Genomic DNA, 69,488 nt, shown 5'->3' with positions numbered 1-69,488 from the left:
TAGGTCTTCTGCCATTTTTTCATTGGGTTGTTTGGTTTTTTGTTTTTGAGTTGTATGAGCTGTTTGTGTATTTTGGAAATGAATCCCTTGTTGATCACATCATTTGGAAATATTTTCTCCCAGTCTATAGATTGTCTTTTTGTTTTGTTTCTGGTTTCTTTTGCTGTGCAAAAGCTCGTAAGTTTGATTAGGTCCCATTTGTTTATTTTTACTTTTATTTCTATTGCCTTGGGAGACTGACTTAAGAAAACATTGCAACGATTTATGTCAGAGAATGTTTTGCCTATGTTCTCTTCTAGGAGTTTTATGGTGTCATGTGTTGTATTAAAGTCTAAACCACTTTGAATTTATTTTTGTGTATGGTGTGAGGGCGTGTTCTGACTTCACTGATTCACATTTGGCTGTCCAGCTTTCCCAGCACCTCTTGCTGAAGAGACTGTCTTCTCCGTTGTATATTCTTGCCTTGTTAGTTGCAGATTGACTGTAGGTGTGTGGGTTTATTTCTGGGCTCTCTATAAAGTACATCTGTTTTAAATGTCTAATTCAATGATTTTTAGTAAATTTACAGGACTGTACAAACATCCCCCAATCCAGTTTAAAGAACATTTCCGTCACTTGCGGGAAAGTCCCCTGTGTCTGCTTAAAGTCAGTTCCCACTCCCACCTTCAGCCAACTAATGTGCTTTTGTCTTCTCTATAAACTTGATTTTCCTGAGTATTTCGTATAAATGGGATCATACGATATATTGGTTTTTGCATCTGGCTTCTTTGCCTTTGAGGTTCACCCAGGTTATAGTGTGTCTTAGGGTTTCATTCCTTTTTATTGTTGAAGATTGTTCCACTGTGTGGCTAGACCACATTTTCTTTACCCATTTACCATTTGAGAGACTTTTTGGTTGTTTCCCTGTGAACATTTGCATATAAACCTTTGTGAGGACGTTGGTCTTCACTTCTCCTGGTTATATACCTAGGAGTGGAATTCCGAGTCACATGATACATTTCTGTTTAACGTTTTAAGAAATTGCCAAACTGTTTTCTGAAGTGGCTGTGTGATTTTACATTTTCATCAGCAGAGTGGTGGTCAGTTTTCAGCTATTAATGGATTTTCCAAGTTTCTTTCTGTTGATTTCTCATTTAATTTCACTGTGATCAGAGAACATACTCTGTATGATTTTAATCCTTTTAAATGTACTGGAAGACTTGTTTGTGGCCTAGTATGTGGTCTCTGTTGGAGGATATTTTGTGTTCACTTGAGAAGATTGTACATTATACTGTAGGGTAATGTTGTCATTTAGGCCAAATTGGTTGATGGTGTTGTTCAATTTTTCTATATCCTTGCTGATTTTGTCTTGTTTTCCTATCCATTATTAAGAGTATTGAAGTCTCCTGTTATTTCTATTGAATTGTTTGTTTGTCTTCAGTCTGTCAGAGTTTGTGTCATTTTGGCACTCTGCTGTTAGGCCTGTATGTTTATCATTGCATATCTTTCTCATGAATTGACTCTATCATTGTAAAATACTGCTCTTTGTCTCTAGTAACTCTTTTTTTGTCTTAAAGTCCACTTATCTGATGGTGGTACAGCCACTCCTTTTATGATTACTGTTTGCATAGTGTATCTTTTTCTGCCCTTTTATTTTCAACATATTTGTCTTTAAATCTAACGTATCTCTCTTATAAACAACATATATTTGAATCTTTTTAAAGATCCAATCTGACAATCTTTACCTTTTTATTGAAATGTTTAATCCATTTACATTTAATGTAATTATTAATGTGGTTGGATTGCCATTTTGTTATGTGATCCGTATGTCTCATTTCTGCCTCTCTTTTACTGCCTTCTTTTGTATTAAATAGATATTTTCTAGTGTAACATTCTAATTTCTTTGTTGCTTTTTTTTACTTTAAAATTTTTTCTTAGTGGTTTTATAATATGAATTACAATTTTAACTTAATGTAATCTACTTCACAGCAATACTAACTGAATTCTGATAAAATATAGAAACTTTGCTCCAGTAAAACTCCCATTTCCTTCCTCTTCCTTTGGGCCATGATTGTTATACAGGCTACATCTCAACAATACAGTTTTATAATTGTTGTTTTTTGTAATTATCTTTTAAATTAGTTAAGAAAAGAGAAAAAGTTTTATATTATCTTTTGTATTTGCCTATATAATTACTTTTACGGGTGCTGATACTTCTTCATGTGGATTCAAGTTACCATCTGGTGTTATTTTGCTTGAACCTGAAGTATTTCTTCTATGGCAGGTCTGCCAGCAGTGAATTCTTTCAGCCCTTGTTTATCTGGGAATGTATTTTGTATTCACTTCTGGAGGACAGTTTTGCTGTGTATAGAATTCCCAGATGAGAATTTTTTCCTTTCATCATTTTGAATATATCCTCTCACTGTCTGGCCTCCATTGTTTCCGATAAGAAGTCATTTGTTAATCTTATTGTGGCTTCCCTGTACTTCCTTTCATACTTTCCAGCCCTTTGTGTCTTTGTCTTTCAACAGTTTGACTTAGATGTCCTAGCTGTGGATCCCTTTTTGTTTATCCTATTTTGAATTTGTTTAGTTCCGTGGATATGTAGATTAATGTTTTTAAAATCAATTCAGGATATTTTTGGCTATTATTTCTTCAAATATTTTTTCTGCCCTTTTCTCTCTTCTCCTGGGACTCCCATTACTCATGTTGGTTTGTTTGATGGTGTGCCACAGGTCTCTGAGGCTCTGTTGATTTTTATTCACTCATTTTTCCTTCTGTTCTTTAGGTTAGATAATCTTTGCTGACCAACTGCAAAGTTGCTGCTTTTTCCTTCTGCTGGCTCAGATGTGCTCTTGAGCCCTTCTAGTGATTTTTTCACATCAGTTATTGTACTTTTCAACTATAGAATTTTCATTTCTTTTTTATAATTTTAATCTCTTTATTGACATTATTTGACAACTCGCTGTCATCATACTTTCCTTTAAGCCTTTAAACATGGTTTCTATTAGTTGTGTGGCTTTTTTTTTTTTTTTTTTTTTTTGGTGAGGGAAGGGAGGTAATTGGGTCTATTTATTTATTAATTTTTAGAGGAGGTAGTGGGGATTGAACCCAGGACCTTGTGCTTGATAAGTATTTGCTCTACCACTTGAGCTGTACCCTCCCCTCAGGTATGTTTTTTTAATTGAAGTGTAGTTGATATACGATATGTGTTAGTTTCAGGTGTACAGCATCGTGATTCAGTATTTTTGTAGATTATATTCCACTATAGGTTATTGCAAGATAATGGGTATAATTTCCTATACTATATAGTATATCCTTATTGCTTATATTTTATATATGGTATTTTGTATCTGTTAATCCCATACCCCTAATTTGTCCCTCTCCCCTATTAGGATTTTTTTTTTTCACATATCTATAATGACTGCTTATAAGTCTTTGTCTGCTATGTCTAATATCTGGGCCTCCTTGGGGGCAGTGTCCACTGACTGCTCTTTTCCTCCTGTGTGTTGACTACACTTTCCTGTTTGTTTTCATGTCTCATAATTTTGGTTAAGTTATTATTGCTGTTTGTTTGTTTTATGACTTGCCTGAGCTAATTGTTTAGAGTTGATGTTATCTGCGGTATGCAGCTACTGATGTGTCTGCTTATTTTTCTTTTTAAATTATTCTTTTTATTTTTAAGCCTAGCTTTCTTGGGGTTGCTTCCAGATCAGCCTATGTTAGTGGTTGTGCTTAAACATCTTGCACCATTAGGGCTTTACTGATGAATTTGTGAGTGGACTGGGAAACACACTCAAAGTTCAGGCAGTTTACTTGTCTGCCCAGCTTTTACTTTGTGCGTGTGCAAAGCCTCCCACTAGCTAGGGGTGAGTTAACAGCTGGGATTCTCTCCAGTCTCTCCCGAGGGTGCTACACACTCACAGAGCCTTCCAGAGCACCGCAGATGTCTGGAGTTTATCAAGGCCCACCATGACGGTCTCATTTCCCAGATCTCCTGTTATATTTTTAGCAGGTCGGTTACTTGTTCTCACCAGTATTCCAGCTTCATCTTTGCTATGATGTTGGCCTTTCCTGACTATCTGCTGTTGAGATCATTATTGTTTGTCACGTGTCCTGTGGATTTTTCTGGGTTTAGCCCAAATCAAGTCAGCCCCCTCCAGCGGCCTCAGGGCTTGCCCCACTCAGGTGGGGGGCACAGCACTGTGGGGCTTGAGGAGATGGGAGCACCCCAGACTAAAAAGCCACAGACTCTATTGTTCTTACCCAGGTCCAGTAGTCCTTGAACAAATGCTTCTCAGTTTTTTATTTGCCTTTGGTCAATTTTCAGAGTCTGGAAATGGTTGTTTTTGACAACTGTGTCCAGTTTTATTACTGCCTTTTTTGTTTTTAATGGCTTTTAGGGAGAGGATTTGTGGCGCTCCTTCCTTTATCATTCTGAAAGTCCCACCCCTCATCTTTCTAATGGCTATGTAGTGTTCCATTTTTTGGATGTCCCTCTGTCAGTCCCCAGTCGATGGCTCTGTAGAGTTTCCACGTTTTTCCAGGCTGGCTATTCTGCTCTTGCCTCTCAGAGCATCTCTTTCTGGGCTCCCTCCTACTTCCTGCGGGTCAGAGAGGCCTGAGCCTGACCCTTTTCCTCACCCTTCCACTGTATTTTCTCAGGGAAGACACTGATTAAGGTGGCAGAAGCAGAAAAGCGCCTGGGAGCCGCAGAGAGAGATTTTATCCACATGGCTTCCATCAACTTCCTCACGCCCCTGCGCAACTTCCTGGAAGGGGACTGGAAGACGATTTCGGTGAGGGGACCGGGGACCAGGGCTACTCGCTTCCTTGTAACCATGGCAGCCCTCTCCTCAGAGATGCTGAGCCCAGGCTGTCCTCCCGTGTTGGAACCCATTGCTCCTGGGGCCTCCCCAGACATGGCTCTTGTGGACTCGGTGGCCTGGAGTGGGTGACCTCCCCTGTCTGGGCCTCAGTTTCTCTGTCTTGACCAGATGGCCCTATGGGCCGGTCCTGCCATGGCCAGGGGTCTCCCAGGGCTGCCCAGGTCTAACTGTTCCCTGTTCCTGCCCCACAGAAGGAGAGGCGACTCCTTCAAAACCGGCGTCTGGACTTGGATGCCTGCAAAGCCCGGCTGAAGAAGGCCAAGGCTGCAGAAGCCAAAGCCACGGTAGGTGTCCTGGTGACTTCCCACCCCCCTGGCCCCAGTTGGAGCCGAGGAAGGGGTGAAGGGACTTGGTGTTTGGCATGACCTCTCTCCCCATCCCTGCCTGGAGAGGCCTGGCTGGGGGGCACTGCTCTGGGCTGACCACTTCCAGTCAGCCTCTCTGCCCCCACCCCTGATGGAACCCTGGCGGCCCAGAGCAATGGGTCCCAGGTCAGACGTTGATGGGGTGGGTGGACCTGCAGTGCCCCGACCTGGGCTCAGGGCAGCCCACAGCCTCCCCAGACAGACAGCCAGTTGGCTTCTTGCATGCCCCTGCCCTGCCCTCCCTGGGTGCTCGGCTCTGTTCCCGGCTCTGCCCGGGCATGGCTCCCCTACTAACTCCCCACCTGCTGCTCCAGCACTGGTCCTAGGGCGCGCTATGCTCAGGCTCCCCTGTGGTGATGTGGAGAGTCCCAGAGCCAGACCACGTGCCTGCCCAGGGGCATGTCTGGGGAACCCCACCCAGGGAACCCAACATTGGATAGGGCCTGGGCTGTCTTGGGTCCTCCTTCACTCTCAGCTCACCAAGACCTGTTCAGCCTGGCCAGGCCGATGGGACATAGCATGGAACAGTTTGACCAGGACTAGGCCAGGGTTGGGAGAGCTGGGCCTCAGGGTGACCAGGCTGCTTGGGGTACAGGGGCCTAAAAGCCACCTCATAACTTGGGGAGGGAACCCCCAGGTCAGGCCCAGGGCACACCAGGGAAACTGCCACCTGTGCCTGCCTGGGACCCAACCAAGGAAGGCCAGGCCCAGCCCAGCTGCCCCTGAGACTTCCAGCCCCAAACCCTCCTTGAGTTCCCCTCTCATAGTGTGGCCACCTGGGGTTGTGGAGCCTGGGTCTGCCCTGCCTCTGGTGAGAGCCGTGGACAAGATCTCAGCTTGTCCATTTGTGTGGGGTCCAGGTTGGAGGCAGGGGCTCGGCCACTGGAGTCTTGTTGGGGTTGAGTAGGATAACCTATGGCTATCTGAGTCACCTGGACAGGACAGTCTCCCTGCCACTCAGGGCTGGACAACCTCTCTGGAGTAACTTGGCCAGGACAAGCTCTTCCTCCATCAGCCAGGCCAGGGGGGCCTTTCCTTAGTCACCAGAGTGGCACAACCTCTTCTCCAGTTGTTTGGCCCAGACAACCTCCAGCCTTTGGCTTAGGCAGGACGCCCTCTCCTGAGCTGGGCCCTGGCAGCCCAGGTACAGCATCCCCGAGGACTCAGGCCCAGCGGCTCACTCCCTCCTTCCTACCTCTCTAAACAACATGCGCGCGCGCGCGCGCACACGCACACACACACACACACACACACACACACACACACACACGTCAGGACTCCTTCCAGAGGGCGGGGTGTGCGCGTCCCCTCCCGCTGTGGCTGGGGGGCCTGCTCCCGCCTGCGCTGTGGACTCACTAACTCTTTGTTTTTGTTCCTTTCTGTTCTGCTTTGGGTAACTTGGCTCAGTGTGAGGGAGATGTGAGTATACCTGTGCCATGTGCTGTGCTGCTTCTGGTTTGCCCATCGTGGCCTTGGGCCCATGGTGCCGGGCCGGCCCTGGGACGTCCTTGGGCGTTTTGCAAGCAGCTGGTCGCCCCACCGGAGCCTCTACCATGTGTAGCCTCTGGTTGGAGGGGACACCAGGCATTGGAGCCTGTGAGTCAGCTTTTTGCAAATGTTGAAAGCCTGTCACTCTGTCCATCCATGCATCCATCTGTCCATCCTCATTGTGGGGGAGGGGCCCAGTCCCTGCTGCAGGAAAGAGATGTGCGGAGATTCTGGATGGAGAAAGCCAGGGGGGTGGCTTTGTTTGGAGGATTGTGGGTCTAACTGGGGCATCTGAGTGAGACAGGGGTCCAGGGAGGAGGGGCCATGACTGCTGGGCCAGGGGCCAGACCTGGTCTGTGGCTTGCCAGAGGTCAGGGGTATGACAGCAGCCGTAGGCTGTCTCCTCGTCGCATCTGCTCTCCTGGGCTCCCCAGCGTGTCCACCCACTTGGTCTTTGTCTCGACTCTCTGAGTCCCTAAGCCCGCCTCCTCTCCAGGTGGTTGGCCTGGGAAGAAGGGGGTCCGTATTGTGTTTGTCTGTAGCCTCCTGTCCCTGGGCCGGAGGCTCCTGGCATCTCCCTGTGGGAGACTCTAGGGCGGCCTCCTGTCCCTGGCCCGGCCCAGTGTGACTCCCCTCCTCCCATGAACTCTTCCCTGCCAGACGGTGCCTGACTTTCAGGAGACTAGACCGCGTAATTACATTCTCTCGGCCAGCGCCTCCGCGGTAAGCGCCCCCACCCCACCCGGCCTCCCCCCACCCTCCCACACCCAGGGCCTGGTGCACAGCAAACCGGAGCCAGAGGGTAAGGCAGGGGCGCTGCGCTCCGGGTCACACCAGGTCCTGCAAGTCCTGAGAGGCCAGGGGAGGGAGCAGCTCCCCCCACTCCGCCCCCTGACCCGGGGCTGTCCGCCCACCCGTGCCACATGCCCCCTCTCCACGCCGCTGGCCTTGGCCTTGCTCCTCCCTGCACAGCACTGAAGGTGAGACTGGCCCACTGCCCTCAACAGCATGGGGGACTTAGGATGGCAGCTGCCCCATCTCCAGGGGACCTGAGAGTCTGCCCGCCCCGACCCCCGCTAAAGCAGGCACTGCCCCACCCCCACTCACCATCCACTGGTGCGGGAGGAGGGCTGAGCCTGGCCTTCCACGAGTTCACAGACCCCTCGACGGGGTTGGACAGTGCTGGCCATCCAGCTGCCTCCATAGCACATCTGCTAGGTGTCCAGGGAGCGCTAGGAGGCCTCGAGAATGAGCAGGGAGGGTGGGCGGGGGCTGCGGGTGGAAGGAGCAGCTTGGGCCAAGGCCCAGAGGTTTAAGAACAGGATATGTCCTGAGCTGGACACAGGCTGAGCCCTTGAGGGCAGGGCGGGGGGCCGTGGGATGGGCGGGGCTGGATCAGGAAGACTTTGAATGTCTTGGTATCTTTTTTTCCCTACAGCTCTGTTGAGATGTGTGGTATTTACTGTTTAGTTTGGGAAATAGGCAAATCACACCTCTCCCATCATGCCTTTCACAACCACTGCTGTGCCTTTTTCTGCCTCTCTGTCCCTCCCTTCCCCCTATGGGTGACATCCTCCCGCACAGACCCTCTGGCTCTCCATCTGTCATCAGCATGTCACCGCGTGTACTCATGGAGTCCTTCGTCCCTTGGGGGCGTGAACCGCAGTCTAGTCTGCAGGGCCCTGTGGCTGGGGCTCTGACGTGTGTACACGTGGAGGTTGCTTCCCGTGTTGTGATTTTCTAAACGGCGCTGAGGTGGGACATCTCTGTCCACAGGGCTGGCCTTGTTTTGCTTCCCGCATTTCAGGTCACATCTCAGGGTAGCTTTCCCACTGCGGGCAGGAGAAACGGGTCTCCTAAGCCGTGGGGCGGGGAGGGGGGTCTTTCTTCTTTAGACTCTGGATGACACTTCCTGCCCCCCTTCCTGGGCCGAGTGGAAGGAGACATATCCTGGAGGGTGGAGACCGCCCTGTTTTTTTCTTTTGCCATTGAACCCCAGTGTGACTCGGGCACGAGGCTGCCTTTCTCTACCGAAGGACAGAAAGGTTCAGTGACTGGCCCAGGGTCACAGGGTCCTGCCTCCCAGCCCACCAGCCTTAGCCAAGTGTCAGGGTGGGGCGGGGGACGCTCGCTCGGTCTCCCTTGAGAACCAGTCAGAGCCTGGGGGCTTACACTGTAGGAGAAGCCCAAGCAGGACTTCCCAGCCGGCTGTCCCCCCTCCCTGCATGCGGCATGTTGGACTGGATGGACTCTGACGCCAGTGCCCCCTCACACCAGGCCTCGCCTCAGCCTCAGCTCCTGGTTGGGTTGTGGGGAGGGAGTTGGGAAGGGTGTGGGCAGGAAGCGGTTGGGTCTCAGGGAGCTGGGGCAGGGCACGGGCTCTGGGGTTCAGCTGCCCCCCCTCCCCTGCTGACCGGTGCGCCCTCCCTCCCCCGCTGACCCGTCCTGTTGTGGTCTCCGCAGCTCTGGAATGATGAGGTGGACAAGGTGAGTCAGGGCTTGGGGAAAAGGCTTGGAAGGGGTGGGGGACACGAGTCCAGCACACCACTGGCTGCTGTCAGAGCAGGTCTGCCCTGCCCTGTAGGTGTTGTCACTTCCCCTCTGCCCTGTGGCACACAGTGGGCCCTCCGGAGGTGACTGTTGGTTGGATTTTCCCCTGATGGGTGGTCACGTCAGATGGGCAAGTGAATGAGTATGAAAGGCCAAGCAGAGCACCAGGGTCTGCACCCCCAGGGGGAAGTGACATCTGCCAGCCAAGGGGAGGGGAGGCCACTCCCGGGCGGGCCTGGGGGCGCAGGAGAAGGCCGATGGGAGGGAAGCTGGGGCGAGTCTCACTCTCACTCATACTCTGCCCCTCCCAGGCCGAGCAGGAGCTCCGAGTGGCCCAGACAGAGTTTGACCGGCAGGCAGAGGTGACCCGTCTCCTGCTGGAGGGGATCAGTAGCACTCACGTGAGTCCCACCCCCACTTCCTCCTTCTGTCCTCCCCTGTCCCTTTGCTACCCAGCACATCCCCACTAAACTAGTCTATACTGAGGCGGCGAGGGGCCTGGATCTCAGAGGCACGTGGGAAAGGACAGCGCTTGAGCCCGTGGTCCGTAAGAGCAAGTCCCAAAGGGTGGGTACCTCCCTCCAACGCCAGGGAGCAAGCGGCTTGGGCAGAAGATGCTGGAATGCTGGGCCAGGGGCTGGCAGAGGACAGGGTGGGGAACAGGTTTTATCCCCTTGCCTCCCATCAGCTGTGGGCCTCTATCTGCAGGTGAATCACCTTCGCTGCCTCCATGAGTTCGTTGAGTCTCAGACAACTTACTATGCCCAGTGCTACCGCCACATGCTGGACCTGCAGAAGCAGCTGGGCAGGTGCCCACTGGGGTCCCCTGGCCCCTGACCCCAACTTCCCCTGAGCTCAGAAAGCCCTGTGACACACAGGGCGGGGTGGAGGGCTGCCATCGGTGGTGGGGCATCACACCCCTCTCTAGGCCTGGCACCTGGTCAGGATGACAGTGAGGTGGCTGGCGTTGGGGACCTCTAGGCAGTTTGTTGAGAATATGTGGGGTCGGGAGGGAGGCAGGGATGGCGGGAGAGTCTCACTTTTCCGCTTGCTTCCCTCTTTCTTTCATGCTGCCAGCTCCCAGGGAGCCATGTAAGTAGCGGGGTCTCGTTGCTTCCGCAGCTGTGGGCCCAGTTGACCACCACGGGAGCCTCCCCTGGGGATGTGGCTCCCGGCTACTGAGATGCGCCCCCCCCCCCATTCTCTGCAGATTTCCAGGCACCTTCGTGGGCACCACAGAACCCGCCTCCCCGCCCCTCAGCAGCACCTCGCCCACCACCACTGCAGCCACTATGCCTGTGGGGCCCTCCGTGGCCGGCCTGGCCCCTCCAGGGGAGGCCGCCCTCCGCCTGGAGGAGGTGGCCCCTCCTGCCAGTGGGACCCGGAAGGCCCGCGTGCTCTACGACTATGAAGCAGCTGACAGCAGCGAGCTGGCCCTGCTGGCTGATGAGGTGGGCCTGGGTGCCACCAGGATGGCGGGAAAGGGCTGGCTGAGGAGCACCAGGGAACCGGAACTGGGAACGCTGGGCCTGCAGACCCTACAGCGCCGGCTTCAAGTCTCTGAGGGGCCCTGTGGGTAGAGCTGGGACCAGCGGGGTGGGCGGCAGCGGCTCCAGCTGTGAGGAAGCGGCCTCTGTAATGTTAGTGTGGAGCAGCTGTGGAGGTGAGCGCCCGCCTCTGGAGGGGCAGGTGCCCCAGCAGATAGAGAGGATGAAACGTCTGTCCCCTTAGCCCACGGGCCAGTTCTGCCCGCCCAGGGCGTGACCCTCCTGCTCTCCTCTTCAGCTCATCACCGTCTACAGCCTGCCTGGCATGGACCCTGACTGGCTCATTGGCGAGAGAGGCAACAAGAAGGGCAAGGTCCCTGTCACCTACTTGGAACTGCTCAGCTAAGCAGGCCCTCTCCCAGGCCCTGCCCGTTCCGGCCTGGGCAGGAGAGGACGGGTGCTGCCCTGCCACTAGTCTTGTCTGTTGGTGACCCAGCTGCTCAGGGTGGGGAGACGAATCCCATCCCGTCCTGCTGTGAGGGGCCCCAGAGGCTGAATGATCCCGGCCCCTCCCCAAGCCCTGCTTTTGACCTGGTTCTGGAGCCCCCAACCCTGCCTGCATCCCTGAGCGCCCCCGCCCTCCCGGCTCCTCCTAAGGAGGGAGGGGGGCTGGCTGCAGCAGCTGCACTCAGCGCCTTCGCCTGTGGGGGTCAGTGCAGATGGCCTGAGGAAGCCCTGGGGTGCACCCTTGGCAAGAGAGCACCTGCCTTTTAGTTGCCAAAAGCAGCGAAGGGGAAAAGGCAGGCAGGTCTGTGGCAGGCCCGGGGACTGGGTGCTGGCCCCTCTGGAGGAGCTGGAGCAGAGGGCAGCCTGGCCAGAGAGGCAGGGCCAGGCTACGGAGCAGCATCTCCCCGGTGCTACCCTTCCCTTCCCGCCCCTACAGCTCAAGCCAAGTACGGTGGCTGCAGCCTGCGCCTCTTCACACACTCACTTTTTAACTCATCTTTTTACTCTGCCTGTCTGCTTGCTCTCTGGCCGGTGACAAATAATAAACCATCCTTCGTGTGCATGCTGCCTGGGCTCTGGTTGGGTCGCAGGCCTCACAGGTGGGAAAGGGAAGAGGAGACGTCACATCTGCACCATCCCTCCTTTGCGGGGAGGGGGTGATGTACAGGGAGAGCAATGGGTCCTGCTGTGGGCGCCTCGCAGAAACGCGAGGGCAGAGGAGCCCTTTAGAGCAAGCAAGTGCGTCCTTCCCAGCCCTCCCTGCCTCCCACGGCGCCTGTGCAGCTCAGGAGTACCGGTCCTGTACTGAAGCGGCATGATAGATGTTCTACTCCTAAGAAAGACTTTCGTAAATTCAGGCAGAGTGGAGTGGACTGGAAAACTTGCATGATGGTTTAAGCTTGCGTAACGGACAGCTGACAGTGCTTCCTGTGGGTCAGCACTGACCAAGCACATTCACACGTGTCCTCGTGTGGTCCTCACAGATGAGGGAAGAGATCAGAAAGACAGTCACCTCCTCAAGGTTCCGTTACTGGCAAGTGGCCACACAGGGACTCTAGCCCAGGTCAGTCTCATTCTAGAAATTTTAAGGGGTAGCTTTGGACTACAAGCCAGGTTTAAATTAAGGCTCGTAGCCAGACTCGGAACTCTGTGATTAGGTCGCAAGGAGGTTAAAGGCTGGTGGGCCCACAGCTGGGGCTTCTGAAGGGTAGGGGAGGGGGAGGCACAGCGCCCTAAACAGAAGGAGCGGAGATTCGGGAAAGGGCACAGTCAGCGATAAGCTCAGCCAGCTGGTAGATGGAAGTGTGTGGCGGGGGTGGGGGGACAGGGCCTGGGCGGGCCAAGGAAGGGAAAACGTGAGTGTCCACCCAGCAGCCCCCGAGCCTGGGACGTTAACAGAGAGATGTTAGTGAGTCAACCATCAATAAACACCCTGCCTTCCCCAAACCTCTGCTCCACTCCAGGCCCCGGGCCGAGGGAGACAGTTCGATGCTGAGAGCTGACTAGTCCCTCTCAGGCTTTGAAAGCACATCCCACACAGCTATCTATAAACAGTATTTTAATATTTGTATAAATAGACCACAGTATTACCAAAAACTGCAAGAACAGAGCATGGAAAACAGATTCTCAAACCCGTGCACACAGCCTCTCCTGGCTGCACGAGACTGGCTCCCTGTCTCTCCCTGGGCCAGAGTCAAGTGCTTTGGGGACCGCCTGAAGGGAAGGAGTACACCTCTTCGGGGCATTCTCAATGCAAGGGCAGCAGACTCATGGCTCCCCGCCCTACTGTTGACCTTTTGATCTATTACAAAAATAATGCCGGGGCGGTGGGAATTGTGGCTACTCTGGGAGAGTGACAGGAGCTACTCTCTGCCCCAGATGGGGCCCAGCAGGCCTGTAGCACCCCGCTGCCCGGGGCTGCTGTGCGGGCTGGTGGACAGTGGAAGGTGAGCGGCAGACCGCTATCCTATCTTTGCACGTGTCGGACGAAGGCCTGCACCAGCTGGATCAGAGGCTCCTGACTCTCAGGGCTGGCCTTGGAGAGAGACGAGGACTTGCCCTGAGGTGAGGGGAGGACGCCAGCAGCAGGAGAGCTGGGGGCTCCTCGGCGGAAGTAGCGCGAGAGGCTGGAGAGCAGTGTGCTCTGCGAGAGAAGCAGCACCTGATGAGCCTGGTGCCCCCACCCCCCAGGGCTGTCCTCAGGGCCCCCGGCTCTGCCCCTCCTACCAACTCCGAGCTGAGCTCCTGCTTCATCCGCTGCTTGTCCCGAGGGTGCACAGCCGGGTCCCTAAGGTAACGCATTGCCTGGGAGATGAGCAGGTAAAAGCAGTTCTCCATGGTGAACATCAGGAGGGACCTGCAGAGGGCGGGTTTGGATACGGCTGCAGAGGGTCAAGCTGGCAGTTGGGGGGGCGTTGCCAGCCCAAGACCACCCCAACCCGAATTCCAGAAGGAGGGCTTTCTTACTTCAGTGTTCTGGTCCCTTCCACCTGTGTGCTGAGTCCCACTGCCTGGGTGAACGGCTCCTTTTTTTTGTCCAGCTGGAGGAAGAAAAATAAGTGGTTAAAAAAATAAGGTAACAGCACCAGTTCCAACATACTGAGAGCTTCCTACTTTGCAGATCCTACGCTAAGCAGTTTTATCAGTTCCCTCATTTAACCCTCACAATAATCCCTACAGGTAAGCACCATTATACTGCATGAAGAGAAACAGGCTCAGAGAGGCTACATAAATGTGCCCAAGGTCGTGGTCAGGAAGTGGTAAACTGGGAGGGAAACATGGGTTGAGGGGCCAGACAACAACAACTTACCTCTCCAAGCATGTTTAGGGCCACATTCACTGTGGCCAAAAGGGTTCCGAAGGAGGGGGCCACTTCAGAGTCAAAGGTGGGAGTGGTGAAGTTCAGGGCAAACAGGAAGTTGTATTCAGCGAGGTCCAGGGACTGCAAGGCAAAGCAAAAGCGACGTAGGGCCCAGCAGGACCCCAGGCAGCTCTTCGTGCACAGCAGAGCCTTGGCGGCTCTGCTGGGAGGCTGGTGGCACAGCGGCTGGTACCTGATCCAGCAGGATCTGACAGACGTCCGGGGTGAAGTGGCGCAGGGCCGCCAGGGTCCTGCTGAGGATCTTGAGGAGGCCGTACTGGACCGTGTGCAGGGCTCGCTGCTCTGAAGCCTGTGTGTCTGGACTGGGCTGCTTGGAGGAGGAGCAGGAGGGGGCAGCCAGGGTGGCTGTGGGTGGCCGCTGAGCTCGGGGGGCAACAGCTGAAGGGATGCCCTCCCCGTTTTTGTTCTGGGGAGAGACAAGAGATGGATGGAGCCCAGAGAAACCAGGGTGAGGCGGGCGGGCAGCCGCAGCGGGCAGGGGCTGTTACCTGCAAGTAGTGCTGCAGCATCTTGCGGCTGTGCAGGAGGGAGGTGCAGGCCTGGCACAGGTAGCCCAGGTTTACCTGGAGCAAACCCAGGGGAGGGTGAGGGAGAGCCTCGTGGCAGCAGCACAGCCAACTGACGATCTTCCAACCAAGCGGGGCTCTACATGCTGACAACGCGTGTGTCCTGCCCCCTGAGCACCCAGCAGTGCTCGCTCCCACATTCTCTGAACTCAGAATTGTCAGCAAGCACGCTCACTGGCAAACTCGGGGTCAGCAGATGCCGGGACTGTTTCCTGGGGACCCAGCCACATCTGGGCATGGTATAAGGTCCCACGTAAATAAGTGAGGATTATGTTCCCATTTTACAAAAGAAGAAAAAGGCTTAGAGGTAAAATGACTTAGCCAACGTCACTCAACAGGCAAATGACCGGCCTGACTCCAGAGCCCATGTTCTTTCCTTGCCCCCACCTCAGGCTGGTTCCCAGCTTCAAGCCTGTCTGTTTCTAAGGGATGTCGGACAGAGCCCAGGGGCTTACCCTACAAGGCTGCCCTATGCTGTGGAGGGAAAACTTGGCTCCAAAGAAAGCAATGTGAAACCGAACCCCGTGCTACCTAAGCAAAAAGCCCATGTCCCAGGAACAGGCCTGCCATCCACTCACCACTCTGTCCCCTAGCATTTCCCCAGACCCTCCAGGAAACCGTGTCTGAGGCCCCACCTGGACGTCTCTCATGAGCTGAGGCAGGTGGAAGTGCCACTCCTTCCGGAAGCTGGACAGCTGCAGGATGAAGCCCACGGTGTGATCCGCCTCCTCCAGGCATGCCAGACTCTGCACCGTCCTCACTGCATTGAGGCACTGGGAGGGGGAACACAGGGACCTGCCATACCTGTTCCTGCCCTCCTGGGGAAGGACAGGTTCTGGGCTGACAAACGCTTAGGTGGCGGCACAACAGGTGGCTTGGCGTTACAACTGAGAGGTTTCTGTCTGAGTTGATCCCAGACCCTTCCCCTCACTCAGCAGGGCAGCCCGCCGCTTAGCCTGTCAGCCAGCAGTGCTTACAGCACCTCAGAAATGTGAGCACCAACACCCCCCACCGCCAAGCCTCAGCCCTAAATGGCCCAGACACCCTTGAACCCTGAGCCCCGAACTCTAAGATGCTGGCAGTCCCTCACCTGTAAGGTCCGCTCCTGATGAACACCCACGAAGTCCAGGGCCTCCATCAGGAAGTTGTAGCGCAGAGTTTTGAGGAGCCGTTCCATTAAAGACATGGACAGGCGGTAGACCCCCGGCCAAGAGGGGGCGTCCAGGGACTTCCGAGAGGTGCTGGGTGTCTGAGACACAAACAGCAGACAGGATCACGACACGTGCAAAAGAACCCAGCTAACACGTATAGCAGGGCCTCCTTGCAGCCCAGCAGCTAAGGCAGCCTAGCTGCTCAGAGGAAAAAACCTCCTGGAATGGGCATGGCCACTGGCTGGCCACCAGCAGGGCCAGAGCGAGGCCGAAGCCAGCAGTTACAGCAGAAAGAGCACTACAGAGACAGAAGCATCCTAGGTTCTAGACTTGGGTCTGTCACTGACTAGCCGTGAGCTTCTCTTGCAGGAAGTCAGTGTTGGGTCAGGGAGGATTCTGTACCGTCAGCGCATGAGCGAGGCCACTAAAGAGAGCAACTTCCAGGGCAAGTGGAAGTACCAAGGGGGGTTGGGGAGGACACTGGCAGGACACTGGCACTCACCTGCACTGTCCCATTGGTGCTGAGCTGGTACACACTCAGGAGCGGCAAACAAATGCTCTGGGTGATGCCGGCGCCAGCCACTGCTGTGGCTCCCTGGGAGGGAGAAACAAAGAATGAGATCAAAGCTGTCCCCGCAGCCGTCCTGCCCCGGGGCAGGTGGAGCTCTCGGGCTGAGAGAACCACAGGCAGTGTTAGAACCCACCCAGCACAAGCAAAGATGCCCCCTCCTGCCCTCGGGCTCGCCTCCTACCTGCTGGGTGCGAGCCAGCGTGAGGAGCAGGTGCAGCGCGGCCTCGGTGAAATGCAGGTTCTGCTTCACGCGAAGGCTCACCTCCAGGGTGGTGAAGAGGGTTGGCAGGATGGGGAGCCTGCGGGTCACCTGCAGCCATGAGTCACCATCCTCATCCACCTCACACAGCTCCTTGGCCAGGTGCAGGCCCAGGACACACACCTGCTGGGGCCCAGGGGCAAAGATGGGTAAAAGGGAAGGACGCAGTGTAGGGGGAGGAGGAGAGGAAGAGGACAGACCTCACCCAGCCTCCAAGTGAGCGGGCTGAGACAGTCCTGCTCTGCTCTGCCTCTGGCGACCCTGACCACCGCCCCCCAACACCACCCAAACTGCCATCAAGCCCTGTCAGTGCCACTTCCAACCCTGCCACCGCATGGAGCCCTAGTGACCTCCCCTCCTGCTGCACTACTGCAATCACCTCCTCAACAGTCCTTCCACCCTCTCTGGATGCTCCCTACTCAATTCTTCATGCCAGGGGCATTTCAAACTTATCTTTGACCATGACTGCCCAGAGTAATACATACTTATGCTGCACTCCAGTATACACGTATTTATATATTTTCATGAAACAGGAACTACCCTTACTTCCTACAAAACATGCTGATACTTTCTTTTACACTTTATTCTACTTCATTTAAAAAAAAAAAAAGCTGGTTGTAACCAATTGAGATCATTTCAAGACACATCAGTAGGTCCTGACCCAGAGTTTGAAAAACACTTCTCTACACTATATCCAGTATACTCTTTCTAGAGTACGAATCTGATTTCTCTTCCTTGCTTAAAATCCTTAAAAATTGTTTCCTGATTCACTGAGGATCCCAACCAAAGACCCTGACAAGTCTGCTGGCTGTCTAGCCCCCAGCTCTCAGGCCTCACCCCGGCCTGGCTGACACCAGGTGACTCTCACCCACAGCTCAGCACTCACTGTTCTCCCCGCCCGACTCTACCAATACCAAGCCGAAAGGGCGCTTTCACTCTGAATCCCCAGATTAGATAAGAACCTCACACTGCACGTTCTCCCTGTGTTTCTCCCCTGCAAGACTTGCCACAGTGGGACTGCTATGGGTAGTGCGGCCACTTTGATAGTGTTGATACTTCCAATCCAAGAGCACAAGAAATCTCTCCATTTCTTTGTGTCATTTCGGATTTCGGAGTATAGGTAACCTCCTTGGTTAGGTTTATTTCTGGGTATTTTGTTGTTTTTGATGTAATGGAAATATTTATGCCAGTTATAAAATTCTGGCTTTTGAAGTGAAAAAAAAAAAGTGAATGAAGGGCCACAAATGGCAAAATAGCCTTCTTTCTTATGGATGAGTTGTATTCCAGTACATATATACATGCTGCATCTTCATTATCTATTCAACCATTGATGTGCACTTAGGATGCTTCTGAATCTTGGCAATTATAAATAATGTTGCTGTTAACAGCAGGGTATATGTATCTTTTTTAATTAATTCTTATTTTGTGGTTGGCTTTATTCCTTTGATAACTATGTAAATTTAAAAAGCTAAAGCTCTAAATGTTCTTAGAAACAATAAACAGTACATACATGTAAATTTAAAAACACATGTGCAGTAAAAAAAAAATGAGCTATCAAGCCATGAAGACATGGAAGAAACTTGAAACATATATTATTACTAAATGAAAGAAGCCAGTCTGAAAAGATTACAAACTGAACAATTCCAACCAAATGACATCCTGGAAAAGGCACAGCTACAGGAACAATAAAAAGATCGTGGTTTCCAGGGGTTTGGGGAAAGGGAGGGAGGGAGGAATGAATAGATGGAGCACAGGGATTTTAAGGGCAATGAAATTATTCTGTATGATACTACAGTGGTGGCTACATGTCATTATGCATTTATCAAAACCCACAGAATGTACAACATCAAGAGTGAACCCTAATGTAAACTATGGACTTCGGTTGATAATAAATAATGTGTCCATATTAGTTGTACCAAATATGCCACACTGATGAGGGATGTTGAGGGTAGGGGAGTATATATGTGTGGGTGAGGAGGGCTATGTGCAAACTCTCTGCATTGTCTGCTCAATTCTGCTATGATCCTGAAACTGATCTAAAAAAATTAAGTCTATTAATTTAAAAGAAAAAAAAAAAGACTTGCCACAGTGGAATTTCATCGCTTCTCTGCATAGTCTGATTTGTTAACTTTCTCCATCAGGCTGTGACCTCCATAAGCGCTGTGATTACGTCCTGTTCATTAACCACCCTAAGGCCTGGCACAGAGCAGGCAGTGGTTCTCATCTGTGGATGCATGTGGGAAAGATAGACCATTTCCCAGGGAGCTCCCTCACCCCGTCACGCTGGTCCTTGTGCCGGGGCCGGGAGCAGTCGTCAGTCTCCATGCTGTCCTTATCCTCTGTGGCACTGCCTGACGCCAGACTGTGGCGGGTCTGGTCGAAGAGTGCAATCACCTCTTCTTGGAGGGTCTCACAGACGTTCAGCACCAGCTGGGAGTACTGGGGGATGTCACTCACTGCAAAGCAGACAGGGAGGGGACACTGTCATGCTCACTGCCGGCTCCGTCCCAGGCAGGCGGCAGGGAGTGTAGAGTGCTAGGAAGGAGTGTGCCTGTCCCATAGGTAGGGAGAAGAAAAAGAGTCTTCCTGAAGATGACAGTTTCAAGACTGAAAACTCAATCCTCACAGGAGAAACATCTGGCTCTAGAGGAAGCCCTGCCCAGGCCGGCTAGCAGCAGGGGCTGGGCGATCACTGTGCCCCCAGCTCCTCTCTGCCCCTCACCTCTCATCTCCTTCATCTGCAGCACCGTGATGAATGCTGAGAACACCTTGGCCTTGGTCTTCTCCATGAGTTGCTGGTCTGCCTGCAGCACTCCCTCCAGGATCTCTGTCAAGGGTCCAAGGATATCATCCACAGAACCTAACTCTCTAGAAACAATATGAAGAGGAGGGGGAGGGGAGGACACACCTCAGAAAAAGGCCACAAACTCCCCATGCTCCCTCTCAGGACGCCCATGGGGCAGTGCGCCGCACATCAGGTGTCTGCCTTCAGTCCCGTTCCCTAGGATGGAAAGCCAGCCCATTTCACACCCACTTCCTCCCCTTCAGGAAGGCGAGGGTCAGCAGAAGATGGCCAGGCCACCCCTCCTGGCACGGGGCTCACCTCTTCCACTGCCGGAGGAGGATAAGCAGCAGAGTGCACATCATGGAGCCGAGGCGGAGGCAGTTCACAGAGGTGGGGACTAGGAGCTGAGGGGAGACAGCACAGTTAGAAGTCAGGGTTCCTGTGAGCCGATGTGGCTGGAAGATTTGAGCTCCATTCACAGGCACCTTCGGCCTCAGGCCTTTCCTTCCCAGCAGCGAGCTCACAGGGCTGGGTCACGGGGGAGAGGCCAGGAGAACTCTGCCTCCCCACTGTAGCCTCAGGCCTCCCAAGCCAACTGAGCCCTTTGACCTGATCGTTTGTGTGGCTGCAGACTCGCGAGCTGCTCTGACCTCGGAGACCTTCTCCCTGGGAGGAATGTGAAATCTCCCAGACACACTTACTAACGCTTTGGTTCCATCGAGCACATCAAGAAAGAGCTGGCGACGTACGGTAGAGTCGGTCAGGTGCATTATCTCTGCCTGTAAGGGAAGAAGAAAAAAATACCAGTTAGGAAAATTTCCCAGACTTAAGGTGAGGTCCTCTGTCAGGCAATCAGTCACTGTCTTCCCAAGTCAAATGGGGCTTGATGGCCCTGCTGTTTCTTTGTCCACCTTAGATACGGACAGAATTCAGCCCAGGTTCACATCCTCCTCCTGACATCCTTCCTCTGCGCAGACCCTTCAAGGCTTCCCAGTGCGCTAGAAACACAAACTCCGCTCCAAGGCCTGGGAGCCCCTGAGGATCTAGTCCACCTGACTATGGTGTCATCCCCGCTGTGCTCATTCTACTCCAGCCCTATTGGCCTCCTTCCTCCTCCGTGAACAGGTGGGCTCTTTCCACTTCTGGACCCCCGTAGCTGTGACCCCAACTGCCTAGACCACCCTCCTCCACAGGCTCTCTGCCTGGGAGGTTCCTCGCACATTCAGGTCGTGCGGACGTCACCTCATCAGGGAGGGCCTCCCAACCACTCCTACCCTACTTAAGCGTTCCCTACCCTGGCACCCTGACTGTCTCCTTCCTAGTGAGCTATCACAATCCCAGACTATTTCTTTGTGAACTTGTTTACAATTTGACTCTCATGGACCACTCTCCATGAGATCAAAGACCTTATCTGCCTCATTCACTGCTGCATCCCCGGCACCTGGCGCATAATGAGCATTCCACTAATATCCATTAAATGAATGAGTAATCAATATCTTGGATTAACCAGATAGGTTTCCTAGGGGAAAAGAGGATGGTGGGATTTTCAGAGCTATAATTCAAGAACTGCTGCCCAAGTAGGGCCTAAAAGACAGGTGACACAAATTATTCCCAGGAGAATCAATCATTCCCTGATTACCCAAAGATAGATGAGCATTCTGATGCGTCTATAGTCTCAGGGGTCCCAAACGACTGTGTCACAGCCAAGCTCGAAGGCTGTGGGCAGTCTGGCACTAAGGAACAAGTCACAGAACTTTTAAGAGAGTGCTCGGAACAAAAAGCATCTATCAAGCTGATGTTACTAATGAAGTCAAGAGATTAATCTGGATTCTCTAGGGCATAACAAGTCAACATCAAGTCCTTACTACACAGCATGATGCTGTCAAAGGACAAAAACAAACAAACAAAAAGGAAAAATGCAAATTCTTCCCAAATGTTAATTCTCACTCTAAAAGACACACGTTGCCAAGACAATGGTCTCTGTTCCTTTTCTAAGAAGACCAGGAAATGCAGTTTCCAGAACCATTGAAAACAAAGCGGAAGGAGCCGGCCTGCTCACGCAGTTCCCTGCTGGCTGGTCAACAAGCACTCACCTAGCGCCCACAGGGCACGCAGTGTGAGAAGGCAGTCATCCAGGTGTGTGAGAGGTAGATGAAGGGACAGAGCCCCCAAGACCTATCCAGGGCCACAAAGGTGGCTATAGGAGGCTTTTATGAATGTCTGAAGGGATTTAAAATTACTTTTCTGCACTTTTCTTAATGGTCTCTCATTGAACCCAACATCCTCAAACATCCCCATATTAGCCCTGTTGTTTGGCACACAACCTGTTACATTTTAGCTCTCAGGGAAAAATTCAGATTCATTCTTTGTCCCAAGAGGCTGTATCTGCTAGGCATCCCAGCACATCGTTGCTAGGATACCAAAATGAAAACTCGCCCCAGGAGGTTCTTACGTGACTGGTGGCAATGATGAGAAACATCCTCCAGGCGGAGACCAACATCTGATATTCTACCAGGGAGGTGCAGCTGCTGCCCTCTGTGTCAGCCGTGTGAACTGCTAAGGACTTGACATACTCTGACCAGTAGGCAAAGCGTTTCTCACTGGAAAACTTCTTGAGCGTATCTTTTAATGACTGGTCTAATGAGCCCCTAGGGTGTCAAGAAAAAACAAAACCTACAGTTAGGTTTTAAAAGCAGATAGGAATGAGGGTGGGTGTAGCTCAGGGGTAGAGTGCATGCTTAGCATGCACGAGGTCCTGGGTTCAATCCCCGGTACCTCTATTTAAAAAAAAAAAAAAGAAAGCAGATGGGGATGTGATGGGCACAGACCCTTGTTGAGGCAGAGAAAGCAACCCCACGTGGGCTTAAAGGCACACAGCTCTGGATCAGCTCCAATGTGTGGGGCTCACACTTCTTGCTCAACATAATGGGTGAGGCTAAGGCCTTTTCCAGGATTCCTCCTCCATAAAATCCCAAGCACATGGAGTTTGCTTCACAATAACTTTCTAACAATCATAAATGCCATCAATGGACTGGCCAGGGACACAAATGGCACCCAACCAGCTCTGTCCTCTGCCCCGACTTGCGCACTAGGGATTGAACCCAGGACCTCATGCATGCTAAGCATGCACTCTACCATTGAGCTATACCCCACCACACAATCCTTTAATTAAAATCTCAAAAGAGGAAAGGACTCACTTAACTACATAGTATATCTCCAAGCAAATTATCTTCATGATTAGGGCACAGGTTTCCAGGATGCTGGGCTGTGGAGAGGAGAGCAGAGCAGACACCAATCATGATAACCTCTTCCCTGGTACCTCTCACCACCACAGGGGAACAGAGCAGGGACTCAAAACTTGGCAAACAAGAAAGCATATTCCCCGTCGAATGCGAATGGGCATCTAACTTGCAGGAGCCGAAGTGTCAGGTCCACAGTGTCTCCAAGCGAGTGGAGAAGACCACGGAGCCATCAACACAGAACAGGGCATGCCACTCTTTCCCAAAACAGGATATCAAAGGGAGAGGAAGCACGCGCTTCTCTGAGAAAGAAGACCCTAGTGAAGAGAACATTCTGGCTGCTTCATTAGGGGAGGTGTCACTTTCTCCAGCTCAGTCTCACAGCCCAGCCTTTACTCCCAGGGACTTTCGTCACTGTCCCTCCCTCTACCCTGGCTTACCTCAGATGTTTCTGAGGGAGGAGAAAGGGTTCCAAAGAGTGGACTGGTTAAATTCTCCCAAAACTTGGGTCTAAAAAGAAAATACAAGTTGGAAATCACTCTTTCTCTCCATAGTCCTCTCCTCCTCTCTCCACCTCCCCTTGAGGTTACTGCTCCACATTTTTCAGTCCCAATCCTGACAGCTGTTGCATGTGTCACGTGCTCCTACATAAATGCAAAGGACTCCACATATAAAATTGTTTTCCTCTTAGGAAATACAACCATAGGTCACAGAGTTGACCAATAAGAACTCTCATGACTCAGCCCATCTCTAACAGCCCCAGAGAGGAGTGTGAGGAGGTAAATAAGAGCAGCAGGTGCCCACGTTTAGCCTTTTTAAGGTTCCTTCCCTCTGTGCAAACAAGGTCCAAGAGAACAGCATATCCCATTCCATTCAATGGCTTGAGCAAGCCACTCTTATCGGAATCTACTATTTCTCATGAACAGTGGGTTTTGAGGGTTGGCAGAAGGCGGGAACTCAAAAGGTAGAAACTCCAAGGTAAACACATCTTTACCTTAAAGGCTACACCTGCTGGTGGCAGCATTCAAAAGAGAGTAAGAGTAAAACTCCCACACACTGACCCAGGTACTAAGCACTTCAGTGCATGTGCTCAGTTACCTGTCATAACAAACCTCTCAGATACCAGTGATTGTTACTCCATCTTACAAACAAGGACAAAAGCTTTGGAGGTTAAGTATGGCGTCGGACTCACTTGGTTCTGAGGACCAGCATGGCACTGTCCCGACGGTCCTGCCACAGAGCATGCAGAAAGGCAATGGCCGCACGATGCAGCAGCGGGGGGCACCAGTAGCGATCGTGTTGCTGGGAATCGATCAGCTCCAGCACGGCGTGGAGACAGCTCCACACCCCAAGGCTGAATTCCTGCAGGAGGGGCAGATGAGAGTTCAGTCCCACAGCTTCTGCCAACAACCAAACCCACAGAGCCCAGCACCCACATCCCAGGCAGCCATCTTCCAGCCTTTATCCCAGGTGCAGGCTCACCTTGGAGCCATCATTGCCATCTTTCACCTCCAGATTCAGAAACAGTTCAATGAGGCCTGGTTGAGTCTCTACAGCAACTGTGAGGAATTCCAGAATCATGACTTTGATGCGCATGTCCTCAATCTTGCTCTTCAGTCGGGTCAGGAAAGCATCACGAATGGCAGCTGCATCGTTGCCCAGGCAGGCATACACTGACATTGGGGCTACCTGGTAGAGACAAGGACACATGGGCTTTACGGAGCTCTACCTCCAGAAGGACCACAGCAGGCTCCTGCAGAAAAGTGCTGAAGAAATCTCAGAAAATGCCAGAAAAGGAAACATCCAGACAGACAGCTCTGAGTCAAAAGGACATCACCCCAAACTACAGCAAAAGATGTCCAACAATTTCCAGGAGAAACAGTAACCAACATAAAAAAATGCATAACCTCTCTCATGTTAGTAAGTGCAAAGTTAAGAAAAAAGATAATATTGATTTCCTTATTAGATTAGCAAAGATATAAAAAATTGATGAAGCCACTCTGGCAAGGATACAACACTACTTGGGTTTTAGGAGTATAAACTGTTACAACATGTTTGGAGGGCAACTTCGAAATGTCTAATAAAAATTAAAATGTTCCCTGATACCTATCTAATTTTTAGGAACTGTAAACAAAAGTTTATAGAGTTCTATGGACAAAAATGTTCACTATAGCACTGTTTGTAACAGTAAGATAGAAAATAGCCCAAATAAATTACTCCACTCCAAGGCATGCCATGCAAGCATTAGAGAACGAAGTAGCTTTAAATGTGCCCACATGGCAAGACGGCAGGATACAGTGTTAAGTGGAGAAAGATGGTCACAAAATATGTGTAGTGGAATTCTGATTTTGGAAAGAGCAAAAGCTCACACCCAATCATCCTTTAATACACAAGCCAGACAAAAAGAAATCTGGAACAACGCATACCAACCTACTGACAGGAACTCTTGGAATGAGGAAAGATCACAGGTATCTTAACTTTCTATGTTACATTTATCTGTAATGTTTAAATAAATATTTTAAAATGAGAATGATGTCTTTTATAATAAGGAAAAAAAAACTCTCATAAAACACAACTTGTACGTGTGTGTCTATGGCTATGTAACTTTAAAAGTCCAAGTTAGCTGCTTTTCTTGGGAGAAAGCAAGAGTGGTCTCAAGCACAAAGTCAGTTTCCTGGGGCTTTGACTGGCGAAGTGGGATCCTACCGTGGCCAGACGTTTCAGTAGCTGGATGGCAAGACGTGGCAAGGCAGGGTCATGTCTGTGGTAGATGTATTTGGCAAGAACAGCAATCAGGTTATTCCCATGGGCACCTGAAGAAGTACAGGAAACAGTTTAGACACCAAAGTGTGCCTGATTTAAGTTCTTAAAAGAGGCTGCTATTCAAAAAGGCTCATGTATGTAAGGGAATTTATTCTAGGTACTTGGAGGGCCAGAGCAAATCCAGACGGTTATATCATTCTCTTTTTCTCAGTAGCCAAGAAGAGAGGCAGGATTTGGGGGTAAATAGCTCAATCCAACTCATTAAGCGCAGAAAAAGATATATTTTTAAGAAAATAGTCTTTTGACAAATAGGTTAGAAAAACACATCAAAGCATTTCACTGAAATGCAAAAATCATAAAAATCCCAAAATGATACACTTATAAAAGGTCATTATCCGAACACCTATTTGAAAATGAAGAAACTGAGTCCCAAAGAGATTAAATGAGTAGTTCAAGGTCAAAGAGTAATAACAATCAATACTAAGCAGGCAACAGGTACCAGGTTTTACAGGTACTAATTTAACCTCCACTATAATCTTATAATGTAGATACTGCTCTTACCCTCATATTATAGATGTGAAATCTGAGAGTTGTTTAATAATGTGCCCAAGGTCAAAGCTGGTTGGAATCAGAATTTGAACCTACACAGTCTGACTCTGAACACGTGTTCTTAACCATTATTCTGTCACCAATAGGAGGTGGAAATAAATATGATACACTCTTCTTATTTCTAAGTCCAGGAAGAAATCTGGTGATCATTTCCAAATTTCCTCAAGGAGCAAATCAGAAAATACTACTGACCTCTAAAAATACAGCCTGAAGTACACACTTAAGGGCAGAAATGTTGACTGGAAGAAAATACATACCATGTTGTGTGAGAGCCTGTTCCAAGGGGGACACCACATTAGAAGGAGGTTTCAGCCGAATAACATTGTTGGTGACGGAGAATGCCAGTTTCACTGTCTTGATCAGCAGCTGGCCCTGGCCCTGGCCCTCTGCCCCATCACTAGGGTGCCAAATGGAAACCAAAGTTGATTCAGATAACATGACTTCATTTGCAACATTTGTGCTCTCATGATTTAGATTCCAACAATAATCCCAGAGTTCAACAGCTTCTGTTAGAGGCCCCAGTCCAAACTAGGAGAGAGGAGGAGCAATCAACTCCCTTTGCTACATGCCAGTCTACACAGCAGCCACTAGGTTACATAAAGGCTGCGTCCTAGGAAGAACAAGGTTGTCTTTCTTACACTGAAGTTCTCACAACATGCAGGCACAATAAAGACAAACGAGGGGAGGTGGAGAGGGAGGCCTACCTGCGGGGCTGAGCAGCCATCACCATGTCAATGGTGTCCACGCCAATGCCCATGATATTGATCACTGTCTGTCCTGCTTCTGTGTAGGCCAGGCTGCAGATGCAGAGAGACTGCAGACTGGGTGTGTGACTGGAAAACAGATGTGCTCTGAGTTACTAGAGAGTTGCCAAATTTATTACTGGAAGGGTAGGGTATTGTCCAAAATTGTGGACAATAACCAATTGTGGAGGAGAGGATATAGCTCAATGGTAGAGTGTGTGCTTAGCATGCACAAGGTCCTGGGTTTGATCCCCAGTACTACCATTAATTAATTAATTAATTAATTAATTAATTAATTAGATAGAATTTAAAAACCTAATTACCCCCCACTAAAAAAAACCTAAACCTAATGAACTGGACATCAGTGATACAGATCAGCTCTCTTTGCCAGAGGAAGCCACTCCGATTTCTTTCCTTAAATAGACTCTGGGACCTCTCCTTAAATAGACCCTGAGAAACAATTTAAATGCCCATCCATTAATGGATATGCTTACTGAAATGAACCATAATTAATCCACACAGTGGAACGCACAGAACCATTAAAACAAGACAGATCTCTATGCAGTGGCATGGAAATAAAGTTACAGAAAAGTTAGTACAAACAGAGGAGAAAATCTAGAAGATACACACTAACTTGTTAATAGTCATCTCTGGGAAATAGGCAATATTGCCCTATTTTCCTATGAACCTGCATAACTTTTGTCAAGGTCATTAAAAACATGTGTGTTTAATTTCACTGGGAACAATCCTGTTCCCAATTCATTTGCTCTTCTTTGTTCACAGGGAGAAAGGAGAAACGAACAGCCTGGTGGACAGCAAATCAGAACACCAAGAGCACTGAGCTCTGGGCTCAGCCAAGCTGAGTTCCCTGGAAGAATGAGCAGGCTCTGCAAAGCAGAAGCCCATGTCTTTCCTTGTTCAGTGACAGCAACTGAGAGTACCAAGCCCTAGCAATCCCCCATCATACCTGCTGTGCAGGTCTGTCTCATGGCACAGGTTCAGTATTGCATGAATCAGCTCCAGGATCAGGCAACCTGGACTCCAGAAAAGACACAGGAATGACGTGGCTTTATATGATGACCCGTATCCCAGAAAGACATCCAGGGAGCCAGAGATTCCTCCCACCTTCCCTATCCATGCTTTCCTTACCAATCTGTTCTCTCACACCGTGGGAGTTATAGCGCCACTTGTGGTAGCTCGGAAGCATCTCCTTCAGCACAAACATGACACAGGGCACCAGTCCTTGGCTCTGCGTACTACCAAGCTGCCCCTACAAGAAACCATGCTGTGAGGGCTTATGCCACTTAAGGATAAATCATTTCATTTCTAGAGATGATTTAACTCCAAAACCATAAGTCCTAGACTCTAGTTCAACTAAGTCCAAGTTGTAGGTTTCTTTAGCACAGAGAAGCGGACTAAAAAGACAATGTGACAATGTCACAAAAGGCACCTACATGACAGAGAGGGATGAAGGACAAATCTGGGCAGAAGGGAGGTATCTTAAACATGAAGGATATAGAATTGTTGTTGATGGAGAATGCCAGTTTCACTGTTGTGATCACCAGCCATCCCCCTAACCTCTGTCCTATCACTTGAATACCACAAAGGAGATCTGATACTCAAAATTCTTTGTGCTAGTATTGTTAACATCAGCTTCCTTATTTTGAAAATGAGGATTCTTTATTTGTATCTAAACATCAATATCCACATCTCTATTTCTACACAGAATTGCTTCTATCTTTTTCAGCATTCATTGACTGATTCTTGCAGGCAGGAAGTGTGCTGAGTGCTTTTCATGTGTGGCCCTCTCAACAAGTCCATGAAGTAGAGACCATTTACCATCTCAGTTTAGAAAGGGTCTGAGAAATTCAATACTTGCCTAAGGTCACACAGCTAGTAAGTGGTCAATCTGAAATGTAAACCTAACTCTGACTCCAAATCCATGCTACACAAGTATGTGTCAAACAGAGCTATGAGCCATTAGCACACTGTGTGATCACCTTATTAGAAAACAACAGAGTGCTTCTTGTATAAAATAAGAGCAGTGTTGTATTATGAAACTTTGCTTCAGAAGTATACAAACACACATGTATACTGGGACACAACAAAATATGTACCTATTACCCTGGGATACAGCCAAAATAGCTTGACAGTCACTGCATTACACCATACAGCCTCTGAGCATTAAATGAGTTAATGCAGACAAAGTACCTACTACAGAATCTGGCACAGAGTTAATACTCAATACACAGAAACTGTTATCACCATAACTTCAGGACAACTGTTCTGCCCGCAAACTAAATGACTATAGTAGCTTGGGGCGGGGAAACTATTGCAGATGCTTCCATCTGACCAGATTTTACCTTGACAAGAGTGGTGATCAAGCGCAGAAAGGCAACAGTGACCCCATACTCGCCCTGAGGCTGTTCACTACCCATCAAGAGGTTTCCATATCCTCCAGCATTCATCCCCTCCGCACTGGGAAAAGACAGAGAGGCAGAGGGGGGAATAAAGGAGGGGGCAATTTCAAGGTTTCAAGAAACTGTAATCACAGAGCATTCTTGGTATTACCTACATGGCTTCCCCATAAAAGAGGACAGCTCTCAAAGGAACTCATCAAATCTAGGCTATTTTACACCCAGGGTAAGCATTAAGAACGTTACTTATTGATAAACAACCTTAAAAGTGAAAAATCAAATAAACACGAGGAAAACATCCTTGTCTTATAGGCAAGACAAAGCAAGGAGAGAATGCTCAGGCAGTAAAATGGAATCTGTGTATTAACAACTGATCTACCAGACAAGTTGACTGGCCATGAAACAAGGAAAAGTACAGAGTGACTGTGGGCTTAAAAAAGGGAAGCCAAGTCTCTGGATCCAGACATCTCTGGATTCCCTAGACTGGAAAGTTAATGCCCACATACCTAAGGTGACTGCTGGATGAGAAATACCTCTCTTTCTCTCAGGCTTTAAAGACTGTGACCCACCAGTGCTGGTCTAAGAGGACAGAAGCCTCTGTGCCCATCATCTCCTCTGCCTTGTCCTCACTCACTTCCAAGGAGAGGGTGATGGGCAAGAAGCAGAGTAAACAGGCACAGAGAAGCATCTTCAAAACTAATGAAGCTAGCTTAGACATGAAACATAAATGGCACTCCCAGGCAATATCCTCTACCCACCCGCTCTGGCTCACCTAATCATCTGACTCATGTTGGAGACCTGGTGGGCCACGAAAGGTAAAAAGCCTGTGTGACGAAGATCAGTCCAGACCTGAGCGGAGAAAAGAAGAGTCAAATGTCCATGTGTCTCCAGGTATACATTACGTGTGACACTTTTTGGCTGTTAGGAAGACTTGGGGCCTCACCTTTGCTGGGTTCCGGGCAGCCAAAACAGTCAAGCAATTGACACAAGAAGCAATGACATCCACAGGAGGGGAGATCACGGTCGTTAATCTGGTTGGAAAACAGTGCAGTGTACTCAGTAAAATGAATAATTTGACTTGTTCCATCACAAATATTTTCCAGTTCTTTCTTTCCAAGCCCCTCCTTGCAGCAGGAATGCAAAAACAGGAAAACCCTCAGCTGGGGATAGATACCACACCAGGGCTTCCCACAGTGGAATGTGTATAGACTTCAAGCCAGTAGGTGCATGACCAGATACTGACCGCTGCAGCAGCATGTAGATGCGGGACGTGATGGGCAGGAGACAGTCTGCTATCGACAGATCTGTACTGATGACTTTATGGACCAGATCAATAATGGGTTTGACCCGCTGGCAGTGCTGAATCACATCTGAAAGGAAAGCAAGCTTGTGATCTCAAAGAAAACAATTCTTTTAAGATCACTGAACAGTCTCTGAGACCCAGATAAACAAATTACACTAATCACAAGCTGGATGGTTCTGAATTTCATCTCGAAACTCTCTATTTTCCAAATCCTCTAAGCATGTCCGTATTTCTTCCCACAGCGATGTATCCCAAAGCCGACCTCACCTGCAGTGGAAACGACATGAAGCAGCATTTCAATCTCACAGGTGAAAAGGGTCCAGCTGCTATAGGAGTACTCCCAACGCACCAGGTAAGCCCTGTCGTCCAGCATTACTTGGCCCACAGTGCCCTGAGGTATGCGAAGGTTGGTCTGACCCCCTTAGGAGGAGAGAAAGAGAAATTAGTCTAATATCTGAGGGCTCAATAGGAAGAGGTTGACTCCTATAACAGACAGCAATATTTAATCACACAGAGATGCAGTCTCTAAATCCAACACAGCTACAGTTTTTTGCTTTCTTTCTTTTTTAGCTAACCCACCTCCCCAGTTTTTTTCCATTAAAAAGCAAAACAAAAACAAAAACAAAACTCGCTCTTGTCAGTGGGTAAGTGAGTCTTCCCATGTGTCTACAACAGCGGAGTGCAGAGTGGTTTTCCATTCCAGTGATGACTGGATGACAGGAAGACCACCTTATGGGACCGCAGGTGCCTGGGTCACTGTTAAGTCAGTAGTGATGTCAACATTAGAAGAGTAAGGCTGTTCCTTCCACATTTTACTCTTTGAGCACCTGGAATACACATGAGCTTACAAGAATGAAGTGGTCACTCTTACACACTGCCAGTAGGAAATGAAATTGCATCAAGCTTTTTCTAGAACTTAATTTGACACTATCCATTTAAGACTTTTTAATTATTATTTTTTGTAATTGTGGTAAAATATACATAAAATTTACCATTTTAACCATTTTTAAGTGTACAGACCAGTGGCATTAAGTACATTCACATTGTTGTGCAACCATCACTACCATCTACCCGAAGAACTGTTTTCATCTTGCAAAACTGAAATTCTGAACCCATTAACCAGTAATTCCCCTCTCCCTATCCCTCGGCCCCTGTCAAGCACTGTTCTACTTTCTGTCTCTGTAAATCTGACTACTCAAAGTACTTAATATGAGTGGAATCATATAATATTTGTCCTTTTGTGACTTACTTCATTTAGCATCATGTCTTCAAGGTTCACCCATGTTACAGCATATGTCAGAATTCCTTTTCTTTTTAAGACTCAATAATATTTCACATTTTGGCTCTTAGGAAGACTTAGTGTCTCACCTATATATACCACATTTTGTTTATCCATTTCATCTGTCAGTAGACATGTATTTAAAATTTTTATTGTGTATACCCTTGTACCCAACAATCCCACTTTGGGGAGTCTATGTACCAAAAATAAAAGTACCAGTGTATGTCCCCAGTGCAGTATAGTCTGTAGTGGCAAAAACCTAACATAACCTAAACATCCTTTAGAAGGGGAAAGATAAAAAATATGGAACATCAAGAATAATTATGTAGTTACTAAAAAGAATGAGTAAGATCCACATATAATGAAATCAAACTGCAGAATGAATTTGTGAGAGAATACAGAAATGTGTGAGAGGACACACACCAAACTCTTCACACTGATTATCTGATGAAGGCAGGTCTGAAGAGAGATCAACTTTAAAAAAATGTATCTCTGCACTGTTTCCCTTGTTATAATGACCGTGCATTATTTTTGAAGTAAAACAGTCTAATGATGCAAAACTGAGTAACTAATAATTTATTAACAAATCAACAAGCAGAGTGGAGAGGAGAAGGACCTGCTTTAAAGGCACCTTGTGTATTCAAACAGCAGTGAGGTCTGCATAGAGACCGTGGAAAAGAAGCTACTGAACCAGGGTCTGTCTCTCTTACCAAGAGGGTAAAGGAGTTTGGGTGTCTGCCTCCGCCAGAGAGTTCCATCTTCATGGGAGATCACATCATGGGGCTTGTGCTTATAAAGTTCATTGTAGAAAGACATCTTATCCAAGAAGCTATATACCTGCCAACATGCAGAGAAAAAACCCAGCCACACATTTACCAAGGGGACCTCTAAGAGACCCCTTACCTGCTTTTCTGCTCTTTTAGCCAGACTGTGTATGTGCTGACTCTCAAACTTCTCATAAACCCGTAACTGTGACTCTCCTTAGAATGGCCTCTGCTCTCCTTGTCAAATCCTCACCGCTCTTTAACACCCAACTCAAGGCCCCCCTCGCTCCACAGAGAGTTGCCTCTCTTGAACAGTATGATCTTTACCAATGACATTAATTATATATCACCTTGCTTATTACATACTTCTTGTATCTTTCATTTTCCTCCAAATAAATATTAAGGAACTTAACATTCTGTCTTATTCTCACAATACCTACAATAGATACTTAATAAAAAATTTTTATTTAATTTTATAGAATTGAGGCACTGTCTCTGGGATTTTTCATTCAACTTGAGACTAATTCTTGCCATGGTAGTGGAATTTCAATGCAGAAAGCAAAAAGGGTTCCTGAAAAACAGCTCCCACTTTATCTAAGCATCTAACTGAACCACCTACCTTCTTGGCAGTAGACTTCCCTGATACAAGGGCTCGCAGCAATTGCAGGAGTGGGGAGAGGAGATGGGGAAACATTCCACATACACTGTCCAGAATGATTCCAAGACCAGAGGTTGGCTCCTATGGTGGAAGGGAAAAAGTTACTGACCTTCACATCATCCACGAATTAACACATCTCTGAACTGTCCAGCAAGAGTAAGAAAATATAAAATTAATCCTTTCCTTTAGGCAGACATTATTCACCTCTAGTAATTTAAGACTTCCATGTTTCCACTGAAAAAGGCTATCAACAACTGAGTCAGGACCTGACGGGAGACCGCTGCCTCCAGGGACCTCTGCCCGGCTGCCCACTCCAGAGGAAGACCACACTGTCCACTGTGCAGGGCCTGTTCCCACTAATGCAAAAAGCACCCCACAATACATCAGCAGCTAGACACCACACATGAGCAACACATCCTCAATCTGATTATCGTTTCCTACCAGCTTCTCCTGGAACACTGATTCTGTAAGACTGGATAGTATCTCAGGAAAAAGAGGATACAATATACCAGCAAATCAATCAGGCCACAGTTCAAGGGACAACAGATTTATTCATCAACTGGATCTAGAGGCTTGAGGCTGTTATCAATGCTAAGACTAAGTCCTGGTGAGAAACTGCTCTCTCCAAAGCCAAATTCTGACTCTAACCTGTCACAATACTCTGAAAATTCATGACATAGTCACAATCCCCTAAGAGTACATTCAGGAGTTACAGCACCACTGGTGCCTGAGACTCTCAATGTAAAAAGACTTAGTGGGTAGGATAGATAACTCACTGGTTAATAATGTGGACTCAAGACTCATGTCAGACAGAACTCGATCTTGATCTTATCTGTCTAGCTGTCATGAGCTCGGGCAAGTTGAGTCACTTCACATCTCTGAGCATCACCTTTCCTCATATGCAAAATGATGATGATAACAATACTATCCAATTCACAGATTTCTGTGTAGATACTATGAGAAAATAGATCTAAAAGCTTAGGGTAAGACCCATCACAAAGTAAGTGTTCTCTTCTGCTACACAGAATATCATAGCAGAACTCCCTCTGACATACTTACTGTTCCCCAGAATAGTTCTGGAAGAGAAGGGTCTGCCAGGACTTCACATGCTGTGTCGATTACATCCTGTTGGGGGAGGGGGAAAAAATGGCTTATTTTCCCTAGCTGAACCAATCGTTTTTTTTCTAACTGTATTCTGTTAAAAGAAATATCAATAATACCTTCATCTAGTATGTCAGGAAAACTCTGGGATTAAAAAGTAAGGGATGTAATCTTAATCTGTTGTCTGATGTTAGGCAAATTAACCTTTCTGAACTTCAAAATCTTTTTCAGTAAAATGGTGAAAACACTATCTCCTTCACAGTGTTGTCGTAAGGATTAAATGAGATAACGTATGGGGAAATGAACTGCAAATTTTAAAATGTCCTGTAAATGCGAGGCAATAGGCTCAGCTAAACTGTGTTTGTAGAGGGCAAGAATAATGCCTTTTTAAGTTTTCATCCTCAGCACCTGGCACAGAGTTTGGCACACACACACTGGGAATTAATGAGGGCATGTGAAATGATTTTTTTTTTAATTCCAAGTACTAGGACACCTGTAACCCCAATATGTTAATATCAATCCTCTAGGGGTATAGTAGGATCCAAATACAACCAGAATTTTGGCAAAGGACACAAAGCTTCTTCTATGTGCCCCTAGAGCTTTAGAAATTGAGTCTTTCACTTAACACCAATTTCTTTTCTCTCCAATGATAAATATCCATCTTCATCAACTTCATCAATTTCTTTAATTTCTAAAATAAGTCATTAATCATTAAAAATGAATACAATGACTTATTTATAAAGAACTCCTCAAATGCCATTTCCCACTGAAAGGAACCAGGGCTCCTTGGAGAAAAGGCAGATTCTAAGTCTGGGACAAGAATCTTTTAAGATAATCCTGAAAGATTCTGTCATATCAAAAAGCAATAGAGCTATCAAAATATGTTAGTGTAAAACCAATTCAGAAAGTAACCTCAAAAAGCTCTTACTGGCCAAAGATGGGGCAATCCGAGTATAAGAATAACTGCAATGGATTAAAACACAATGTGTTTAATATGTTTAAATCCATGATTTCACAACGCTATGTAAAAAAATTTTAAAAACCTCACTAGCCAACTTGGTGGAGGATGCTAGGAAAAAGTGGTAAATACAGGAAAAGAAGCATATACAGTACTCTATACCAGAGTATTAAACAGTTAATGAGAGCAAATTTCTTTTTTTAATTGAGACATAACTGACATGTAACATTTTATTAGTTAAGTCAAGGGCACAAGATGATTTGATACTTGTATATATTACGAAACAAATCTTTTTAATAGCAGTGTTCCAACCGATAAACAAAAAAGGAAAGACAGAGTTAGAACAGTGCCACTTAGTAACCCCTAAAGAATTCATAGATTAAACAATGATGTGGCTTGTGGCTACCATCATGGACAACACAGCTATAGGCTAAAAGAAATCTGACAGACTTATCAACCAATAATGTGTGGATCTTGTTTGTTCATATCCTGATACAAACAAACTTATGACAAATTTATGATGTTTAGAAATTTGCACCCTAACTTGATTATTTGAAGATATGTTTTTTTTTTCAGATGTGATAATGGTTGTGAAGCTTTACTGAAATATTCGTATTAACTAAATGATGTCTGGGATTTGCTTCAAAATAATCAAGGAAGGAAGGGGCAGAAATGAATAAGATCAGCTGTGAGCTGATAACCTGGAAACTGGTGATGGGATCATGAGGGTTCCTTATACAATTTTGTCTCCTTTGGTATAACTTTGAAATATTTCATTTAAAAAATATTGCAGAATATTTATCAGCACCCACAGATGTTTGGGACAGATGCACTACAGAGTTAAAAAATGCAGTTACCAAACAGTTACCAAACATTGTGATTCCATTTCTAAAGAATTATATTTTTATATTTGGAAGGGAACACATCGAAATGTTAACAGAGGATATACTGTGTAGTGGGATTACACTTTTCTCTTTTCATTAGCACTTTCTATTTTTTATTTATCATTCTATGCATCATTTTTATAATACAACAAATGAAAAACAGCAATAAACAAATTATACTTGAAGTATATGGGTCTGTATTACATCAGCTCTGAAGAAGTATCTTAGGGAGATGGTTGCAAAGCTAGGCAGTGTAGACAGTCTCAACGATAGCCAGACACTGACCTGCTGATTGCCCAGTGTGTGCAGCTCCAGCGAGGTCAGAACAAAAGAAAGGAGTCCGTACACACACATGCACGCAGTGCTGGTGGTACACTGTAACGACAAAGGAGTCAGTGGGTAATGCTGAGTAACACCACTCTTCTCTAGATTTTATATGATTCCATTGTATTAATATAGTTTCGGTAAACAAATGGGAAGGGAACCTGAGTCTTCATAATTTTCTTAATTTAGTCCCAAGATCAGGAAGACAAAGGGAGAAAAGAGAAAGCAGGACCCACAAACACTACAACATAGTCAAGAAAAAAAATCAAAAGGGAACCATCATCAAAATGATCAAAGTTTTCATGGGGAAGAAAACCACATGCAGCCTCTGAAAAGGACAGAGTCGATGCTGGTACGAATGATGCGGCTGCCTGAACTGTCACCAATATACATCAACCAGTGCCCACAAGCTGGCTGAGTGAGGTTTCATTTCAGCACGTCAAAACAAGCTGATTAAACTGTGCCATTCAAACTAAGCCCCAATACAACACTCCAGAGAATTTCTAATTCATCCTGCTACAGTTGAATAAGGACCACCCGCAAAAGATTTCTCCAGTCAGTATACCAAAGCTATCTTCTAAGAGATACACCATAGTGGCATGGTGCATCTGCCACTGCCAGTCAGACACGGTAGGTGCAAACAGTATCCACCACTAACTGCTAATAACTATTCCTGTGGGTAAATTCTATCTTCTTCAGTCTCAATTTCCTAATGTGTAAAACAGGATGATAATCCCTAGTGCACAGAAGCATTGCAAATAACATACTGCACAAAGTCCTGAGCACAACGTCTGTCACAGTAAATGCTCTATAAAGGTTAGTTTAAAAATTATCATTATCCACATCACTTACAATTATTATTACTATTACCATGATTCATTAATGAGCTCCTGCCCTGCTCTTTGCCCACTCTCATGCTCAAACACCAGTAGCCCAAGCCTCACATCATTTCCCCCACTGGCCAGTGAGCGGAGTAATCGGGTCAAGTACTGAAATACGTTCAGCTGGATGGCTGTGCCCCCTATCTTCCGAACAACACTGCTTGTCTCTTCTGGATTCAGGGTGTGACGGAGGAGAGCCCAGGCCAAAAGCACTGGGGCATGATGTGGAATGTCCCCAAAGGTCAACATCAAACGGTCCATATCCTAATGAAAAGAGGAAAGATCTGTGTCACTTAACAGAAAGGGTCACGACCCTTCCAAAAGATCCCTCATCATGCTTAATAAGTCTTCCATTCACCCACAGTGGCCCCCCTCTCCCATTCTGACATTTTACTCTTTTCCAAACCCCCCACCACCTCATTAATGGACTCTTCAATTATTCTTTCCTTAACCCACAATTTATTTCTTCTGATTTTAAATAGTATTAATCTAAGATTACAAAATACATGTTCAAATGGAGACTCGAAAATTTCCCCCGATGCTTCTAGAACTTTCCTGGATCTCTCCTCATTTTCTTTCTGACCATCCCATCTTAATGTTCTTCCCCTTTGCTCTTCTTTCACAGGCTCCATAAAGACAGACAACTCCCAAGGTTCTGTCCTGAGGCCTTTTTTGTCCTTATCTCCCTGAGGGACTCTCCTCATTTTCACAGATTCAACTATCATCATCTGAATAGATAAGAGGCTGTTCCAAGTTCACCTGACAGATAAGCCCATCCTGCGCAAACTGGTGCAGTTCTCTTCTGTCATCCAAAGCACACTTATGCAAGGACTCAATATCCATGCCTTCCACCAGGATAAGGGCACTAAAGTAGCTAGAAAGAAAAACAACACCATGGTGTCACATATGCTACTCTGAACCTCAATAAGGTGACATGTAAGACACTTTAGTGTCAAAAAATTCACTGAGTTATTTTACATTCTTTTTTCATACTAAGACTTCTAAATCTTGTACGTTTTTACAATTCCAGCACATCTCGATTTGACCAGCTATAATTTAAGTGCCTGGTAATCTTCTGTAGCTTGTGCCTACCAAATCGTAGATCTAGTACCAAAGGTTTCTATAGACACCAATTACATCTGACCTAGATAAACTGTCTCACTGGTCAAGTGTGTATCTTTGTTCACAGAGGAAATAGGCCTCAAAATGTGGATATACTCACTGCTATAAAATTCAAAGTCTACCAACTATGACCTCAAAGAGGACAGGGAACACACCTGCCTTATTTATCATTGTCTTCTGAACATTTGCACAGTGCCTGGTCTACAATAGCTGCTCAACAGATTTTTTTGTAGAACAAAAGGATGAACCCCTTAGACGAAAACAATAAGAACAGAATGCAATACTTATTTGGAGAGAAGGTGTCCCTCTAAATCCAAGTCTTTACTCCCTGTATGACCTGGAACGTGGTAGTACATCCATTTATTTCCCCACTTACTAAGTGAAAAGTACACCTACCCCCCTTCCCCTCACCCATTCACAGGACCACCACAGTATCAATGCTGTAAATACTGTACAAGTTCTAAGACCTCAATTCGTTCAGACTTACCCAATCCGATCCACAAAAGGATCCATGGTCTCATCCACCAGGTGCCTATTAGTCTGCCTGCTACCAAATCCTTGCTCTTTAAACATCTTGGTTAATACCAGTAAGTCACTAGGTGCCATCTCAAAGTATGCATAATAAAGGAAAATAATTTCCAGCAGCATGGACTGCTCCCGAAGGCACTGAACAAACCAGCGAGACACCTGGCGCTCAGTCTGCAAGACCAATGAATAAAAATGGGAGAAAAATAAAGTCAGATTTTTAAACACATTTAAATTTTTATTTTGATTAGGCAATACATATATAAAAATAAGGTTAAAAAATAAGCCTCCCTCCCTACAACTCCTATTGCTCAGTCAACCAAACCTCTTCCCAGAGGCAACCACTGTTAAAAGATTTTTGTTTTTCCTTCCAGTAATATGCCGTATACATTCATTCACTCATACTAGTGGTTGCTGGGGGCTGGGGTCACAGACCACAAACTTTCTGGGTAGACGTAAGTGTTCTGTATCTTGATCATGCAGCATATAACTACATACAACTGCCAAAACTCAAGCTGTACATTTAAAATGAGTGAACTTTTCTGGATATAAATTATACCTGAATAAAGCTGGTGGATGCTACAGATTTGTCATTTACACAAATCACTTCTTGTAAGTATGAATGGATTTATAGGTAGGATAAACTCTTAAAGTGGAATTACTAGGTCAAGAAATATGTGCTTTTTAATTTTTAGATATTATCATAATATTTTCCATTAAAAGTATGAGTTTATACAGCAAAATATGTGCCCATTATCCCATCCCTTGGGTAAGAGTGTTGTTACGTGAATATATTCATTCCATTTGCCTGTTTTTCTGTTGGGTTTTGTTTATTGCTTTATAGGAGCTCTTTCTATTTTAAGAAACTTTTGGGCTATGAGTTTGTCTTTTTACTTTGCTTACAGCACTATTTTTGGTTTTTTGCCTTGTAAAAGTTTTTGATCTGATGTTGCTGGGTTTTATCATTTTTTTTCCTTTTATGTCTTCAGAGTTTTAAAGTCTTTCCAGGGGAGAGGGTATAGCACAGGGGTAGAGTATGTGCTTAGCATGCATGAGGTCCTGGGTTCAATCCCCAGAACCTCCATTAAAAAGAAACTAACAAACAAACAAACCTAATTACTACCCTCACCAAGAAAAAAAGTGAAAAAAAAAAAAAAGGAGACAAAAGTAAAATGGCAAAATATTTTTTTTTGAAAGTCTTCTCCACTCCGAAAAAAATAAAAATAAAATCACCTCCCAAGTTTTCTTCTAGTATGTTTATAGTTGACTCTTTTAAATTTAAATCACTGATCTCTCTCTGACTTTCTTCTGGTAGAAGGAATGACATGGAGATACAGTTTGATTTTTCTCCAGATGGCTACCCAGTAGTTCTAACACCATGAACTGACTAACCTAGCATTTCCCCACTGACCTGAAATGCCATCTTTATCATACACTAACTCCTGATCAGCGTTTGGTATGCAGCTAGACTTCCTATTCTGTGCTGTTCATCAGTCTGTTTATTCATGTACCAATGCCATGCTTTAAATTACTGTAGTCTTATCAACTAATAAAGCTAATTTTCCTTTTTCAAAAGCTTCCTGGCTACTCTTATTTTTTCAAACCAGTTTTGTCTAGTTCTAAAATAAAAGACAAAAGAAATAACTTGTTAGTATTTTTTCTAGGATCACACTAGATTTATAGATTAAAATAAGAAGTACTGACACTTTTATGGTACTGAGTCTCTCTATTCAAGAATGTGGCTTGTCTTTCCATTTGGTTATGACTTCTTTTTACAGTTTTAGCATTTTAAAGTTCCCTTCATTTAGATTTTGGATTGCCATAAGCTTATTCCTGAGAAATTTATGTTTTTGATGCTATTGTAAGTGGGCCCTTTTCGTCTATTAAATATTTTAAATAGCTACTGTCTGTATTTTTCTTGAATTGTTTTAATAAACATGTATTATTTTCAAAACAAAAAGGTCATGCTCCAATCTAAATGCAGATTGGTTTAAGACTCATATAAAACAATTAAACTAGTGTCACACATTTAATAGATAATGATAATAAAGAAGGTAAAATCTTAGATTTAGAGTTCCATTAACCACTGAGAACATATTAGGTAAGAACAAAAAGTAAATTAACTGGATAGACAAAGTCAAAGGGAAAGGTCCAAATTAAGTACTATTAGTTAAAGTCAATGTTTTGATCCATATGACATGTTTAAACTTTTCTAAAGAATAATCATTTATATATAAAAGTTTTAAGTTAATAAGTGAATGAATAATTTAACCTGTAGCTCTATGAGTAAGGATATACAATTCTGAGTTACAGAAGGGGCCAATAACCACATACCATGAGGTTTCCATGTGTCTCCCATGTTGGTGCTTCAGTTTTATAAAGCTCTTCAAACTGCTGTCTGTATTTTATAACTAGCTCCTTCTCCAATTTATCAACACAGTCTGCATATTCAACCTTAAAAAAAAAAAATTCCGAAACACAGTAACTTATACCTAAAGAAAAGGTAGATATTTAAAAGAACACAAATATAAATAAATTATTTAAAACGGTTGAAATTTACAGGGTAAAGAGAACCAAGAGGACTAAATGGGCTTACCCTATAGGGGTGTCTTTCATCTTGGAAATAAGTGAGAAGGTGCAAGACACAACGAAGAATACAGGTTCTTTCTTCATAGTAATAATCTGCAATCTGGGAAGAACCCAAAGATTCAAAATCAGTTACCTCTGCACAGAAGATACTCAATTTTAAATTTACAGATAAAGAGATCACTTAAAGGTGTGGATGGAAAAGTCTCATCTATATAAGCAATCACAGAAATGAAGACACAGTATTTGGCCTCAAAAAAGCAAAAGACCTTCAGGAACTAGGATTCAAGTAAAATACTACAAGAGAAAATGAATTATTTAATAATATAAACAAGTTTTCTAGCATGATTTCTCAGTTGGGAATTGAAGTAACACACAGTGCTACAAACTGATAGCCTAAATATATGAAAGCAAATACAAAAATGCCACTAGTATATGTCCTAATTGCTTGCAACTGATGTACTTAGTTCTCACTAAGTACCAAATAGGAAACTACTTCATACGACACAATCAAATTCCATGATCCTAAGTGAGAAGGTTACTTCGAAGGTTGGAGAGAGATAAAGAAATAAAAAAATACAAGTTAATCCTATTGCATTTAGACCTAGAGAAAAAATATCCATGAACCACTTCTCACCCCCAGTTGCTGAAGAATCTCTTTTGAAAAAATATTTCAGTTGGGTCCAGCAGATAAAAGCCTCTTGTTTCACAAATGAGTTAATAAGAAGCTTCTTCATTAAGACCTCAATGCTTACTCAACAAAAAAGGCAAAGGCAGCAATGCTCAGGAGAACAAGGTCAAGAAGCTGTTGTCCGATTTTACATCAAAGAATGGAAACGGTGACTAGTACTGACCTTCAGGATTAAGGCCTGGCTCTGCCTCTCATCTTGCAGTACCGTCTGAAGAAAAAGAGAACAGTCAAGAAGCCATCTTATAAGCAAAATCAATTAGTGAAGAAAAGGTAAACATCTTCACCGTACCCTTCAAGATTATAATTGCCCATTCATTTCTGGATACATTTTTCGCCTAAATATATCCAACTGTGTGCTTAAATCCCAGCTCCCCTCCTCTGGTCTCAATTTCTCATATGTAAAATGAGGGGCCGGATAGGCAAGATGTTGTCTCAGGTTCTTTTCAGCTCTGATATCCTGAGGTTCTATGATTAACATGTCAATCTTTGACCTCTCCACCCCTCCAAGTCTGAGGACAGACCTCAGCTTAAGCAGATGTGTTTTTTTTTTTTTTTAAGTCTTACAAAGCCTTTCCTGAGAATAGCTGTATCTGATCACCTATCTGTTGCAGAGAACTGGTATCAAAACCCTAAATTATCTAAAACCAACAAAGAAAAGGATAAACCCAGGAGAAGGGAGTTGGATACAGCTACAGACCTTTAGTAAGTCCCGAGTACCTCTGTAATCCTCTTGAAGGTAACACTGGAGTAACTGCACACTCTGTTCTTCATCAAGACCCTGAAAACAGAAGTCATAAGGGAGGGAACAGCCACCTCAGCTTAGAAACCACACATAGCATGTAAAGCAATCTAAAGATTTGTCCTCTGGAATGAACGAAGAGCTTGAATTAAAAAAAAAAAATTCTTTTGGATTCCATACAACGTAACAATTTTAACCCAAACAGGAAAAAAAAGGAGTAGCCACTGATATGTAATTTACATGCCAACTGAATTTACATGTCAGAAACAACTGTGCTTATTCACCAAGCACATTAATAAAGCAACAGGCATGATCTGGATTTCCAAAAATTAAAAGGAAACAGCTACATAAATAGATACAACCTAGTCAACTTAAAGAACACCATAAGTATGCTGAAGAAAACTCTGTATGTATGTAGTAAACGGGTCAGGCAACTTGACTTGTGGCTTTTACCAAGAAGAGCTACAACTTGGGCATTTCTGAAACACAATATGCTCAATTTAATCTCCCAAACTGAAATAAACCAAATTTTCATTAACAATCACTAACAATAAAACCATGCATATCCATCCATCCTGCAGGTAATAAACTGAGCAAGTGTTCATTTTTACTCACCAAAAACTTGCTGATTCTTAAACCCAGTTCCTTCAGTGGTGAAGCTACATCTTTACTAGCTTTCACTCTTTCAGCTGAATTTGGACTATGAAAAGAACAGTGAATCATTTCCTCATTCTCAATGATCCTCTAGGGGTTTAAAATAAAAATACTTAAAGATATTTTTACTACAGACCTTTTTCTGTCCTTTAAGTGCCTATAAAATACATACACACACAAAAGTTCATCTCTACAGACTTTTTAACACAAAACTATTTATGTCTAAGTAATAAATATAGTATATGTCTGTTACAAACTACAGTTATAACTATATTACTTGTAGATATATTGAATTACATTCATTATTTTTGATCCTTACAACTATCTTGGAAGGTAAACATTACTATGCCCACTTTACAAATGAAATTAACAACACTTAGAAAGAATAAATAACTTACCAAAAACCCCACAGCTAACAACAAGTTGAAGTGAAATTTAAAACCAGATCTGTTAGTACATATACATATATTACCTAGCTCTGCCCACTGGGAAAGCCTAAATGTTACGACATCCCAGTAGCAGGGAGTACACCCAGCACCCAGATCTTGATTTCTAACATCATTCTCTAATAAAAGGTACCAGAATTCCTTGGAGAAATGGCTGATGCTAGAGCTGAGGTGGGGAAAATACTAGATGAGCCTGGAGCATCCTGTAATGCCAGAAAGTAAGAAAATGCTCAGAAAACAAAAGGATAGCAGCCTATCAAAAAGACACAGAAACCAACCTGAAAGAGCTCCCACTGGCCAAAGCTGGAACAAGGTATAAACAAAGCATAAAATAAATGAGACCATAATGATCTAAATAAAGGAATGAATAAATAAATATATGTAAATAAATGGGAAAGAAAGGAAAAAAATCTTTCTATAGAAGAAGTCTCAGTAATATACATAGATGCTACCTGCCAGAGAAGGTAGAGTTTAATTCCACTACATCCCTAAACTGAAAAGTGGGCTATACTTAGTGACTTCACTTTCAAAAAACAGAGTAGGGAAAAGGAAAAAATTTACTTTACAGAGGAGAAACTTGGCAAATGCTGCTCTACCCAAGTGAGCAAGGTTATAAAGTCACCAGTGATTTCATATGGATAATATGTATCCTCTGCTCTGATGTAATAAGAATGGCACTTCACTTTTGCATATTCTTTCCAAAAACCCACAACCTCAATCTAATAATGAAAAAAAAAAAATCAGATGATTCCAAATTGAGGGCACTCTACTACAAAATAATTGACCAGTCTTCTTCAACACTGTTTAAGGTCATGAAAATCAAGGAAAGACTGAGATACTGTAACAGCTAAGAGCTAAGGAGACATGATAATTAAATGTAAATGTTACCCTGGGTTGAATCCTGGAACAGAAAGAGGACATTAAAAAGAATTTTTTTTAATTAAAAAAAAATTAAATTTAAATTAAGCCTGCAGTTAAAAAAAAAAAATCTGTCAGACTTTAAATCCCAAGCTACTATAAAAGGAAATTTTATCTTAAAAAAAAAAAAAAACTCACGCCACTAATGCCCATTCTATGAACTAGAGCATGTTGTTGTTGGATTTTTTTTTTTTTTAAGAGAGACTTTCACATTTTACAGAAAATCCACAACACAAAGGCTAGTATAAGGTTAAACAGTAAGTTTTGAAAGAGGCAACACAGAATGATGATTAAGAACATAGACACTAGAGTAAAACTGCTAGGTTTGAATCGTGGTTCTACCACTTACTAGCTGTGTGACCTTGGGCAACTTACTCAACCTCTTTGTGCCTCAGTTTCCCCATCTGTAAAATGGAAACAACAATAATAAAAATGTCCAAATGTGGTAATACAGTGATTATCTTCCTTTTAAAGTCCCTGTATTTTAGATACATGGTGAAGTATTTACATATAAAATAAGTATCTAGGAGTTACTTCAAAATAATTATGGGGGAAGAGTTACTAGATGATCAAAAAAAGAAAGTTCTTCACTAATCTAAGAGAATGAAGATGGAGGGGAAGATGCAACAAAATCAACAGATGTTCAGAAGTAGAAGGGAAATGAGAGCAGTCTGGGAACTACGATACACAGTAGAATGAGATCTGGACTAGGAATTAAGATACAAGAGTCTCATCCTACAAGATGTATTCTCTTCTTTTTAAACCACTTTGTATTTTATTATCGTTGTTTTCCACTGCCCAACAAAAAAATCTATATATTCAAACAAAGAATAAAAACAGTACCTATCTCAAAGTGTTGTTGTGAGGATTAAATAATTTACAGTAAGTCTAGTGCTTAGAACAGCTGGTACCTAGTGAACAACACGTGTCAGCTGCTGTTACCACTGTTCACTGCTATATCCTAGCTTTTGGTGCTGACAGTTTCTCACACAAACGTGACAGACTGAAATAAATATTAGGAACATCAGTTGAGTATTTAACAAGTCCTCATCCCCAGACGCTAGGGTTATATAATGGATTCAACAAAACTGTATTTTTAGAAGGGATCTCCTCTTCCTTCAACACGTAGAAAAAATGTGCCCTACTCTTTTTCACTGGTAACCAAACTGTATACTCTCTGATCAACCTAACCCAGCAATATTATGAAATCCTACACAAGGATGGTTTCATCTATGCCAGGTTCCTCAGGGGAATTACTCAAACGAGACCCATGGAATAGCCATACCTGGGAGGTTTATAGTAAGAAAGCCCTTCTAACAGACGCTGCCAATGTTTATTCAGCTCTGCCTCAATCTGATTCTGAAAAAGAATAAGGAAATTATACAAATGCAATTTTAATCAGATTCTAGGATCACATTGAGGATTACATATTCCTTCGAGTCGTTTTAACATGTATTTTCCTCACAGTTGAAATAATTTTGAATATAGAATTGTGTAGCCTCCTTTTCTTTGTTTAACATTCTAACATAATGACTTAACCTTATTATGAAAATTTTGATAAATATCCTTTCTAGTGGTTGCATAATATTTTATCAAGTGGCTAGATCATAATTCATCTACCATTCCTCTAAAGTTGATACACTTAAGCTGGCTGTAATTCTCTATTTACATGAATAATACTACGGTAGAGAGCTTTGTACAATATTTTTTCAGGATTTCTTTAAAGATATATTTCTGGAAGTGGAATTATCAGATGAAGGCATATCAAAAAAATGTTAAGACTCTAAAAAAGTGTAACATTCATTATGTTAATTACAGTAACAATAGTAATAACTGAACGTCATCTTAACACTTTACCCTCACAGGGTCAGAACACCCAGGGACCAACATGAAGAACTGTCCTCTATTGATTACATACTCGGAAATGTCCTAGAAACCTCAGCCTCTGTGACTTAAGCAGCTAGCTAAACAGAAAAGGAAGAAAAGGCAAGCAAAGTATGAAACAGAGAAAAGACCTGAGAATCTTCCTCAGCCTGGGGTAGTAAAATGGTATTTGCACCCCTATCCTCAGCAGTCAGTCAAGTAGCACTGGCATCTTTTCAGAAAAGAAATCACTAAGGTCCAAAGAAAAGTGGAGATTTAGAAAACTTCAGCTACGCTATAAGATACACTGCATTTCAGCTGGGAAAAGTGGGAAATGCATAATGACTACAAAGTTTTAGGAATAAAAAATGTGTTTACCTCCTACTTCAAAGAGAAGGCAGGGGGTTTTTTGGGAATATAAGCTACACAAAGAACCACAGAATCCATTCAAGAACACCACCACTTACCAGTTCTCTCAGAGCTGACCTTCCAAGCAGAATTGTCCACAGTTCTCTACTGCTCCTGAAAAATGACAGAAAACAGGTAATTTTGCTCTTTTAGGAAAAAAAAGTAATTATAGAATAAATGAAACACAATAATTAATGAATTACAGTACATCTTTTATGCTTAGAAGACACCTCAATTTAGTATTTCTATCTCCTCCCATCTAACTAAAATGTAGCAACCAATAAGGAACAAGAATCTAGAAAAAGACTAATTTATTTCATCTCTGGAAAATTTTCTAAATACATGACATAATGCACTTTCTTTTTCTTTTTTGTCTTTTTTTATTTAAAAAAAATTTTTTCATAATGCACTTTCTTCATCAAGTAAAGTCTAACAGTCACGATGAATGGCACTACATTCATTCATTTATTAATAAATTCCCAGTAGGTGCCACATGCAGTGCTAGACACATGAGATTAAAAAACACACATAAGATGTAGTCCCTGCCCCCAGTAAGGTCTTCAGATATACTCACAATCATGTGCTAACTCCAGTTCCTTCCCTCATTCATGCCTTTGGAATTTCAGGAAACATGTTTTGTGTTTTTTTCAAGTCCAGAATTAAACTTTAAAATGTAACCGTTAAGAAAGTCTCCCAAGAAAGGGTTATAAAAAGTATACTAAGCCCTAGAATAGGAACCTGAAATAATTAACACTGCCTAGAAAGCCTATCTGCAGAGAGAAGATGAAAAGGTCCTAATGAAATATACTAGACAGTTAACAACAAAAAAGCAAGCTATATTAACTATTAGGATAAACTGAAAAATCTTTCCCCCATTAAGACAGTAACACAAAGCACCAGCCCTATCTAAAAATGGTCTTTCAGGTTATCCCATACTCTTGGATTGGAAGAGTTAATATTGTTAAATGGCCATACAACCCAAAGCAATCTACAGATTTAATATGATCCCTCTATCAAATCACCTATGACATTTTTCACAGAACTAGAACAAAAAAACCCTAAAATTTATATGGAACCATAAAAGACCCAGAATTGCCAAAGGAATTCTGAGGAAAAAGCACAAACCTGGAGACATAAACCTCTCAGACTTCAGACAATACTACAAAGCTACAGTAAACAAAACAGCATGGTATTGGCCAAAAAAAAAAAAAAAGAGTAGATAAATGGAACAGAATAGAGAGCCCAGAAATAAATCTACACACCTACAGTCAATTAATGTTTGACAAAGGAGGCAATAATATACAACAGAGAAAAGACAATCACTTCAGCAAGTGGTGTTGAGAAAGCTGGACAGCCACATGTAAATCAACAAAGTTAGAACATTCCCTCACACCATACACGAAAATAAATTCAAAATGGCTTAAAGACTTAAATATGAGACATGACACAATAAAACTCGTAGAAGAGAACACAGGCAAAACATTCTCTGACATAAATCATCATAATGTTTTCTTAGGTCAGTCTCCCAAGGCAATAGAAATAAAAGTGAAAATAAACAAATGGGACCTAATCAAACTTACGAGCTTTTGCATAGCAAAGGAAACCAGAAACAAAACAAAAAGACAACCTATAGACTGGGAGAAAATATTTGCAAATGATGTGATCAACAAGAGATTAATTTCCAAAATACACAAACAGCTCATACAACTCAAAAACAAAATAAAAATAAAATAAAAAAAATAAAAAGACCCAATCAAAAAATGGCAGAAGACCTAAACAGACGTTTCTCCAAAGAATACCAATGGCCAATAGGCACATGAAAAGATGTTCAATATGGGTAATTATCAGAGAAATGCAAATCAAAACTACAATGAGATTTCACCTCACACCTATCAGGATGGCCATCATTAAAAAGTCCACAAACAATAAATGCTAGAGAGGGTGTTGAGAAAAGGGAACCCTCCTACATTGCTGGTGGGAATGTAAAACAGTGCAGCCACTACAGAAAACCCTACGGAGGTTCCATAAAGAACTAAAAATAGACTTACCATATGATTCAGCAAATCCCACTGCTGGGTATGTATCTGGAGACAACCCTAACTTGAAAAGATACATGCACCCCAATGTTCACAGCAGCACTATTTACAATAAGCAAGACATGGAAGTAACCTAAACGTCCATCAATAGATGAATGGATAAAAAAAGATGTGGTATATACCGACAATGGGATACTACTCAGCCATAAAAAAGAATGAAATCATACCATTTGCAGCAACATGGATGGGCCTAGATATTATCACAATAAGTGAAGTAAGTCAGAAAGAGAAAGATAAACATATGATATCACTTACATGTGGAATCTACAATATGATACAAATGAATTTATTTACAAAACAGAAACAGACTCACAGACATAGAAAACAAACTTACATTACCAAATGGGAAAGGGGATAGGGGAGGGGTAAATTAGGAGTCTGGGATTAGCAGATACAAACTATCATATATAAAATAGACAAACAAGACAAGCACGGGGAACTATATTCAATATCCTGTAATAAACCATAATGGAAAAAAATATGAAAAAGAATATATATTATATACATACACATATAACTGAATTACTTCGCTATATATCAGAAACTAATACATTGTAAATCAACTATACTTCAATGAAAAATAAACATTTTTTTAAAATGGTCTTTTAGAATTTTCCCATCAAAAGAGGATTAAGCCCATGCCTAAAAATCATAAATCTCTTTCCTAAGGGTTAATGCTTTTAAGAAAACTTCAGTTCTTCTGAATCAATAGTCACCAACTCCCACAACTGCACTGTGGAATCACTTACCATTTTTCTGATAACAAGAGAGCATTCACTATTCAAAAATTACAAGATCAGATCCAGTTAATGAAACAAATAAGTCCCTTTGTACTGGCAATGTATATTAAAAGATATGAATAAACCAAGCCCTAAGTAATTAAAGACAGAGGCAAGCTCACAATTTAAAGAAATTTACAGTAAATTTTGAAAGAATGCCTTTGGTAAAGAGAATAATTAACATCTAATGTTTTTGTTTGATAAATCTGAATTAGCAAATAATAAAGGAAGGCCTTTATTTTAAATGGCATATATTTTTACTTTACCAAGAATAGCTTCTGGCTCGTACAAAACAGACTGGATACCTATTATATAACACACAGCTAATAATGGGGCTAACAGTACATCACAATTAATGGAGAGAAATTTATCATTAATTGAAGGCTTTTGCATGCCTGAGCTACATTACTTTTTTTAAATCACTCTTTCTTGATATTACACCTTCCAATTTCAAAAGCTTGCCCCATCAATAAGCTTTAATGTATCTGCATTTGCTTTCAGAACTTCAGTCTCTAACTAGCCAGGTAGCAGTGATTCTCAGGAGACTGAAAATACCACTACCAGTTCTCAAGGACCAGCTGCCAAGATCCAGAATTCCTTGTTTCCTCAAATTTGAGCTGTGGGCATTTGCTACACCAAAATTTGTATAGTTAAAAAAAAAAAAGTCCTTAGAAGAGTGTTTCTCAAAATGTAGTTGATCCTCAAACCAAACATAGCAAAATCAGCTGGAAACAACATACCAACAGTGTAGAATCCTGGTCATCACCCAGAGCTACTCATTTTCAGAGGCTGGGCATTGGGTATGGGAAATCTACAATTTAAAATAAGTATCCAAATGAAGTCCTAAATTATCACTGCTCTAGGGCATCAATTAGTCTCAGAGGAGCAGGTAAAAGGCTTGGTCAGTACAGACCCTCCTTGCCTTTTATGTTTGATACATTTAGTGGCACTTTTTGGGGGGGGGGCGATGAGGGATTGGGGAGAAAAAGATGCTGCTACTAAACAAGATTAAAGATCAGTGACCTAAAGTGAAGCAGTAACTTTTACTACTCAAAAGAAAAAGGAATTAGTTATTTCTTTAGGAACTCATCCTCATTCACAAAGCCATGTCATATTATGGTCTTTTTGTTATAAGGTATCAAAAACAATGTTTATTAAAAATGAGTGTGATAAGATTAGCCAACATTTATTGAGCAGTTATGTAAGACGCTGTGCTAAATCAGTCCTTAATGCTTTGTCTTATTGAATATTTCAATTTACCAATGAGGCAAAGACTGTTATTGCCTCCATTATTTCATTAGGAAACTAAGGTTTCAGAGTGGTTAAGTAACTTACCTAAGACCACAAAGCTAATTTATAATGGAGCCAGAGCTTGAATCCAGGTTGGCATGACTCCAGGGTTTGATCATTACATTACACCGCTTCAGGGTGCACCCAAGAATAAATGGAAAATAACCTTTAAAAATTGTATTAAAAATTTTTTTTAAAAAGTTGCACCCAAGAATTGACACTGTAAGTAGGCAAAGACTGAGGTTAAGCTTTCAGTCCTACAACGGTAGATCATACCCTAACACAAAGAGGCTCAAAAAATACATGCTGATGGGCAAATATTAAAGAATAAGAATGATATGAGTCCCTTTTAGACCTGCAATCTAGTTGGAACACAAAAACTAAAAAACAAATATATGCAGAAGTGCCAAGAGAAGGTAGAATAAAGGAGAAAATGGTAGTTTATCAGGAAGGGAATCCTTGTGGAAATGAGTGTTAAACAGGTTCCTCAATGTCTACACATTTATGGTCTAGGAATAAAGGGGATACAAATAAATCTGAGATCTTCAGGGTGCTCACTAGTGTCGGGAATGACAAAGGACAGTAAACATACCTTACATAATCAGCAAAGAGTAGAAAGTACCTGATCCTAACAAAAGAATAGAACCATACAGGACAGAAAAAAGTCAGAGATGAGAGAGATCACTGGGACGTGATCCAGGAATCGATGAAGGACTTCACCTCAAATTGAGACCTGAGGTTTGAGCAGCTGATTCTCAAGACACAACAGACATGGCTGGAACTGTGATGTCCAACTCAAGCCTCAGGGTAACATCTTTCACACATATTTTCAAGAAATGATGTAAGTGCTAGTGTCTCCCATTTATCTGCACAATACATAATTTGAACTAAGTGTTTTGGGGAGAAACTAAGGCACAGAAATTGAATAATTTTCCTCAAAAGTGAAGATAAAAAAAAATTATTGACTTCCAGTCCAATGTTGTAGCAGACAAGGAACTCCATTCCTAAAAGAGCTGATGTTAATGGAAACTGGAAATTATCTTCCTTAGAGAGATCCATGTGGTTGGAAACCTTTGGATAAAAGCTACCAGGAGGTCAGAAATAATTGTCTTAACAATTGAGTCCTTTTGATAGAAAGCCTGAGACACAGCCAACCAACTCTGATATAGTTCTTCTGAGAAACACAGAATATTTGACATGGAAATCATGAATAAAAGAGGCCACTGCCCATGGATGCTGTGAATCCCGATGAAGCACACCTCTTTAGTGAGAACTGAGATTTAAGCTAAGCAGCAAGTTTTTCAAACCACAGTTGTTTTTAAGCACATATTAACTGAAGAACACAACAGATACCCCCCAAAATGCCAATATTCAACCTTTCCGCCAAACCTTCAGTGAGTTTCCCAAAACCCTGAGTTGAGTATTATTGCATTTTTAACTAGTGCCAACTCATATTTTGTCTTTTTTTCCCCTTAGTGCCAGTCCATATTAACATACACCTTCTTACATGTTTCAGAGCCACCTCAATACCACTCTGAAAAAGACTCACATTTGGAGAAACAGACTCAAATGATAAAGTGACCTGCCTGTTGTCATCTGCAAATCAGCAGGCATCAGGGAAAGTTTTCTCTTAGTCCAAACCTCTAGACAGTTCAAACAGAAGGCTACTGTTCAGTATAATCTCAATCGTTACAACGTGCCTTCCAGCACAAAAAGAAAGAAAAGGAAAAAAAAGAAAGAAAAGAAAAGAAAGAAAGCAAACTCCTAAAATAGTCTATGAGCAAAGCAGAGCCTAGAACTCCTAGTGCCATTTCTTCCATCTTCAGGTATGAGTTTGGTAGTTTCCCCAGGATGAAGAAAGAATCTTTCAGGCAAATTAGTAGTTTTCTTTCCCTTGTCCTCTTTCATTAAAGAACGTCTTACCCTGCAGGAGAGGAACTTTATCAGAGTTCCGCAATGACTATAAGATAAGCCTAAGAAAAGGAGGGCACAGTGGCCACAATGCTGCTCCATATAAGAGCTAACACGAAACAGCAAAGGAGGAAAAGCAAACTGGTCCTCACAAGCTTCAGAAGTAGTTCAGTGGAAATGCCAAAGCAGAAAATCTCACTTGAGCAGAGAGGTGAAGGCAAGTGGTATCAGAGAACATGGACGATACCTGTAATAAATATTGACTGAGAGCCTGTTATGTGCTCTTCTGGGTGCTGAGGCTACAGTATTGGACAAAACAAAAAAGTGGGGAAACACTGCTGGCACAGGGTACAAGTGACAGGGAAGGGGAGGCAGGAGGGTGGTAGGGAAAAGGGACGACACTTCGAGCTTTTAAATGAACGATGGAGTGCATGGTGATCTGGTTTAAGCTTCGGAGTCGGACACACTTCTGGCTGAATCCTCACTTTACCCCTCAGCCAGGTCTGAGTTGGGTTTGTGAGTCATCTGCACAATTCAAGGTGCCTCACGGAGGGAGTTGTGGGAGTCAATGAGATAACGCACAGGAAAGAAAGCGCGTCGCCAGTGTCTGGCGCCAGTACGCACTGTCGAAGTAAGAACTGTCTCTTTCTTTCTAATATTTTATCTTCCCGTCCCCAAAGCCCAGTACCGTACCCAGAATGTCGGCTAACGAAATCAGGGCGTGAAAAAATGAATAGATGGATGAATGAAAGACTGAGCGGCGAAAAAGAGGGCAGAAATTGCCGGGAGGTGGCTCGGCGACGCCCGAAACAGGCCTCCCAACGAGAGCACATGACGGAACCTGGGGAGCGCCGCCGGACCCGGCACCGGAGGCTGCAGCGGGGACGCGGTAGGGGCTCCCCCGGGCGACCGCGAGGCGCCCCGTCGCGCCGGACAGGAAGCGCGGGGTGGGAGTGGGGGGGCGCCGGGGGACGCCCCGAGGGGAGAGGGGAGGAAAGGAAAGGGACTGGGTGAAGAGACGGGAGGCCGGCGCCGAGAGAAGGGGTGAGGCACCGTCCCCCTTCTCGGACAAGTCGCCTCAGATCTCCGCGCGCGGGGACCGTTTGGACGTAACTGCCTCCTGTCCCGGCGCCTGTCCATCTAGCCGGCCTTCGCCCGGCCACCGCCGCCACATCACGCCCCTAACTCCCGCCCAGCTTCAGCTCTGCTTGGACCCGCCGCTTCACAACCACCCCCGCCGAGTCGGCCCGCTCCGCACCTCACACACGGATCATCGGCGGCCGCCGCCATCTTCGCGCGCGCGCGCGCCCCAGCCCCGCCCCCAGACGCCACGCCCACGTGACCACGCGCCTCCAGGGCGTGGAAGGGGCTTCTCGTCACGTGAAGGCGGGGCGGGGTTAAAATGGCGATGCCCAGAGAGGTGAGGAAACCCGGGCGAGGGCGGCGGAGGCAGTGAGGCAGACGGCCGAGGGCAGACGTCTGCGCCGTAGGTGGGAAGCTCCCAGGCGGCAGAGAGTTCTCGCAACTGGAGAACGGAGAGAGGTCCTGGCTGGGTGAAGCTACCGCTGTCTGCCTGGCGGGGCTTAAGCGGCCGAGAGTCCAAAGCGTCCCTTGTCACCCCGGTTTCCCGCGGTCCCAGGTCTAGAGAGATGACTCGAGAGTGCGCTCCGCCGGCCCCTGGGTCCGGGGCTCCTCTAAGCGGGTCGGTGCTGGCAGAGGCAGCAGTGGTGTTCGTAGTGGTGCTGAGCATCCACGCAGCCGTGTGGGATCGCTACTCGTGGTGCGCTGTGGCCCTCGCAGTGCAGGCCTTCTACGTCCAATACAAATGGGACCGGCTGCTACAGCAGGGAAGCGCTGTTTTCCAGTTCCGAACGTCGGCAAACAGTGGCCTACTGCCCGCCTCAGTGGTCATGCCGTTGCTCGGGCTGGTGATGAAGGAGCGCTGCCAGACTGCGGGGAACCCATACTTTGAGCGCTTTGGAATTGTGGTGGCGGCCACTGGCATGGCAGTGGCTCTTTTCTCATCAGTACTGGCACTGGGCATCACTCGCCCAGTACCCACCAACACCTGTGTCATCTCAGGCTTGGCTGGAGGTGTCATCATTTATATCATGAAGCACTCACTGAGTGTAGGTGAGGTGATCGAGGTCCTGGAGGTCCTGCTGATCTTCGTCTACCTCAACATGATCCTGCTGTATCTGCTGCCCCGCTGCTTCACCCCTGGAGAGGCACTGCTGGTATTGGGTGGCATCAGCTTCATGCTCAACCAGCTCATCAAACGCTCTCTGACTGTGGTGGAAAGCCAGGGGGACCCGGTGGACTTTTTCCTGCTGGTCGTACTGGTAGGGATGGTGCTCATGGGCATCTTCTTCAGCACCCTCTTTGTTTTTATGGACTCAGGCACCTGGGCCTCCTCCATCTTCTTCCACCTCATGACCTGTGTGCTGGGCCTTGGCGTGGTCCTGCCCTGGCTGCACCGGCTCATCCGCAGGAACCCCCTGCTCTGGCTTTTTCAGTTCCTCTTCCAGACAGAGACCCGAGTCTACCTCCTAGCCTACTGGTCTCTGCTGGCCACCTTGGCCTGTCTGGTGGTGCTATACCAGAATGCCAAGCGGTCATCTTCTGACTCCAAGAAGCACCAAGCCCCTACCATTGCACGGAAGTATTTCCACTTCATTGTAGTAGCCACCTACATTCCAGGTATCATCTTTGACCGGCCACTGCTCTACGTGGCCGCCACCGTATGTCTAGCAGTCTTCATCTTCCTGGAGTATGTGCGCTACTTCCGCATCAAGCCCCTGGGCCACACTCTGCGGAGCCTCCTGTCCCTCTTCCTGGATGAACGAGACAGTGGACCACTCATCCTGACCCACATCTACCTGCTTCTAGGCATGTCTCTTCCCATTTGGCTAGTCCCCAGACCCTGCACACAAAACGGTAGCTTAGGGGGAGCGAGGGCTCTAGTCCCCTATGCAGGTGTCCTGGCTGTTGGTGTAGGTGACACTGTGGCCTCCATATTTGGCAGCACCATGGGGGAGATTCGCTGGCCTGGAACCAAAAAGACTTTTGAGGGGACCATGACATCTATATTTGCCCAGATCATTTCTGTAGCTCTGATCTTAATCTTTGACAGTGGAGTGGACCTAAACTACAGTTATGCTTGGATTTTGGGGTCCATCAGCACCGTGTCACTCCTGGAAGCCTACACTACGCAGATAGACAATCTCCTTTTGCCTCTCTACCTCCTGATATTGCTTATGGCCTAGCTGCTGTGCAGCAGCAATGGAGGAAACAGGAACATGGGGAGGATGAATGGTCCCCACAGCAGCCAGCCACTTAGGCAGGAAGAGCCAAGGACTGAGAAGCAGATTTAATTTTTTCAGTTGAATAGGATTTAAAATAAAAATCAAAGCTCTCCTGGTTTTAGTTTTGCTGATACTTAAAAAGCAAAAAGGCTTAAAGGATAGTGCAACAGTTCAAAAAGCTTGAGTGTGCTGCAGGGCCCCCCTCACCTTGCCGTCCTCAAGGGTCTGGAGTGGACAATGGAGGCAGTAGGGCATAGTGGTTAACGCTTCAGGTTTTGGTGTCAGACTCATCTGGTCAGAATCTTTGGCTGTACCACTTCTTAACTGTGTGAGTTGTGTAATCACTCTGCCCTCAATTCTACTGTCTGCAAGATGGGAATAGTAAGAGCCTACACCTCACAGGGTACTGTGAGGATCTGATAAGATAACATGTGTGAAATTTCCAGCCCAGGGCCTGCACATAATGAGCAGTCAGTAAGGGAAAGTGTCATTGTTACCCAAGGCCAGTTGTCATCTCAGCAAAGAGCCAAGCAAGCCAAAGGGTTATGTGGGTTGTACTTGGAGACCAGAATGATCTTACTCCACTGATTTCATTTGGAGAAGAATCCAAGAGGAAAATAGCCAGGTGTGTGTGGTTTCTCCCGTTTGGGCTAGGAAGAGCTGAAGGGGAGAGGTGGGATGGGCTTGGGGCATCCCTGGAAGGGCTGGAGAAAGAGGATCCCACCCTGGGCTGACTACCTGTTTCAGCCAACCCCTACCCTGCCTCACGGTCTCTGCTGCCTGGCTGAGTGGTGCTGATTTACAGGCCAGACAGCACAGGGCTCTTGTCAAGGGCTCCCTCCTGAGACTTGTCACACTCCAGTCACGTACACACCTGTGTTTATCTCTTCTGTGGCTTCTAAGAAATTAGAGCCAGGGGGGCCAGTGAAGTTTACTGAGAGTTCAGAATCGCTCTCCGGCAGGGAAGGACCCATGCTCCAGCCTTGCTCTCTGGGAGGATGGAGTCCAGGTCTGCCTGGTTCCCCACCACAGCCCCCAGTGCCAGCACAGCCTGCCTGGCACATAGCAGGAACTCAGTAGACCTTCACTGAATGGATGGACATCTCCCATCAGCGAGAAGACAGCACAGCAGGTTTCTAAAGGCCAGCCTGACAGGGAGGGGCCTAGGAGGAAGAGATGAGAACTTTGGCCCACCAAAGCAGAAGCCAGGAGCTAAGCTCCAGGGAGCCTGTGCTTCTGCCTGGGCATCACTGCCAAGCCATTCCCCTCCAAAGACAGTACTAGGACATTCCTTTTGGGCCCAAAGGAGACTGAACAAACCCTTCTCTTTGCTCCGGCTCCCCACTACTGCTTGCTGTAGGAGGTAGCAGCATGTTAGGGAAGAGGACAGACTTTGCCTCACTGACTCCCCGGGTGGCCTTGGTTTGTCCACATATACAGTGGGGGCTGGATATCAGGGTCAGAAATTTATAAGGCTGCTGAGGCCAGGCAGGTAACGCAATGAAAGAGGGTGGGGAAGGGAAGCCGAGAGCACAACGGCCTCTAAGGAGGCAGCTCCAGTCAGTCGTCGCCTAGGGTAGACCACAGGTCCGGGCCATTGACCTGCTCCTTCGAGGAAGCTTAGAAACCTGGATCATTAAGTGAAATCTCCCAATTTTAAAAAGTTTTTTTTGTTGTTAATGCTGAGGCCCAGACAGAACACTTCTGCACTGTGAAATCGGCTGGTGGCCCCCAGTTTGCAACTTCTGGGTCGAACGCCAGCTCAGCAGGTTTTGGATTTGGTAGTTGTTCCTGCAGGTCTGGGTGCCTGCCCAGCATGCCCCAGCAGGAGGGACCTGTACAGGTCCTCATCCAGCCCCCTGATCATAGAGGTGGCAAAACGAGCCAAGAGAGAAGGGCCTGGCCTGAAGTGGGAAAGCGAGTTGGTCACAGAGCCAGAGCAGAATCTAAGAATGGATTCCAGGCCCTGGTCTCCTTCCCCCCTGCACACACACACACCCAGGAAAGGAGGACTGGGAGCGTAGAGTTTGGAAGCACAGGCTTGGGATCCGGCTGACCTCTGAACACCTGGGCAGCTGTGTGACTTGGGCAAGTCACTTAACCTTCCTGTGCCAGCTTCTTCATCTGTAAGCACAGAAGGTAAGAGCACCTACCTCAAAGGTGTGAGGATCCAGTGAGATAAAGTATGTAACACTCTTAGCACCATGAATGCCTACTAACGTTACTGACTATTAGTAACATGATGCAGACCTCACCAGGCAGGGCTGGGGCATCTGGGATGATTTGCAGCCGGACTCTCGAGTGCAAGGCTGCTTGGGAAAGGAGGGTCAAGACGCTGCGTTCCGAAGGCATTTTTATTCAGTGTCTCATGCTGTAATAAGCACGAGTTTCATCTGAGAGGAGAGGAGGGTAAGAAGCCGGCAGAGAAGCAGCCAGAACCCTTTCATGGCTGAGAGGCCGCCTCGAGGGGGAAGTCATGTTGGGGCAGGGGGAGGCAGAGACAGAGATCGCAGGAAAGGCACCCCGCCCGGACTCCTGCTGCCTGGCAGCCACCTCGTGCCTGCCTGTCTGCACAGACACTGGCAGAAGGAAAGCCCAGGAGGGGAGATGCGGCTTCCCGGCTGCAGCCGGGTGGTCAGGTGAGGCGCTGGTGTTGGCAGCCCACAGCTTCCCCAAGGAGGGGACAGCATCCCGGCCCTGAGAGGGCCTTCAGGTGTACAGCGGGGGAAAGGGCAGCTCGGCTGTCGGCTGGAGCCTGCAGAGGATGGGGAGATGCCTTGAGGTGCCGGTAGCACTGCTCCCAGCCTCCAGGACCTCTTCGGGAGACTGTCTGGAACAAACACACACCCCGCCACCTACCAATTCTCCGGGCTCCAGACGGTGCCGGCGGTCTCCATGATGTGGAAAGTATAGGCCTGGCGCGAGCGGTCGGAGAAATTCTGCTCACTCTTGTGCACCACTTCGCCATGGATTAGGACGAGGGCCCCTGGTGGGGACGCAGAAGGTCAGGAGAGCACTCAGGGCAGGAAGGGACATGGTGGGCACCCTCCTCCCTCAAGCAGTGCTGTGGCCTATTCATCCGCATTCCCATCCCTGGAAGCTTGGGCCTGCAGCCTGCCCCAGCATGAGAGGCTTATGCTGTTGGATGTAGGTTCCCCTGGGATCAAGTCCCTTCTGCTGTGGCCTGTGCCCTTAGCAAGGCTAAGCAAGGGCATCCCCTTCCATGGTATTTGCAGAACCAGGCAGAAGCTCTCTGTCCCGTGCCAGCCAGCTGGGGCCTCACCCATGAACTTGGAGTTAGGGCTCAGTCTCCCTTTTTAAAAAGTAAGGGAGTGCTGACAGCCAGCATTTGTGAGCACTTGTGCACCACCTTCCTTGTCATCTCTCTGGCTTCCCCACTTTATGTCTGGGGAAACGGAGGCTCAGGAAGTCTCAGTCATTCGCCCCAAGACGAGGGGAGGGTATAGCTCAGTGGTAGAGTGCATGCTTAGCATGCATGAGGTCCTGGGTTTAATCCCTAGTACCTCCATAAAAAGACAAAGTTAAATAAATGACCTAATTACCAACCCTCCCCCCAAAAAAACCCCCAAAATATTAAATTTGCCCAAAGAGACAGTCCGGAAGTAGCAGCATCTGGATTCCAGCCTGATCTGGGAGACCCTGCTGTTCATCACACAGCTTTCAGTCTTCCCAGTGCCCAACCAACCCGACCTTCTCTCACTCTGACTTTACAACTCTCAGGTGAACTGGGTGGTCAGAGCAAGCACAGAGCCCCGGCCATGGCCTCTGGGCCCTCCTCTGCGCCCTCTGTGCCCCACCTACCTCTCCGCGCTGGTGTGGGCACAAAGAGGCTGTTATCCCGGGCTGGCTCGGACCCAAGGAAGCTGGTGCCAGGCTCTGAGCCAGCAGGGGCCCGGACCATCCTTCTAGACACTCCCCCTGCAGGCCAAGATGGGGCTTTTAGCCTCCCTTTTTATCCCCCGCCGGGTCCCTCCCCCATGAGGCATGGGGGACGAGTGGGCAGGGAGAGACAGATGTCCTCACCAGTGTGGGAGCCAGGGATGAACCAGAGGCAGCCGTTCTCCAGTGTGGCATCCTCCAACGCAATCCACACACCCAGCACCCGGCCCAGGGGCTCCGTGTACAGGAAGGAGGCGTCCTGGTGAGGGGTGACTGCAGCAGGCCCACCTGGGCATGAGGACCCCAGTCCCACCTCACCTTGGCCTTTTCTATTCCCTCCTCAGTCCTCTCAGGACCCTCCAGGCCCAGCCTCCTGTGATCAGTTAGAATTTCACCACTTCCTGGCCCAGAGATTCTGGGCAAGAGATTTCACCTCTCAAAGCTTCAATTTCCTAAACCACAAAGTAGCCCCCGTGATGACCTAACCTTGTGGGGTTGCTGGAGGATTCCATGAGACGGTTTACGAAAAGTGCTTCGTACAGGGCCCAGTGTAGGAATTCTGGCTAAAAAGCAGCTGCTAGTGTTTAATTCCAGCCACGTAACTAAAGCCACTATCCTTAACCAGGGACAGCACCTCCAGCCACCAGATGATGCAGTGTGCGCCACCAGTGGTGTAAGACTGGAAAGTTGGGTGTGAAGGGAGGAGGGGCACTGACTGAGCACCTACACTGTAAACATCCCCTGCGTGATGCTGGGGCCCAGGCAAGGTGGAGGACCGCTGAACAGAGCACCTTAGTCTGTAATGACAAAAGAGGGTGCTGATCTCGCCTGGTTCCTATGTGTTTAGGAACTATGTGTTTCTGAGCCCCAAACTTTAAGAGGAGCTTTGACACTCCAGACAGTGTCCAGATGAAGGTGTCCTAATTTGGGGGAAGCATTTGGAGGAGGAATGGCTGGAGGAAATGGGGGTGCTGAACTGAACAGAGAAGGCTCAGGCAGGGGACGGTCACCCCTCCAGGAGACTGTCCTCAGGCTGAATGGCAGGGAGGAGGGGACCTCACAAGGGGGCTGATGTATGCTCATGCAAGGAAAGAAAGAGCTGCCTGCAGCGGGTGAGCCCTCTGTCCCTGGAGGTACTGGAGAGAGATGGATCATCACCCACGGGGGAGGCTGGAAAGGGTGTCTGTGTATCCTGTGGGGTTTGTAATTAGATAAGCAACTTCTATGCTGAATCAGTCCCCTAGGGAACTTGTTAAAATACAGATTCCCAGCCCCTTGCCACCCTCCTGACTCAAGAGCTCGGGAATGGGGCCCAGGAATCTGTATTTTTAACCAACTAGGCTTTGCTGCCAGGGTCAACCACTGTTTCAAGGGCTCCAGGATGCCCTCCCAATCCACTTGGGAAGGCACAGAAAGTGGCGTGGCTTCTCCCCCCTCCCCAGCCCAGGCTCTCACCCCTGGACATCACAGCAAGTGCCATCCCTCCCCCTGAAGACCTGACAATCGCTGAAGTCCCAGATCTCCCACCAGGCCTTTGCTGGGCCCCCCAGCCTGCTTCTTGGCTCACCTTCGCCCCCAAAGTGAGGTTGCTGCAAGAGAGAGAGAAGGGCTGGGTGCGGCTGGGGACAGCAGGAGGCACAGGGGCTGCTCTGAGTCATCTGAGCGGGGTGCTATTCCCCGGCCACGGGTGTTTCCCTCCAAGGATTCCAGCTCAGCACCTAGCTATCCAGCACCTACTGTGTGCTGGGCCCAGGAGGGCTGCAAAGCGGAAAACCACCCTGCCTGGGGATGCTTCCAGTCTGAGCACACGTATGCCTCGCAAGAATGCAAGACAGAAGTGAGGGGCGGCAGGAGAGCCTGGGGCGCAGGCCAGCAGTTAGGCCTCTGGGCTCCAAGGTCAGGGATTGGTCCTCTCTTCCCAAGGGAGCTGGAAGGCTTCTTGAAGGAGGTGGCACTGAGCTGGCCCTTGAAAGTTGGGAGCAGAGCATTTCAATAGCCAGTTAAGGGAGGAGGCAGCCCTGGGATCCCCTTCCTTTCTGCCACCAAATTTTAACCTGAGTTAAGTGCCCAGCACCCTCATCAGAGGGGACCAATTTTACATGTTATCCAACCAACTTAAAAATTCTTCAGGGAAGCAGCTTGTGGCCGATGTAAGGAGAGGCTTGGTATAAGCACTGTGCCCATTTTACAGAGGGTAAACCAAGGCCTGGGGAGGATGGGGAGCTCACCTTAAAGATATACATACTCTGTACCACCACCGGCATCTGGAGGCCCAGACTTCTGGCCAAGGCCTGGAAGGAGGCAGAGGTCACACTGCCGGCCCACCCGCATTCATATCTGGCCCAGCCACCCACCCTCACCGACACCTCTGCTCACCTGCACCTTGGGGGAGTGTGTGACACACCTGAAGACAGGGTCATGGGCATGCAGAGCTGCAGGACAGAGGGGGACTGATGAGCCAGTCCCCAGACCCCATGCGTCCCTCCCACGCCTAGGCCTGGGCACCCAGGTCAGGCCGCACTTTGATATTCTCACCGATTTTATGTGCATTAAGCTTTCTGCTAGTTTATAATCAAGGAAGGGGCCCCACAGAGGCCTTCATCCCACTCATGACCTTTTTACTGTCCTTCTGGCCCTGACTGCCTGCCCCTCAAGGGACAAAGGACTCCAAGGTGGCAGGCTTGGTACTGCCGCTTACTCTGTGCCACGTTGAGCACCCATTTCTGTCCCATAAGCCTTAGTCCCTTCCACATACAACAGGTCTAAAAGGCTGGCCCTGCCTCCTGGGCTTCCAATTACCCCATGGGCGAATGGACATGCAGCCGCAGCCCAGGGCCAGGCACGGAGCAGTCACTGTTTACTACTGTTGTTATTACAAAAAGTGAGGGTCAAACGTTATTTCCTGCCACTGAACGGTACACTTCAAAATGGTTTCAATGAAAAATTTTATCTGTATCTTACCACAATTTGTCAAAAACAAAGCTACCATGATATAACTTCAAGTTTAAAAAGCAACTATAAAATAAATGATAATACATAATCCTGAAAAAAAAAAAAGAGAGGTTTTTGTAGATTGGTTTTGGGGGTCTCAGAACAGGTCCATGTCAACATGTTAGGTGCTCCTTAAGGAGGCTCCAGGAAGCAGTGAGACCCAGAAGCCCCACGTGCCTGGTGCCTGAGTCATCCCCAGGCCAGGCAGTAGAGAGCTGAGGGGTCTGCACACACCCATCTGCGTGGGGGGCTCAGGGGGACTCCTGTTCCCAGTGCCATGGTGGCAGAATCATGCAATTAGCATCATAAGATGCAGAAATGCCATTTGCTGGGCCACAAACTTACTGTGCACTTTGGAGTAAGGCCCTTAAACTCTTCAGACCTCAGTTTCCCCCAAGCCTCTGCTTACCATGGCCAATTTTGTTGATGGATTTCTCCGGAGGGACCAGGAAGTTTCCTGTGGCACAAGGATGCAGACCAGTAAAGGCAGCTGGTCTCAGTGCCCACCCCCCAGCCCCAGGGGACAGAGACCCAAGTCTAGCCACCCCCACCTCTAGGGCTCCAGCTCCAAACCTTTCTTATCAAAGACACCTTTCTCAAAGAAGAATCGAATCTTGTCACCACTGCTCAAGAAATAGTCTGTGCTGCCCTGTGGAGAGAGAACATCAGAGGGACTGAGAGAGCATGATGGGAGCAGAGGTGGATCTGGCTGAGAGGGAAGAGGATTCAGGTGCCCCCCCCAACCCCAAAGCTGCAGACTCCACTGGTGCTTCTCAAACTTGTCCACTGCCGCACAAATGGTGAACGGGAACTCCAAGTGCCTGGAAGCACAGCTGGAACCTACAAGCATGGAATTTCTAGGAGACCTCTTAACAAGGCACCCGACTCCTGCTCAACAGGGCAAGAGTGACAGGTATTAGATCAAACAGGCCTGGATCCCAGGTAGCCTCTGTTTCCTCATCTGTAAAAGGGGAAATAATAATAGAACTCACCTCCCCCGGGCTGTTGGAGGCTTCAGGTAGAGGCTGAACCTTATAACGACTGAGAACACAGACCCTGAAGCTAGAATACTTGGGTTCAAATCCCAGCTCTGCCCCTGACTGGTTATGACCACAACCATATCACTAAACCTCTCTGGGCTTAGTTTCCTCATAAAATATACAGGTTATTAATGGCATCTGTCTCATAGGGTGAGATTGTAGGGATTATGTGTTGGTACATATAAAGTGCTAGAATAGGGGGCAGGGTATAGCCCAGTGATAGAGTGGGTGCTTAGCATGCATGAGGTCCTGGGTTCAGTCCCCAGTTCCTCCACTGAAATAGATAAATAAATGATCCCTCCCGCCCCCCCAAAAAAGGAAAAAAAAAAAAAAAGCACTAGACCAGTGCTTGGAATATGCTGTCATGTGTGTATCTGCTTTTTATTATTATAGTAATATCATAATATTATTATTACTACTGCTGCCAGAGACAAACACACAGAGAGGGCATGGCTAAATGCTCGATAAATATAAGCTATTGCTAATCTTCTCCTTTTTCCTGCATAACTTCTCCTTGTTAATTTTAACATCATGCTTTAAATTTCTTAGCACCGTATGGAAATGATGCTCCAGAAGATGCCCCAGGTTTTCCTTGTGGCTTCAGCCACCCTTGATCACCACATATATGTTTCTTCCTTTGTGGTGACATCCCTAATTTGTGCACAACTGCTGTCACGGGTGCCTACATGGCTCAACTCAGAGACCCACCTGGCCCTTTCAAAGCCCTTCCCACTGAAAACTGAAAGGGTTTTTTTTTTTTTTTCCAACATTCTTAGCTCCTCTGCACTAGGATCAGAGTGAGGGAAACAAGTCTGGGATGCAGAATTGATAATAATATCAAAGACAATGATGCTATATGCATGTCAAAGACGTTAGTTAACTTGGTAATTCACAAGGGAACCAGCAGCAGGTCCAAAGAAGAATTCTAAGAACCACACAAATACAGGTAATAAGAAACAGTGAAATGAATTTACAGATCAGTGCAAAACTGATCTAGCCACAAAGGCAATAATTGCATTCTACCTGACCCAGTTAATAGTCATTTCTATAGACAAGTATCATGTGAGTTATTATCAGTTCTATGTGACTTACAAAGCTGTCAACTCACTCAAAGACAATGAAAGGTGCAGGAAAGCTGGAAAGGAGAGCTAGACAGGACACCCACTGATTTTTTAAAATTTTAATACGCATTTCAAAGTCTTTCACCATATCAGTAGTGAATATTTAGTAGTGAATATTTACTGAATACCAATGCAGCCAAATGAAACCGACTGTTTGGAGCAAACAATCTTTCTGTAACCCTTTTTCCTTCTGAAGTCCCCATCCTCTGGGTTGCCTTCCAATCACTGTAATTCCCATCATGCCCACCAGAGGGCAGAAGCTCCTTGCCATGAGTTTGAGTGAATCCCATTTTTGAGCCTGGACCACAGTTTTGGCTTGGGGGCCCAGTCGCAGGCAGGCTCATAAATTCAGACTATGAAGGGTTAAGAGAACTGTGTGGGAGAGCCCCTGGGTCTCAATTTACCCATCTCAAACTGTACTGAGTCGTACTAGGTCACTGGGGAAAAGAAGCAGAGTTCCTTGTCTCACTGAGGGATGACCCAGGTGGGCCCCTTAGAATCACTTGGCTCATTCTGGGTTGCTGGACACAGAGGCCCTTTGTGGCAAGAGGCCTTCTAAGGAAATTCAGCAGAGCAGTAACACCATGAAATTTGTATCAGGCGGATCTGGGTTCAAATATTGGCTCTGTTAGTCCCTAACTGTGTAGTTTGGGGCAAATGAGCTGAGCCTCATTTATCCCACTTGTCAAATGGGGGCAGTAACTCTGGCCTTATACATTCATAGCAGGGAGTGAAGGAAATATGCAGAGAAGACACATGGAAGACACATGGAAGGGATCTGATTCGTTACCAGAATGAGCCCGTGGGCCTTGGGACCCTACCTTTCCAGGCTGCTGCTCTGGCTGGGGACTGAACTCATCAAAGACCAAAGTCCCATCCATACTGCTCTAGACACCCACCTGGGCTCGCAGCTGCTCCTCTTCCTGGGTGGAAAATTCCGTGCGGCAGTGGAGAGGGACATCCATATCGGCCACTATCTCACCGATCCTCTGTTGCATGGCCATACACTCGTCTGCAGACAAGAATCCTTCCAACACCAGGAATCCATCCTCCTGGAACTGTAGGCAGGAAAGAGACTTTGGCTTCCCCCTGCCCTCAGACATTCTTTATGAAGACTGATTTGACCCCTCCCCAAACCTGAAGCTGTGTGAAGGCAGGACCAAGTGTCCTGTTCATTGTTCTGTCCCCCTCCCTGGCCATGGGGTCTAGCGCCCAGTGAAGAACAATCGGTGTTGGCTGCTTGAATGAAAGAAAGGAGAAGGAGAAGGGGAGGTGTCCCCACCTTTACCCTCCAGTGGGCTTGGGTCACATGGGAATACAATCTCATTCATTTACTCAACTAATATTGACAGCATCTACCATGCATCAGACATGGTTTTAGGAGCTGGAGAATCAGTAATGAGAAGCCAGCCATAATGCCTGCCTCCCAGAACTCGCAGTCTACGGAAGGAGACGTACATCAAACAAACCAGGTGAACTTACCACAAGTCAACGAAGTACGGTGTATCTACCTGGAACGCACCACCGCTGATAGGAAAATATTTACTGACGTGGGGGTGTGTTCCAGATATAGTGTGAGTTTTTTTCCCTAAAGCCAAATGTATATTAATACCCTAATTTGTGGGAACTTTCATAGTTGCTTTCCCCTCTCTGGCTCTCTCTGGCCCTCTCAGACTATCAGATGGGGTGCACAGTAGTGCCTCTTTTGTAAAACATGGCAAGCACTTAATTAGGGCAGTTACTTTGATGGATCTTTAGAGATTCAAGGGCTGTAAGCCAAAATATGAAGTCTCAGCATTGGAATTTATAGGTGGTTTTAAATGTTCTTTTTTGTGCTTTTCTGGTTTTTGTTTTTGTTTTTGTTTTTTTTTTTTTTTTTTTTTTTTTTTGCATTTTTCCCTTGCCATCAGGAACAAACAAGGGTCATGTTTTTGAAGTCTCCTTCGGTCTCATTCCCATGGGTTAGCCTTTAGAGTTTGAACACGTGGTTCCCCAGCCACCTACCCCTGGCTAGGGGTGTGTCAGAGGTGGGGTGGGGTGGGTGCATCTTCTCATCCACCCCTTACCAGATCCCCTTGCCCTGTCCCTGGATGACAAGATCCTGTGTTTTATCCTGATTTCTGGCACATACACATTCTCACCCCACCCCAGGTCCCGTGGCCTGGACACCCCTGGTTGCATGTGCGTTAGTTAGGGGTCGTTATTGGGAACTGACCACTCCAGTTTCCTCTTCTGAAAAATGTAAAGGGATGGATTTGAGTTCCTGGGGACTACTCCAACTCTGGAGGGCCTCCCCACTTTACCTGACCTTCTGGGTCCCCACCCAGCAGGCCCCTACCTTCTGAAGCTGTGAGGGGCTCAGGCAGGCCATGAGGACGAGGCAGGGTGCTCTGCTGGCTCTGGGTTCTGTGCCCAATGCTGGAGAGGAGAAAGGTCAGGAGGGGAGAGTGGCCGGAGCCTGGGAGGCGGAGGACTTAACCCTTCCCTGCCCAGAGATAAGCCAATCCCGGGCCCCAGCCCCTCCCCCACCCCTGCATCATCTCACTTCTGTCCTTGGATAGGGCCGCCCTGGCCTCTGCCTCAGCCCCACACCCTGGGTCCATCCCCACAGCTAATCCAGGATTAGCCATTTCTGATCTCCTCCCTGGTTTTTAACTGCTCCCTTCCAGTTTCTTTCCAGAAAGCACTCCCAGCTGGCTGTTTACCAGGTGCCCAGAAGATGTGTTCTAGGAGTGTCGTGTCTGGGCAGGCAGGGGGACACTTGAGTCCCAGTCTCCTAGGTGCCACCATTAACTGTGACCTCTGGCCAATGTCTGCCCCTGTCTGGGCCTCAACCAAGGATTAGAAAGCGCCCTGGTCTGGGTGAGGTGGGCCACAGGGTGGGACTGGGCCTACAGATAGGCCCTGAGTGGTTTTGCATTCCAAAGGTAGAAGGGGCCTCAGAAGAAGGTTGTCCCCCTCGGCCTCTGCCTCTCCAGCTCTGATCCTCTGAGACTCTCTAGGTCTTGAGAGGATTATGGAAGGCAGCTTCGGGATCTGCCTGCAGCTCAGAGGAGGGGAGAAGATAAGGGGGATCTTAGAAAGGAGAAGGGGCTGGAAAGTGGGGGCCTGGGTCTTCAGAATGAGGGGGAGAGAAGCTGTAGTTCCCGTTCCCCACCCCCAGGCCCAAGATGTCGGGTCTCAGATCAGGTCGGCTGGCACTGGAGGCCGGTGGTCACAGCAGCCCTGCATGCCCACCCTTCTCGCCAGCCCTGCTCAGCAGCTGATGGGGCCATTCTGGCTGCAGCTTCTGACAACCGGCCACTGGCCTTCCCTGAAATGATGCTTTCTGAATGGCAGCGAAGGGACAGAGTGTTTCTGGAGTGAGTGTGGGGACACTGCAGCCCTCAGAAGCCTTGGCCTTGAGTCAAGCCGTGTTTTCTGGGCCATTGCACGGGGAGTAGCTGCTTGGTCCCGACTTCCCGGGAGCCGGGGAGGGGTGAGCACCGCAGGCTCCTGAGGCTGGTGGGGAGAGGTTCTAAGGGGAAAGGCTGGGTGAGGAAGGCAGGCGGAAAAGACAGAACCTGTCTGGGGAATTATGCCCAAGGCTCAGCTCACTGGAGGCAGGGAGCGTTTCCAGCAGTCCGGGCCCCTTCAGATACAGTCGCCCAACAGATCCAGAGAGATGCCTGCCGTGTGCCAGGAGCACAGTGAGGGGCCCCA

General features: G+C 46.6%; 4 protein-coding genes across 13 annotated transcripts in view; 2 read left to right on the top strand and 2 right to left on the bottom strand.

The window, feature by feature from the left end:
• Window positions 1-11,827, top strand: part of SH3GLB2 (SH3 domain containing GRB2 like, endophilin B2) — an 18,635-nt gene extending 6,808 nt beyond the window's left edge. For 2 of the 8 annotated variants that reach the window (XM_032478612.1, XM_032478605.1), the window contains 10 exons: window positions 4,645-4,778; window positions 5,060-5,152; window positions 7,382-7,444; window positions 8,617-8,766; window positions 9,185-9,208; window positions 9,583-9,672; window positions 9,980-10,080; window positions 10,349-10,363; window positions 10,482-10,722; window positions 11,057-11,827. In XM_032478612.1, the coding sequence (XP_032334503.1) occupies window positions 4,645-4,778; window positions 5,060-5,152; window positions 7,382-7,444; window positions 8,617-8,766; window positions 9,185-9,208; window positions 9,583-9,672; window positions 9,980-10,080; window positions 10,349-10,363; window positions 10,482-10,722; window positions 11,057-11,164 (1,019 nt within the window). In that variant the 3' untranslated portion in view covers window positions 11,165-11,827. The remainder of the gene's footprint in view (window positions 1-4,644; window positions 4,779-5,059; window positions 5,153-7,381; window positions 7,445-8,616; window positions 8,767-9,184; window positions 9,209-9,582; window positions 9,673-9,979; window positions 10,081-10,348; window positions 10,364-10,481; window positions 10,723-11,056) is intronic. The other 6 variants (XM_032478607.1, XM_032478606.1, XM_032478608.1 and 3 more) reach the window with 6 other exon arrangements.
• Window positions 11,828-12,806: 979 nt separating this feature from the next.
• NUP188 (nucleoporin 188) lies at window positions 12,807-54,719 on the bottom strand. Of its 2 annotated transcripts, XM_032478592.1 has the most exons (44): window positions 54,688-54,719; window positions 47,413-47,467; window positions 46,368-46,441; window positions 43,680-43,764; window positions 43,023-43,103; window positions 42,489-42,533; window positions 41,645-41,737; window positions 41,383-41,502; window positions 39,011-39,222; window positions 38,161-38,275; window positions 37,465-37,665; window positions 36,482-36,571; window positions 34,313-34,378; window positions 33,215-33,334; window positions 32,542-32,668; window positions 30,820-30,972; window positions 30,493-30,619; window positions 30,193-30,280; window positions 30,022-30,098; window positions 29,196-29,310; window positions 27,982-28,102; window positions 27,800-27,866; window positions 26,794-26,922; window positions 26,347-26,486; window positions 25,424-25,530; window positions 24,200-24,406; window positions 23,910-24,079; window positions 23,158-23,227; window positions 22,676-22,743; window positions 21,931-22,126; window positions 20,180-20,257; window positions 19,797-19,882; window positions 19,416-19,561; window positions 18,968-19,149; window positions 16,616-16,816; window positions 16,366-16,458; window positions 15,803-15,961; window positions 15,348-15,485; window positions 14,635-14,709; window positions 14,319-14,552; window positions 14,075-14,206; window positions 13,732-13,805; window positions 13,492-13,621; window positions 12,807-13,408 (listed from the first exon to the last, which is right to left on the bottom strand). In XM_032478592.1, the coding sequence occupies exons 1-44, from the start codon at window positions 54,717-54,719 to the stop codon at window positions 13,232-13,234; spliced, it is 5,256 nt and encodes a 1,751-aa protein (XP_032334483.1). In that variant the 3' UTR covers window positions 12,807-13,231. The 2 variants fall into 2 exon arrangements, with proteins under 2 accessions (XP_032334483.1, XP_032334484.1); XM_032478593.1 differs by lacking the exon at window positions 54,688-54,719 and having other exon boundaries at window positions 13,232-13,408; window positions 43,680-45,486; window positions 47,413-47,469.
• A 79-nt stretch (window positions 54,720-54,798) lies between these two features.
• On the top strand, window positions 54,799-56,875 carry DOLK (dolichol kinase). The gene has a single exon (XM_006181911.2). The coding sequence runs from the start codon at window positions 55,079-55,081 to the stop codon at window positions 56,693-56,695; it is 1,617 nt and encodes a 538-aa protein (XP_006181973.1). The 5' UTR covers window positions 54,799-55,078; the 3' UTR covers window positions 56,696-56,875.
• Window positions 56,876-59,069: 2,194 nt separating this feature from the next.
• Window positions 59,070-68,204, bottom strand: PHYHD1 (phytanoyl-CoA dioxygenase domain containing 1). Of its 2 annotated transcripts, none has more exons than XR_004319522.1 (11): window positions 68,125-68,204; window positions 66,686-66,844; window positions 64,199-64,274; window positions 64,035-64,082; window positions 63,011-63,066; window positions 62,863-62,925; window positions 62,131-62,223; window positions 60,779-60,907; window positions 60,557-60,673; window positions 59,594-59,720; window positions 59,070-59,489 (listed from the first exon to the last, which is right to left on the bottom strand). XR_004319522.1 is itself a non-coding variant. In XM_006181909.3 (11 exons), exons 1-11 carry the CDS (start codon window positions 68,155-68,157, stop codon window positions 59,444-59,446), a joined length of 876 nt encoding a protein of 291 aa, XP_006181971.1. In that variant the 5' UTR covers window positions 68,158-68,204; the 3' UTR covers window positions 59,071-59,443. The 2 variants fall into 2 exon arrangements, 1 of the variants encoding a protein (XP_006181971.1); XM_006181909.3 differs by having other exon boundaries at window positions 59,071-59,489; window positions 62,202-62,223.
• Window positions 68,205-69,488: the final 1,284 nt, after the last annotated feature.

Source organism: Camelus ferus, chromosome 4 (genome assembly GCF_009834535.1).
Source record: "Camelus ferus isolate YT-003-E chromosome 4, BCGSAC_Cfer_1.0, whole genome shotgun sequence".
NCBI classification, from domain to species: domain Eukaryota; kingdom Metazoa; phylum Chordata; class Mammalia; order Artiodactyla; family Camelidae; genus Camelus; species Camelus ferus.
Note: the sequence above shows the minus strand (reverse complement) of the source record. Positions and strands in the feature narration are given on the sequence as shown.

Bases quoted from the DNA above. Each gene is read 5' to 3' on its own strand.
- PHYHD1 (XM_006181909.3), bottom strand. From the start codon at position 68,157: ATGGCCTGCCTGAGCCCCTCACAGCTTCAGAAG. The intron at 64,083-64,198 runs GTTTGGAGCTGG...CTTGTGCCACAG, and splicing joins AGGTGTCTTTGATAAGAAAG to GAAACTTCCTGGTCCCTCCG. The intron at 60,674-60,778 runs GTGAGGACATCT...CTTGGCCTGCAG, and splicing joins CATCCCTGGCTCCCACACTG to GGGGAGTGTCTAGAAGGATG.
- DOLK (XM_006181911.2), top strand. From the start codon at position 55,079: ATGACTCGAGAGTGCGCTCCGCCGGCCCCTGGGTCCGGGGCTCCTCTA.
- NUP188 (XM_032478592.1), bottom strand. From the start codon at position 54,719: ATGGCGGCGGCCGCCGATGATCCGTGTGTGAG. The intron at 39,223-41,382 runs GTATGTGGTTAT...TTGGTCTTGCAG, and splicing joins AGACACATGGAAACCTCATG to ACTGAGCGCCAGGTGTCTCG. The intron at 27,867-27,981 runs GTAAGGAAAGCA...TCTGGAGTCCAG, and splicing joins CGGTGTGAGAGAACAGATTG to GTTGCCTGATCCTGGAGCTG.